Genomic DNA, 72089 nt, shown 5'->3' with positions numbered 1-72089 from the left:
GCTCCTAATATAAAACTAGGTAAAAAGGGCATGAGATAGCCCTCAAGGATGGGAAATGAGTAATGAAGTATACCACTTATTTGGTTTCTGTAAATAGCCTGCACCATAAGCCTTAATAGCCACACTGTAAGCCTTAGTAGCTCGCACCATAAGCTGTAGCAGCCTACCTCAGACCACCAAGGTCATAGGAGGCTGATACCACACTCTGCTACCCCCACCTAAGGACCTGCGCAAATGCTGACCTCCAAGGTCATAGGAGACTGATACTACACTCTGCTACTCCCACCCAAGGACCTGCGCAAATGCTGACCACCAAGGTCATAAGAGAATGATTGGTTCACCAGGGGCTTGAACAAATTAAACTAATTGGCTTAGAAACTATAGAGTGGCACAAACTGACTGGCTCACACCCCGTGGGCTCCTGATATTAAAAAAATGATTGGTCTAATGCACAGGCTTTGTTAGAAACCCTATAAAAACCGTCCCGTTCCTGCATTCGGGGCTCTGCAGTCCTCTACCCCTGTGTGGTGTATGACTGTGGGCCCCAGCGTGCTTGGAATAAAATCCTCTTGCAGTTTGCATCAAGACCACTTCTTGTGAGTGATTTGGGGTGTTGCCATATCCAGGCAGAGCGTGGGGTCCTCATTTTGGGGGTCTTACAGTATCTGAACTAATAAAAGATGTTTTCACACACGTGCTAAGACCTTATGCTGTCTTACTTGTCCTTTTCTAATAATTTTTAGGTTAAATTAGTTAAGTTTGTAAATCAACTAGTACTGTTTTCAAGACTGGTAACAGGTTCTGCCTATATTTGTAAATGATAGATATATTAAGTAACAAAAGAGCTTTTCACGAGGGGAAACAAACATTAAGACACCTTTTCTCCATAGTTCTAATTCTATAATAAAGAAAATCAACCATAAATGTGTTGGGCCTTGAGAGGCCCGGACGTGAGGCCTAGTGGAACATCCTGAGCCTAACTGCCTCTACCCAGCTATGACTCAGCAGGGGGCCAAATGGCCTAGGCCTGCCACTTCCCCACAGGAAGTTAGAGTCTCCCACTCATGCTGCTTACAACCAATCATCTCAGAGGTCTCGGTATGCTATTGGCCCTTACATCTCACCCCACCATAAAGTCTCCGCCTTCATTCTCAACATTATATAAACACTGGCATGTAACAATAAAGTGAGTTCCTGCTTCAAAAGGACTTCCAACTCAGTGTGGTTTTTCTCCTTTGGCCAGGAGAGGTTTCTGGGTCACCCGACGCTCATCATCCCCTCAACCACTAGGGAGGAACCAGCAATCCTGGTTCTTCCCTCAGCACTACCTGTGCGGAAAGGAGCCCAACATAGATGTTCAAAGGGTTATTTTCAAATATAAAATATGTAAATAAGTTCTGAGAACAAAAAATATATTTGTACAACCTTTAATGACACCCAATAGCTCTTTATTATCAAGATTAAATGTTGTGTATATGTTTCTGATAACTGTGCTAACATCTCATTTGTTTTACAAGCCATGTTGAATACTACTGTGCTATTTAATGAACAGTTATGAAAGAAAATCTCAGCCAGATCATCCTCAGATGGTCCTGAGACGATCCAAGCCTGTCTAACTGGAATCCCTCAACCTCCAAAAAGACCAGTTTGCTGTGTGCTCATTTCTCATTAACTCCTTACTTTTATTCTTTTTCCCCAATGCTCTCTTTCAAGACTACTTTCCTACACTCTGGGGTCCATTAAAATAGTTCCCTTCTCTGGGAGAAACTCTCTAACTGCAACAAGACCCGACTTCATATCCTGTTCAGCAGGAAATAGTAAATAATCTGATGTCTTTGACCCAGTCCCCTAAAGCAGTTGGAGTGTCTTCTCATGAGAGGGATAAATTAAGGGGGAATAGACTGTCTGTACCATGTGTTCCTGCAGGTATAGATGAAGTTTGCTTAAAATAAATTTGTTTAAAGTTCCTCAAATCCACATAGCCAATCACAGAGCTTGATTGGAATGTCATACAGATTACCAATGGATCTGCATCCCCTCTAAAACTTAAAATGTTAGTTATGAAATTGGGTAAAGGTCAAAATACAATTGGATGGAATTTGGCACCATAATAACATTTCATTAGATTTGGTTAGTTTACAATCAGAAATTCTAGCTATACAGAACAGTCATCTTGATTTTGATGCCACTAAGGCTGCTAATGATTTACTTACTGCAATTAAGTCTGTGTTGCCTGGTTGGGACTCTATAAGTTCCTGGATAGGAACCTTTGCAGCTGTGAGAGTTTACCTTCTGCTTCTCTTATGCCTATTGCCTATTTTCTTCAAGTGTCTAATGAAGTTTATTGTGAATGTTCATGCAGAGGTCCAAAATATGCACTATATAACATGTACTTGGCTCCCTCAGACTTTATACTAATTGTCCCTGAATTTTATCTGGCTGGTAGCCAGAGATGGGTAGGATTGGGGGAGGAGGCATCCAACTTAAGACAGGGCAAGTATTGAAGAATAATACGTTTGTCCTATGATGGATAAGGATGTTCTTCTGCCTCTGACAACCTAAGACAGGCACAGTCACTTCTTTTAATAAATAAATAAGAGGGAGATGTTGGGAGCTGTAGCTGCTCTTTGACTGTGGAAACTGCAGCTGGTCTTGGATCTCTAGGCACAGAGCCTTATCATACGGCCTTGGTAAATCAGACTTCAGACACAGAGGCATTAACGGCCTTGGTGGAGCAGACTTCAGACATGAAGGCATTGTTTTGAGAAAGTTTCATTTTCTGCATATAACTTGTGTTTGACTGAATAAACTTGAGCCTTGATCAGAACTTGTCTTGGCTCCATTCCTTGTGTTGTTGTCTCAGGTTCATTCCCACTCCCTCCTTTGGAGTCTGTTTCGACTCTGTGCTGCAGGTCAGCACAGTGGGCCAGCACCAAGGACAAGGAGGAAGAAAAAGATAGGTAACATTAAAAAAAAAATAGAGAAAAGAGAGAGAATGAGTGAGAGAGAAGATTAAGATTAGTCTTCATAATACCCTCTCCAGGGCCTTGTGATTCAGTTGTTCCCTATAAGGACCTGATGAAGGTTCAATTATGTAGTGTGCCATTTCATTTAGCATGATGATCTATATAGTCTGGTCACAGCAAAAATATATTTGGAGTGTGGGAAAGATGGTTTAGTGGTTAAAGCAATTGCCTGATAAGCCAAAGGACTCAAGTTCAATTCTCTACCACCAAGGTAAAGCCAAATGCACAACGTGGCACATTCATCTGGAATTCCTTTTCAGTGACTAGAGGTCCGCCCATTCTCTCTTACTCTCTCTCTCTTTCTTTCTCCCTCCTTCTTTCTTGCTTTCTCTTAGAGTAATAAAATAAAAAAACAAAATAAAATTAGGGTAAATACATGCAGGAAAGAGACAATGTGTGACCTTAGAAGAGCTTCCAGATGTAGTTTTCAGATATTGTTATGTAGGAGACAACTGTAAGGAGATGAAAGAGGGTAAAACTCAGAACTTTATGACTTTAAACTTTACCTTTGAAGCGAAGAAGGTAAGTATATAACTCTGGAATAATATGTTATAGTACCTCAATATGTTAATATGTAGTAGCCAGTGACAAACTTCTTTATAATACAATGGAACTTTTTTGCATCTTGTGACTCTAGACACTGGCCATACAGCTCTTTAATCCAAGTAAAACTCATACAAGCTGTTCACATTGCTTTCCCCTGTCTGTGCATCCCTAAAACTCATTCAAAATGGAGATTTAGTGACTACAGTAATTGTTTAAAATAGTAGTTACAATGGCTTACATACTACTAAACAATTTCATAGGGAAATATGCCCATCCTGTACTAGAAAATAATCTATTTGTAAGTGTATACTTTTCCCTAAGCATCTGATAAGTCACAGATTTTTGGAAAGTCTCTAAACATGCCAGAAACCTGGCATATAGGAGTGACTCTTGGAAAATAAGTTATCTTCAAAATATCACTGAAGCTTCCCTGCTTCATGAAGATGTGTGATTTGGCACATAGCTTGCTAATTGGGCTATGTAGAGATTGCTATCTCAGAACTGCCAATTGATTATGTTGTTGTATTCTCAAAGTACTGGAGGTGTCATGGCAACTGATACTACCTGGCAATTTTCACAGTGTCCCGTAGACTCTGAAACTGACATCTCTCAAAGCAATCTGTATGTGGCATTTTATTAAAACAGTACTCAAAAATTTATCATTGTTTTTAATTACTAGCAAAGAAAAAATATTCCAGTTGCTTCCTAGGAACAGTTTCAAAATTGTCTAGTAGAAGGCACATTCAGCTCAGAAAAATGAGTTTACTTTGGGTTTACAAAATTACTTTAAAGTATAAGTAAGAACATCTATAAATTCCACAGCTCAAAAAATACAATTAACTATTGTAAACTTCTTTGGATAAAGTAATTACTATTATTTTATAGGTGTGAAGGGGTAGGAAGTTATATGAAATCCATACTTCTATGAACTTGCCACAAAATAGGTGTTTTGGTAATAATCCATTTTCCTGTAGAAAACATGACAGTATGCTATAGCATTATACACTGGAATAAAAATCATTACAAAATATTCATTAGTATTGACCTTGCTTCTAGTATTAAAATATAATTAGGCTAAAAAGAGACATTGAGAAATATAATTTAACTTCTTTTATATCATTTATTGACAATTTTACCATGAATTACTTGTTAAGGCAGATGCAAATCGTCCTTTGAGAAATAAAAGACAGAATTTACTGCAAAAACTAAAACAAAGAAAAATGCAACAAATTTTAGAGCTGGGAAAATTTGGAAGAGGATTTTTCTATTTTAAAAACAAGGAAATATTCAGGGAGATGGCTCAGTGGACAAAGTTCTTACCACAGAATTGTGAAATGCCAATTGGTATGGTATGATAATCTACTTATAGATGATAGGATGATATCCTAAGAAATAGGTGAAATAGATATCAAACACACCTTTCATTTCCATAGAAAAATATAGTTGTATCAAATAAAAACTTTACCATCTCCTGTGGTCACAGACTCATGAGTTCATGAACCCTGCATTATTACTCTTTCATTACATTTTCTATTTCATGTTTACAAAAATATAAACAAAACAATCATACTCTGCTGCGACCTGATGGCTAAAAGACATTTCTTTGCATTACTATCAACTTCCTGATATGAATAATATTGAATGATGAAAGAAACAGGTGTTTTGAGTAAAGGACATTGAAATGAAAATATTCTAAGCAGAACAAATTTGCCAATGGATACAATAGTAAGACTAAACATTACCAAAAAGCATGTGCAAACACGTGTATCAAATTTTCAATTCAATTTTTACCGTTATAATAATCAATGTTTAAGACTGTTTTTAAAATTGTTTATTTCATTGAATATACTATACATCTATATCTATAATCACTATGTATTTGCATATAGATAGATGATAGATGGATAGATGATAGAGATCTGACAGAAGTTTTTTTTTTTTTTTGAGACTTTTCTTCCACTGGTTATGCTATGTGCATGTTTACTAGTTCCTCATACTAGTTCAAAATTCATCCTGATAGCTAACAGTATGTTTCTACTTTTGGGTTATTCTTTTAAAACAATTTCAGTGATGTGACTTTTCTTGTAAGGTTTACAATAATTTGCTAAACTTCACAAGCTACATGTTAGAATATTTATTAAAAGTGTTTTATTAATCATTGGATGTCTTCTAGTATCAAAAGAAAACTCACAATACAGAAAATGAAGACTTTAAACAGGATATATATTTGCTTTGTAAAGCTCTTTATTACTGTTTCATTATTTATTATAAAACATTCTGCACATCATTTGCTAAATTTATTTCCATATAAAACAGTTTTATTGCTGCTGTAAATTATATCATCTAATCTGTTTGAAAGGTTTGTTGTTGATATTCAAAAATAAAATGGGGTTTTTACATCTTGTTTGCAATGAAGTTTCTAATATTCTAAATTATTTATGAGAAATTGTCAATGTATTTGTGTTTTATATGGGAAATTATCAATAACAAATAATGGCAGGTTCATTTTCTGCTTCCTATTTCCTAAATATTTATTGCATTTTGTTTTCTTTATTGTGCTACATAAAGTCTCCAGTGAAGAGCTATGGAATATTTAAAATTTAGTTTCTATCCTTTTGAGGAGAATGGTTATAGCATTAACTCATTTAGATGGTTGTTTATAATCTTTTAAATTAAATGTGTGCCATTTCTCAAAGTTAAAGCCTACATTTTATATATTCAATTAAAAATTAATTTACTTGTAATCATCTATATCTGAGGCACAGTCTTGGGTGGGTGGTGAGATGTATTAACAGGACAGACCAAAATCCCTGCTTCATGAAACTTAAACTTGCAGTTTGTTGTTCATTAATAGCTTTTTTTAAATTATTATTATGGAGAAAGAAAGAAAGAAGAAAGAAAGAAAGAAAGAAAGAAAGAAAGAAAGAAAGAAAGAAAGAAAGAAAGAGAAAAAGAAAGGTAGGAATGAAGGAAGGAAGAGAAAGAGGGAGTGAGAGACAGAGAGATAGAGTTTCTGGGCATTGAACCTAAGGCTTTGTGTATAATAGGCAAAAATGCTACTGCCAAACTATCTCCTAAGCCCAAGAGTATATATTAAGATTTATTGAAATAATTATTCTTGATTTATTGCAGTAATCATATTTTGCTCTCAAAATCTACTAATAGAGCTGAAACTTTAACATTTTCGTATATGTACAAATATTCAAATATATTGAGTATTGTTTAAAAGATGTCCATTGAAGCATATAATTTGCTACTATAATAAAATCAGGAAAATTTCAGAAAAAAATACTTTCACAAGAATTTGCAAATACTTCCTGCATCATTTAAATGCAGACCACAATCTATTAGTACCACATGTCCACTGTTTCATGCTCATATTTAAATAAAAATCCACCGTGCCTATAATTACAGTACTTTAGAGATCCCAAACCATAAAACTTCAAGACAATAGTTAAGGTTCCAAAACATTTGATATCATGAAATTTCATTGGTCTACCTATCAGTTACTGAGTTATACTAATATCTAATTATCTAAACTGTTATACTCCTGAAAATAGACTTTTATGCTATTTCTTTCAAAGTAATTCCCTTCTCTTTTCCCACATTTTCCTCCTACCACTTCATAGACTTATGTGTAACCTTTACATTCTCTGAGAAAGACTGCTGAATACAGGATAGTGGCCACTTGGCCATTGCCTTATATTCTCATTTGTATACTAAAAGTTTTACTTAGGATATCATCTATATTCATAGGTTGAGAAAAAAATGACTATATTTTACATTTCTTCTCTAGCATTAATCATTGATGTTTATATATCCCATGGATAGAGATGTGGAGTCTTCATTATTCCTGTTACCTTTTTTCAAACTTTTAAGCTTGTCTTGGTACCAAATACTTTATAGTATTTACTGTAGTTGTAAATACTCATTCATTTGTGCTTCTTTGTTTGTTTGGTGGTTGGTTTTCTTATGACAGTGGATTTCAAATCTAGAGCCTTATAAATAATGGGCAAGTGGCCCACCTCTGAACTGTATCCTCTAGCATAATTCAACATTTTATGAAATATTTCATCATTGTTTTATGGCTAGACTTGAGCCTTCAGAGATATGAGAACTCAATTTCTCACCAATATAATTTCATATAATTGTTCTTTGAAAAAGTGAAAAGAAAACATGCACATAAACCAACCTAGAAGATAAAACTCTAGACAGTTGTTTTTATGTAACAAATTTGATGTTGGATTAATCAAAAATGGCTGCATTTGCAAAGCAGCAGATCAGCCAGTTGACATACACGGAAGAGATTTAAGTACCAGTCATGAATTGCCTAGTTGTTTTATGATCATTTCACGAAGTTAGCAATTTTAAAGTTCTGAAGAAAAGGGCTGGAGAGATGGCTTAGCGGTTAAGCGCTTGCCTGTGAAGCCTAAGGACCCCGGTTCGAGGCTTGGTTCCCCAGGTCCCACGTTAGCCAGATGCACAAGGGGGCGCACGCGTCTGGAGTTCGTTTGCAGAGGCTGGAAGCCCTGGCGCGCCCATTCTCTCTCTCTCCCTCTATCTGTCTTTCTCTCTGTATCTGTCGCTTTCAAAAAAAAAAAAAATCCTTTAAAAAAAAGTTCTGAAGAAAAGTGAAGTAAAAACACAGGTAGTGAATTGGTCTATTACATTCTATGCAGAACACTGAGTGCAGTGTTTATGTTTTCTCTTCTTGATGTACTTCATAAATCTTGAATAAAATGTGTAATCTCTTGGGGCAGCCTATAAATTAAAAAGTATATTTCAATGTCTTTTAAAAATATTATGTGTATTTATTTTCAAGTAGATAAAGATAGAAGATAGATAGAGAGAATAGTCACATTGGGGCCTCTATTCACTGCAAATGGACTCCAGATGTATGTGTCACTTTGTGCCTCTGGCTTTGCATGAGTACTGGGGAATTGAACACTGGTTATTATGCTTTGTAGACAAATGCATTAACCATTGAACCATCTTTCTAGCCCTCAATCTATTTTTCTTCTTCTTAACAACATATTTCATATGGCTACATCATGAGTTCGTATCCTCTTCTCCCTCATCCCTTCCTCAATCTCTTTTGATTAAAGTGGTATAAAAATTCCATATAAGCAACAGATAAATTTTTGAAATGATCTTTATGGTTTTATTGAGTGTCAAAAAAACAAAGGAAAGAAAAGAAAATACCATTAAAAGTAACAAAACTGATATTATCAGAAAACTGAGCAATACATTCTTGATGAAAATAACAGATAGTATTTTATTTCATTAATATGCCATTTATTAAATGCATGTAATATGTATGGGTAAAACTGAGGACAAGACATGAGTGATACTAGAATCTATGATGAGTTGTGGGATTGCTGAATAATGTTTAGAATATCTCAACATGATTATTTTTATTTCATTCTTTGTATCACTGCTTTTGGAATGAGCTTCTAAAAACACTTAACAACAACATACTACAAATGAAAGAAACCCAAGTGCTCACATGTTTGTGAATGAAATACTCTAGTCAAGATACTGCTCTAAGAAAAAGTAACAAACTTTTTTCTGTACTAAATATTTGAAATAGCATGCATTGATTTTTAAGAGATGGTAAAAGTAATTTCTATATGAAATGTCTGTTCCTGAATTCAGTACAGCTAAACAGTCTATTTCTAAAAATAAAAGGATAATACATTCCATTAATTCTGATTATAAGCAAATTGTTACCATTTGGCTCATTAGAAAACAACTGACATTGTTTTAGCAGCAAAAAATATGACTACAATTTTTAAAGAGAATTCAGGTTTCATTTCTTGCTTAATATTATCTTTCAAATTATCTTCATATTTTAGTTCCAAAGTCATGGATGAATCATTAAGGATAAAATTCTTAATTTCTATTAGTGGGCATTTTTCTTTTTTATGCCCATACTAAAATTGATAATTCCACGAAATTAATTTTATGGGCCAGTGCTCCTTTTGAAAATATGATCTAGAAAGAAACAAATACGCAATTATAATGAAATTATTTTTCTAAAGAATAAATAAAGGTAAATGCAGTACAGATTCATGGAATTGTTGGAGTACTTTTATAGGTGATTTATTCAAGGAGAAAATTAAAATAGGAAAATAAAAAGATATTCTGGAACTTTTATAGCTTTAATCTAAAGATGAGGCTTGAATTTTTCCTTATTCCATCAATAAACCTAGAAAATATAGTACTAAATAATTAAATACATTCTTTGAAATATTTAATATTCGACTATCTATTATAATGCAATCAATTAGAAATGAGATGGGTGATAACACATTTTCTGCTGTATGTTCAATGTCCAACACATATAGCTAGCAAAAGAATACTAAATAAATTAAATTTATATAATATCTAAGGGAACAATTTTGTAAGAGTTTTAAAACTAACAAAAATAACATGTGTGTAATTGCAATTTTGAATTCATTTTTCTACTAATAATTCATATGTTGTATTATTTTGTATGTAATTTGAAAATTAACAGACAACTATGTAAATTATTGAATGTGTAACTTCTAACAAAAGGACAAAATATTCAGGAGTTTAGTGTACTATAGTTACTCCAATAAGTCTCCATTTCTATTGTTCTATTATTATTACAAACCTAATGATTTATAGAGTATTTAGTCTGTGTCTGGTTGTATTTGAAGAATCATATATTGTTAGTTTAATGTAATGTAATCAACTATATTTTTTGCATGTATCTAACTGAGACACAGGTAAATTTGTAGAACTAAGGACATAATGTATTGTTCACTCAAGTAGCACTTGAATACCAACTAGTAGATCCAAAGTCTACACTCTTCATTCATGTTAGATTGCCTACCAATTACTGATTATGTTAAAGGCATTAGAATACAAAATTTGTTACTTTTTGAAAAGCATTTTACAAAGGGCACATTCTGGTGTGCTTAAAACACAACAGAATATTGACATCACACTCTATATTCCCATTTTATTAATGCAGAAACTTAAAAGTAATATGTTCACATTTAAATAACTGTTAATCTTCCAAGCCAAAAGTTAACTGTTACTTAAGATAATGCCAACATCACTTTGATGTGAGCATACATTTAAATGTGCTCATGGAAAACTTAAAGGATCCTTTAAAATGCAGAAAAAAAAATGTTATTACTAGTCCTTAAATCCAGTGGCTAACTGTAAAAGTTGACCATAGTGAAGACATTGCTAAATTTATATCATTTAAAGTGGAATTCAGACAGCATATTTTGTGTATGGCTTCTTCTCACTCATATTTTAGGCATTACACACACACACACACACACACACACACACACACACACACACCCCACAGGAAGATAAGTGTGTCTGTAGGACAGCTTCATGTAAACAGTTTTCAGCTTTCTACTCCTACTAAAAATGACAAATCTTTTATTTGTAACAAATGACAGGTAGATGACTATACAGATTATTTTAGCAGTAGAAGATCAGGTAAAAGCTCAATAAGTAAGGGAAATTTAAAGCAAATTAGAAGATGGAACATAAAACCAATTTTATGACTGTAAAAGATCTTAAATGTTTTTGCATTTTAACACCTCTGATGCATAGTCAATCTATAGCATATTTGATTTATATCTTAGTGTGTTCTGTTTTGAGAGGGTTGTGATTGTTATAAATGTTCCCTCTGGAATAATATAGATTAAGTTTATATCCTTTCCTATAACTACCATTCTGAAGCAAAAAAAATTCCCTCTTGATTTAAACACACCCTGTTTCTGCATCATTTATTTGAGTCCTTATATTCCTACAAACTTCAGATTGCTTGACATGATTCTTGTTCTAGTATTTTTTTTTTGAGTACTAAATTATATTTATTTAGGGAAGTATAGTTAGAGACATACAGAACCAAGGAAAGACCCATGTGGCTTGAGAGCCCACATGCTGGGCTTGGAAAAACCGTGGAAAGGACAGAGAGTTAAAAGAGCTCCTGCCATGTGGAGAAAGCCATATAAAAAGTAAGGGTTAGGGGTTCTCCCCTTTGCTCAACCCAGCTATGCTTGGGTTAGAACCAAGGGAAAGCTTACCAGCAACTGTAGGTTCCCAAGTGCTCAGGCAGCTCAGAGAGTTTGCTCTTCCCCTAGTATTTTAATTTTACATTGTAGTCACATTATTGTTTACAAATAGACTTAAACAGGAAAATAGTATTTTATGTATTTATATATACAATACTTATCATAAAAATATCAGAAAATAGGGTCTCAAAAGATAGTGGTAAAAAGCACTTGCTTGTAAAGCCTGACAGCCTGAGTTCAATTCTTCAGTTCCTACTGAGGCCAGATGCACAAAGTAGCACACACATCTGTAGTTCATATGCAGTGTCAGGAGGTACTGGCACATCCATATGCACTCGCTGTATCTATTTTTCTCTCACTTGCCTTCTGCCTCTCAAATAGATAAAATTAATTTTTATTAATTATAAGAGTAGATGATAGGATAGATTTTCAAATCAGCACACAAAACTAGAATCCCAGCAGATCCTTGTAAAATGTCAGAAAATGTCTACATATCATTATTTCCTCTGTTAAGAAGAATGCCTTTTTGTTCCTTCTTCTAGGATGGCTTGATGGTGCTGTCAAGGCAACACTGTGTGAGTTCCAAAGTTGAGTCTCAAAAATATTTGTGTGACCAGTCTGCCCTAGGGATAACTGTCTACAGTAACCTAATCTGAGAAGAAGTGGTTTTAACAGCCTATTGTGACATGAGCCAATTTAGACACCAAGTCTAAATGAGAGTGACAGTCTGTACTCCTTTAAGACATTACTAAAAGCACGAATCCCACCTGGAGAAAGCCCCTGCTCTGTTGCCTCCCTTAAGGAATGGTGTGCAGGTGGATGGTCAGTTGGATCTCTCCAGATATAAAGAGTCGTGCCTTGTCATTCTGAACCAGAAACAAAATTCCAGGCAGTTTCATCAATCTAAGGACCAGAGATAGTAAAGAACCCAAAAAGATGGAAGAGGGGAAAGTAATGAATTCTGAAGAAGATCAGGAAAGATGTGTCTTGAGCATGGCCATCCAGAGAGGACTGAGTTTGTACTGCCACTTCCTCAGAGTCGGTTTCTCTAACTATGCAATCACAATCCAGATTTTGTGGGAGAGGGTAGCTTCTCTCCCTGACTATTGCCAGATAGCATGTGTTAATAAGCTATAGTGTGGTCAAAAATGCACTGATTCTTAGGCAAGCATTTCTCAACTCTGCCGCAGATGCCAAGAAAGTCAGTCCCAGTCAGTAAAGACGGAAATTGCTCTGAGCACACTTGAATCCACAGCCCAGCAAACTTGTGCATGCTACAGTACTGAAGCAGAAATTTGCCCACTGTCATTTCTATGGAAAGAATGCTCCAGATAGACATAAAGCAAAAATTTGAGCACACAGAACAATAAAATGTCTGTATCTGTTAAGTATATCACTTTTGGTTTACCTGGATTTTTTTTTTTATAATTTATTTCAAGGGAGAATGAGAGAGAGAGAGTGGAAGGAAGGAAGGAAGGAAGGAAGGAAGGAAGGAAGGAAGGAAGGAAGGAAGGAAGGAAAGAAGGAAGAAAGAAAGAAAGAAAGAAAGAAAGAAAGAAAGAAAGAAAGAAAGAAAGAAAGAAAGAGTGAGAGAGAAAGAAAATGGTCATATCAGGGCCTTTCAGCCACTGTGAACGAACTCCAGAGGTGTGTGTCCCCTTGTGGGCATGCGTGGCACTGTTGCGTCTGGCTATAAGTGGGGTCTGGAGGATTGGAATAGGAGTTCTTAGGCTTCACAGGCAGGTGCCTTAAGTTCTAAGCCATCTCTTTGGCCCTTACCTGGCATTTTTAGATATCTGTGTTAAGTTGATAGTCACAGACATTCACCAAAACGTTAACATATAATCAATTAAAAATTTTGAAAGCATTGCAATGTATTGATATGGCAGGCCTGATTTCTTTCTTTCTTTCCTTCTTTCTTTCTCTTTCTTTCTTTTATTTTCCTCCCATAGTTATTTATCAGTAGCAATGTGTCCTTGGATATTTCCCTTGGGTTACTGCTAACCTAAGCATCACTCTAGGCATTGTCATAATTTTGCTATTTGTGTCTCATGTTTAATTCCTGCAGCTTTCCTCACCAGACAAATGTTTTGATCTCCATGTACTAGAGAAGAAGAAAGTGCTAAAAAGGCAAACATTATACAATATATGCTTCCAAAGTTATATCATATTGCTTCAAATTTTTATAAACACATAAATATTTTATACTATTACATATCAAAGTTTAAAAGGTAGTGTAAAATTGAATTCACAGTTCTCTGGATTTTTTTTTCTTAGAATGTGAAAACTGATGTCTGTCAAGCACAGAAGATGTGATACATCTTCAAAGCTCCTCATTGGCCAAAATGTGACTGCATTTGGTGGCCTTCTGAGCCAGGGAGATCAGTGACCTTTATGAACCTCTTATTCTGACGAGAAAACTTAACCAGTCTTAAGTTGTCAGCTGGGCCTGCACTCTGGAGTGTGATGGACACACAACAGGCATGAGTTGGAATTCGGTAGAAATTAAAGACCATATATCATGGTCTTGATCACTCATGATTCCCATCCAGTAGTTGAAAAAGTTGGAAGTTCATAAGATCTACATCTGCTCTGGCTTAATGTTTCAATACACCCTTTTCCAGTACTTTCATAAGTTAGTTCTCTATCTCCTTGTTCTTTTAATTTATAAACTGAAATTGACGTTAGTGGCAGCAGTCTCCTAGGGTTATTGTGATCATTAAACTTTATGATATGTTTAGAGAAATGTTACAAGGAGCTACTCAGTTTTTACAATCCTTTTTCCTAATATTTTCACTTGCATTATTGAGGAAAAAGAATTCATCTTGTTCACCTTTAAATCCCCAGTACAACTGTTCAGTGTACATGCTCAATAAATATTTGTGGGAGGAGGCAATAAAGAAAGAAATAGTATGACAGGGAAGTAAGGGAAAGAAAGCCATAAAGTATGGAAATGAGAGTTGTGGAAGGAAGAAGAATATCAGATAAGAATGCTTATACACTGTAATGTTTTATGTATACTTGCAAAAATTCCAGATTTTTTTTTTTATTAATTAGTTTTATACTCAGTGAATACAGTCAACTTGGTAACATTGTTAGCCTCCTCCATGTCCTACCCCCTCACACTGGCCGCTCCTTGTTGAGGTATATGGGTCATGCATTGTGGAGTTAGCCCACAGTTATGGGTAGGAGGTAATGTCTCTGTGTATCATGACCCAACACGTGGCTCTGACATTCATTTAGTCCCCACTTCCATGAAATTTCCCTGAGCCATCTTGGGCTCATTTTGGGTCGGCTTCCATGATGTGGTCTTGGGAGCCTCTGTGTCTCTGGATATCTGATTTGGTAGGAGTTGATTGTTCTCTGTGTCCATCTCCTTCACCCTTGTGCTGGTACCTGGTTCACCAAGAAAACAGCAACCTTGATTGTTTTGCCAGTTCTTAGTTTCAGCCGGGGCCCTTTTGAGGTATGATGGGGTGGTTCCCTGCTTAGGATCTGCATCTATCTGAAAAAGAGAAGCAGATTCTCCAACAGAGAGTAAGTTAGCACCAGGACAAATGAGATAACCCTTACTTTTTTATAGAGAATTTAATAGGTTGTAGGTCCTCTTGTAGCCCATGATTGGTGGTAGCTTGATAATGGAGAGTGAGCGGGCTCATGTTTGGATATGGTTCTGACTTATTTCCCAGATCCAGCTATGTGTTCCATACAAACTGAGGGGGTCAGTTAGCCAAATCAAGAGCAGTTGGTTCCCCACCATGGCTGTGCACCACTATTGCACTTGTGTGAGCATCACAACAGGTTATTTGCTGCTAAGTAGCTTAGACCACGAGTTGCTTGGACAGATATTGGTCATTTTCCCCCAGTTGACCATGTAGCACCTTGTGTCACTAAACGTGCTGATTGTCTGGGAACTGACTCTCTTCTAGCTTCCAGCCATGTCATTACACGTTATGTGTCAACCACATATGGTGTCTTCAGCAGTAGGGTCTTACCATTAACCTTTGGTGGGTCATCAAGTACTCTGACAGAAATCTGTCAATCTTTTAGGAAACCTTGTAGGTCAGATCAAAAGCTCATTGTGGATGATAACCACCTGCTGGTACTAGGAGTTATAGGTCAGTGCCCACTAAGAGAAGGAAGGAAAAATTAACTAATATAAAAGAGTTAGAGGGGAGAGAGAGAGAGAGAGAGAGAGAGAGAGGGAGAAGCTGTAGTAGGAGATTAAGGAGGTTAAGGTCAGTCTTCAATGTACCCTCTCCAGTGCCTTGTGACTCAGGGGTTCTGTCTAAGGGCCTGATGAAGGTTCAACCATTTCATCTGCCTTTTAGTGGCTTAGTGGTTAAGGCACTTGATTGAGATACCTAAGGACCCAGATTTGATTCTCCAGTCCCACATAAGCCAGATGCACAAAGTGGTGCATGCATTTGGAGTTCGTTTGCAGTGGCTAGATTCCCTGATGCATCCATTCTTTTTGTCTCTCTCTCTCTCCACTCTCCCTCTTTCTGTCTCTATATTTCCCTTTCTCTCTCACTCAATTATGTCAATAATATTTCCTCTGAGCCCAGAACAATTCTAAAACTTTAAATTGTTACCTCACTTAATACTCAATTAAAAGGGCATTCTCACAGTTCTCCAATTATTTACATTTAATGAAGTTACAGTAGGGAGCTTAGATAAGTTGCCCCAAACTCCTATCTCATGTTTAAAATTGAAACTCACAGGTTGTGAGTCTACACTCCTGAACTTAGCAATGTTGGTTCATTTATTATGTGATGGAAATTTGAACATTGCATTAAGCAATTATATGCTTTCTAGAAGCAAACTTTGATGCTGGACCTTATGTTTATGATAATGAAGGACAGAAGACTTCCTCACAAAATGATGTATAGTCATATGAACGAAGAACTAGATTTTTTTCCTTGGTGTTACACCCATGAGTACAGTAGAAACTAATAAAGGGAAGTTGCAAAGAAATAAAAAGAAATAACATGGAAAGAGCTAGACAGAGAAAATAGATTTCCTTAAGAATGATAAGCCTCATCAAGTCTCAAACTTTTAAATGACCTGAATGACTCCTAAGTATGATGAGAAGAATATAATAGGTAATTGGGCTTATAGAAAACATACATTTCAGCCTCTTCTGGCAATAGCTTCTGCAGTTGGGAGATTCTGTACTATGAAAACTGACAGTAGCTAACATTTCATATTGCTGCTGATCACTTATATTGAAAAATAGTTGTTTTCATGGAGAAATAACACTTGAGTGAGTAGTATTCTGGGAGATCATCAGCTACTGAATTTTTTCAATGTTAAGTTCAAGGGATACTTTTATCTATTATGCTTTTTAGTCAATAATAAAAGCCATAAAAGGATTCAACTTCAGGAAATAGAGTGTCCCTGAAGAAAAATGAAAATTACACATACAGGTGAGAGAATGGCAGGTGAGGATAAGCATAAAAGAAGCATTGCATATTACAAAATAAGAAATCACAGAAGTTTAAGATACTTCTGTGTTCTGCTCTTTTATCCCATTTCCTCATCAAAAACTAATTCAGATTGTAATCTAGACTTAGAAAGGACATCAAGTTTTAAAATGTTGATAATCATGAGGTAAGAGATAAAATAAAGATAAAACTGATATCCTACTAGCAGATACCATAAAAATATTAATGATATACAGGGGAGCCAAAATAATATATCCCATAAGAATGTGAAAATGAACTGAATCGGGCCATAGGTAAATATTAACTCTATAAACAAACCCATTCCCTTCCCAAAATTCTGACTCAGAAGTGGAGAGGCGGATGGCATCCTTGGGTTCATAGGCCTAGATGGCTGCTATTGGGCACGCAAAGCAAAATGTGAGGAAACATGGAAATATTGGGGTTAGTCTATGTGTGTCCCGCCATTCATAATACTCAGTATTCCTTAATTCTGGCTAAAAACAATATCCTAGCTCGACTGACCATGGGGCCTATGATTGTGGATTCAGTGTTACAGCCAGTGATATGATTCCTTGCTTTAATAAGTATAGGCAACTATCAAAAAGATGAAAATGTTAGTGAATAAAGTGGCTAGATAGGAACACATCTGCTGGTTCTGGGTTATTTTGGAGACTTGCTCAGACTCTTTGCTGAAATTGCTAACTTAAAATCCTTTCTTTTATTTTATTAAGAATTAGGACACCACTAGTCATATGCATAGTGTCCCGGACTGGAGTTCTAAACTAAATACTGCATGTCTGATCTCACATCTTAGTGGACTTTTCAACTTTAAGTTCACAGTTTTAAAATGTCCCACCATGTCTCAAGCAAGATCAACAGTGAGCTTGAGACAGTCTTAAATGTAGCAATAATGAAACATTTTGTCTCTTCATTTACTATAATATTTCCAGTACCAGAAATACAAAGGACACTTCATAGTTTTTGTTGTGAGAAAATTAAATATAGGGCAGGTAATGATTTTGAATTAATGGTGACATACAATTTGCAAGTAATCCAGTACAATTGCAAACATTGTCATTTCATCCCTCATTGTGCAATTTTTTTCTGATATATATAAGTGTAGTGCTCTGTTTCAAGTATTCTGTTCAAGAGCACTTTATATTATGAAGGATTTTGCCGAACTTAAGAGCATCTAGGAGGTTACACACCAAGGAAAAGGGTGAGAATATAAAGCTTAAAATGTAATATAATATGGGAATTTAAGAACTTTAGCTTAGAAACATACTAAATAATTTCAAAATGCTAAAGTTGCAATATAGAGGAGGAATTGTATGTGTATGAGTTGGAAAAGCAATGAGGATTAGGTAGAGGTTCCAAGGAGCTAGAGTTAAAGCTAGCATAAAGAAGGACTAAATATTAGCATTCACTGAAAATAAGGGTCATCTTAAGTGCTCAAGCAAAATGTTCATGGCAACTTGTTAGATTAAATTATATTGCTAAGGGTTGTATATTGAACCAGTTTTCATAATATTCAGTTTAAGTCCAAGTCTGTACTGTTTTCTAGAGGATATCCATACAAATAAGACTGGAGTTATTTAAGTAATTTAAGTTATTCTGTTTCAAATATAATGTGAAAGTGGATATTACATAGAAAAGTATTTTTGCTCTCCATGCAGCTAACACTAAAGTGAAAACAGAACAAGATATAAGACACATACATGAGCAAACAACACCAAGTGGAGTCAGGCACCTTCTAGTTCACCTTGATAAGTTAAGGAAATAGAATCTTACCCTCCGAGTCTCCTGGATTTGCTGAAGTCTATAAATGCTTTTGACAATAGTTTAGTTTATATAAGAAGAACATGAAAATTACTTGAAGTATAAAATCATGAAGGTTTTGAGTAGGGTCATATTAAAGGCCCAACTTGCTACAATGCTTGTGGTGTTGTGGTAGCTGTACTTGAACATCTATGACCTTGAGTAACCAGGCAGAGATTGGTACATATTTATGCAGATGAATCAACACTGTGAATGTTTCTGAATGTAATTCTTAATTTCCCCACATCTGTAGCAAACTGCCCAACATGGCTTGTTTCCTAATGATACGACCCTGACAGGGCAAATGATTCTGCATTGACTAGAATAATTTAAGTGACAAAGGAAGTGGATTAAACTATGACTTTGTCACAATTTGACAGATTATCCTTATGTATAATATTCAAATTACTTTAACTTTTATTTATTATTTGGGAAAGTATACATGGTCATCATGCCTGCTTGCAATGAGCTGTTGTAGATACTGAAAGCTCAAACATATCAGGCCTATTATTATTCCTAATTAATGATGTAGTTACTCTGAGCAAATGGGGTTTCTGGAATAAAACAGAATTGATTATTTTCAAATGTTTTTTGTCATATATTCCAATATTTTAACAATAATAATAGTATGGATGTTCTAATTATATGACTATAGAATTTTGGTATATGAATGTAATAAATTCATCTTCTTTCTATCTTATCAATCTCTCTCTTCCACTTAACTTTCCAACTTTTTCACTCTTTGTATTTGTTTTGTTCCTCTAACTCTTACCTCTCTTCCTCAAGAAAGGGTTTACTTCCCAAAGGTTTTACAACTGTCACCAACTAATTTCACCAACCAAATGTTAATTAAAAAAATAACATTTTATATTCAAAATCAAAGGTTGTCCAAGCTGGCCTTCAATTTGTAATACTTCTGCCTTACTCTCCTGACAACCTGAAATTACAGGCATGTGTTACTACCTATGGCTTATTTCAAACATTTTGAAAAAGATATTTGAGAATGAAAGTTTAAAAAATAATATTTATGGTATTAAGTTATTGTGATAATGGGAATCATTAACCCTTTATACTATGTAGGATGTTTCATTTGGAAAAATATAATATAAAAAATTAACTACACAGACTTAGTGCATGAATGTATTTCCTTTGAAGTTAACAGTCTCTTATGCTATCTTCTAGAGCTCAAACTCATTTGATGATAAATAATCAGCATGTTTACTTTTTATTGTTTATAACTTTGGTTAAATTTTAGAGTCTGAATTTGATGATTGTTGTGGTCTTTTCTGCGTGTAACTTAATTTTTGTGGAGTGAATTGTTGTAGGTGATGGGTTGTAAAAAGCACAAGAATATTAACTATAAAGTGTGTTGCTAACAGGTCTTTCCCTGCAAGATACAAAATCTAGACAGTATCTTCACAATAATAGATTACAAGAATCTGGGCAAATAATACTAGTGTATCAAATATTGATAGTGATTCAAAAAAAGCATTAAATTTAATGTTAGAGTGATGATGATTTTGAATCAGAATCCTTTATAGTAGTCATGTACCTTGTGAAGATACTCATTTTATTATAATGCAACAAATTAGAACATATTATTCCTGTATGTACTTGTTTGGAATAGAATGAAGACTTGATGTTTCACAGTGTGTGTGTGTGTGTGTGTGTGTGTGTGTGTGTGTGTGTGTGTGTGTGCGTGTGTGTGTTTGTGTGTGTGTGTATAAACATGATCATATGAGTGTGGACACACATACACATATGTGCACATGTATTTCTAGAATCTACAAAGAACTTAAAAACCTAAAAAATAAAAAGTCAAAGAACCCACTCACAAAATGGGGCAAAGAACTGAACAGGCAGTTCTCAGATGAAGAAATACAAATTGCAAACACATACTTAAGAAAATGTTCATCATTCCTAAGCATCAGGGAAATGCAAATGAAAACAACTGTGAGATTCCACCTTACCCCAATAAGGATAACAAACATCAAAAAATCAAATGAGAATCAATGCTGGCAAGGATGTGGAGAATTAGGAACCCTCATCCACTGTTTGTGGGAATGTAAAGTGGTACAAACACTTTGGAAAGCAACATGGAGACTCCTGAAAAAGCTGACTAGAGAGTTACCAATAGACACAGTTATCCCTTTACTGGGCATGTACCCTAAAACCTTCAAACCACAGGCCAGAGAGATTTTCTCAACCATGCCTATAGCGGCTCAATTTGTAATGGCTAAGAGCTGAATCAACCCAAATGTCCATCACTAGAAGAATGGATTTCTAAGATGTGGTATATCTGCACAATGGAATTCTACACAGCAGTAAGAAAAAAAAATGACACAATGAAATTTGAGGAAAAATGGTTAAATCTGGAACATATCATTCTCAGTGAACTTATGCAATCACAGAAAGAAAATTGCCACATAGCCTCACTCATCTAGAGCACCTAACCTGAATCTACCCACGATGCCAATATACCCAGCAAGCATCTCGAGTACTAGACCATAGTATCAAAATAGCATGGTACTGGCAGAAAAAAAAAATACAGGAACATAGACCAATGGAACAGAATTGAGCATCTGGACTCTAGGTCAAGTAACTACTGCTACTTGGTCTGGTACCATAGAATCCTAAACTGGAAGACAGATTAAAAGGTTGAACCCACAAGAGGACCTTGGCGGGGTTGAGGGGGGGGGGAACATCTGAATTGAAGGGACCTGGAGAGAGTGTGATGAAATTTAACCTTAAATGCCTCCTGTTTCTTTTTTCCCAGACTTTTTCTTCTTTTTTTCCCTATTGATACTGGCCTATAACTTCCAGTACCAGGATGCACTTAACACTCACAATGAGCTGTTGAATATGGAAACCTACAAGTTTCTCAAAACAAGACAGACTCTGTCAGGACACTTATAAGTAGTAAGATCCTATTGCTGAAGACACCATATGTTGTCAGTATGAAACATGGAAAGAACTGAACTGGCTGGAATCTGGAGGAGAGCCAGTTCCCAGATGGTTAGCCCATCTAGTGCTAGTAGGTGCTGCATGAGCTACTGGAAAAAAGTGGCCAATATGTGTCCAAGAAACTTGACAAATAACCTGACTTGATTCTCACACAAGTGCAATAGTAGCACACAGCCATGGTGGGTTCACAGAAGAAGAAATACAAATGGCAAACACACACTTAAGAAAATGTTCATCATTCCTAAGCATCAGGGAAATGCAAATGAAAACAACTGTGAGATTCCACCTTACACCAGTAAGGATAGCAAACATCAAAAAATCAAATGAAAATAAATGCTGACAAGGATATGGAGAATTAGGAACCCTCAACCACTGTTGGTGGGAATGTAAGATGGTACAACCACTTTGGAAAGCAATGTGGAGACTCCTGAAAAAGCTGACTAGAGAGTTACCAACAGACCCAGTTATTCCCTTACTGGGCATGTACCCTAAAACCTTCAAACCACAGGCCAGAGAGATTTGCTCAACCATATTTGAGCAGCTCAATTAGTAATAGCTAAAAGCTGAAATCAACCCACATGCCTATCACTAGAAGAATGGATAACTAAGATGTGGTATATCTACACAATGATATTTTATACAGCAGTAAGAAAAAAAAAATGAAACAATGAAATTTGAGGAAAAGTGGTTGAACCTGGAACAGATAATTCTCAGTGAACTTACCCAATCACAGAAAGAAAACTGCCTCATAGCCTCACTCATCTAGAGCGCCTAACCTGAATCTAGCCACAATGCCAACAATGGTACCAACTTGACTGCATTCAATGAGCACAAAACTAATTTTAAAAAATCAATAAACTAAAAATACATAAATAAAAATAAAACTATCATAATAAGCTTGCTCTGTTTGTAATACCACCTTTCAAATGGATTTTGCCTTAAAGTATTTAGACAAAATTTCAAATCTTTTTAACAGTTTACAAACATTTAATCCACATATTTTTTTCTTTCCTGATTCAGTCTCACTAAATGACCTTTTTCTAAGTTTTGTTCCAAACAAATACGTGTTAGTTCAACAACAATTCCATAGTGTAAATATTTTATTATGGACATGCCTGGCATTGCAATTTTAATAATATCCACAAAACAAGTTACTGTAATTATGGTATATATATATATATGTGTGTGTGTGTGTGTGTGTGTGTGTTTAGGGGAAGAAAGTGGGGAAATACACACAGGAGCTTGAAAATTTAAGTACAGAATATAACATTTAAAATCCTGTAAATCTTATGGATTTATCTTATGTAACCCATTTATCTGTTTTAACTGAAATGTCCCTCTGTAAATTATCAGTGACACCATATCTCTCAGAAGAACACTGACTTGACTTGTTGGTTAGTGCATGAATGTTTATGTATTCCTGAAGTTCATCTGTTGAAATCAAATCATAATATTATGGGTTTTAGAGGTGAAAACTTCAAGTCTAGAGGACAAAGCCCTAAAGGGCATTAAAGAACTTTAATCTGTACAACAAGCTTATTCTCTTCACCAAAAGGACTCAAAGAAAAGTCTGCAGTTTGCAGAGTCTGTACCAGACTCTCCCAGGGCTGGCACCCTGATCTTGGATGGCCAGTTTCCAGAAGTATGAAAAAAAGTTTTTGCTTTTTTAAGCCATCAAATTTATGGCATTTTGTTATAGCAGCCTTAGTGGACTATGCATTTTTATGTTTTCTTAGCTCTGTCTGAGTTAAGCTCTGTATTTATTTATTGTCAGCTTTATTTCAATATTTTGAGTACAAATTCTGAAATTTTTTGTTATATTACTAGAATAACACTTCACAAACACTTCAGTGTTCTCAATTCTCTGCTTTACAAATAATGGATATGGTGGGTTGTTAATTTTCTCAACTATTCACTATATTATCTATTATCAGAGCATATGACACCAGCCCAATCACGTCATAATACTCATGTAATTTTCTTAGTAAAGAGAATGTTTATATATAGCTCTTTTCTCTGAATTGAAACATTTCTTCCTGGAGGGAGATGGAGGCCCATGAGAGTCAGAATGCTGTGGAAACTAACACAGATCATGCAGCTCAGAAAGTTTTAATATTCAGAGAACCTTACCCATGGTTATGAAAAGCAGCAAGCAATGCTTGGGGAGGGCAGATTTGTAAAGCTGCCTGCGTGTTGGCAGGGAGGTCTAGTGAGATAGCTTGCATTTAACCTCAGGCTGATCACTGATGAACCGACTTGGTCCGTCATGGCACTCTAGTTGGATAAAAAGACTTTTGTTCAAGTTTGTCCAGAAAAAGGCCATCATGAAATGAATAGGAGGACAAACATGATAGACCCTTCTCCAGGGGAGCTTCTATGTGTGGTGATGGAGATAAAAAACCCAGCTCTTGTACTTGCTAGGCAAGGGCTCTGGCACTGAATACCAGTTGTGATCCTTCACTGGAAGTTTTAAAAGCTGTCATGTATTTCGTCAGTTTATGCCCCCCCTCCACCCCCCGCCATGGCTATGGTAAAAGCCAAATGCAAACAAAGGGCTACTTTTCCAAGTGCAAGTTCTGGTAAGAAATGGGCACAAGCATGAACTTAGTGATCTCAAGTTGACCTGTGGCATAATTAAAACATAACTAGTCATTGTTGTGAGTCCCTAGGATTTGAGGATTGTTCGTTAAAGCAGGCTAATTTATAAAAGTGTGTTGGTATATAAGCACCACAATGTTAGATCTTGGTATGATAATTAAAATAAATGTATACTCATTTTTATCCTAGAAATTCAGTAATTTTTTGATAATTCTCCTTTGTAGAATTATGCATGCTGCTTTTAAATGGTTAGACTCATCAATATGTGATGATATCTACTTGATTGGCTAGAGGGAACTATCTAGTGCTTGTTAGGTTATGTGCTAACATACAGTATTTGCTGCTCATTTCCAAGGACCAGTTACCATGCTAGATACTGTAAGTGATTTAAGCTACTTTTACTTATGACTTCCTGGCAAAATAGATATAATTTCCATTTATAAGTGCAGACCATAAAATTTATAGTGATTGACATCAAGAAATAATTATGGCTTGTAAGCCCAGAATTCATATCTAGTCTTGATTAATTCCAAAGGGCATGCATATGATTAAAAATTAGCAAATCATAAAACAAACAGAACTTATGTATTGAGGTGCATAATTTAACAAAGCACAAAGGCAGTGCATGTAAATGGAGAAAGTACCAGAGAATATCCTGAAAGCATCTTGTACAGCATTCTGTCAGATAGGACCTCCAAGTGTAATGTAGACATAGTAAGGACAATTGCTATATGAACAAAAGCACTCTAAATATTATCAAAGTTCAATATTTTACAGCAACATTTTAAATCTGTTTGACAAATGCATATATTTTATGTAATCTAACTTGGTAAAATATTTTATTTATTTGAGAGAGAGAGGGAGTGAGAGAGAGAGAAAGAGAGGGAGAACACAGGTGTACTAAGGTCTCTAGCCACTGCAAATGGATTCAGATGCATGTGCCACCTTCTGCTACTGGCTTACCTGGGTATTGGGAATTTAAATCTGAGTGCTTAGCTTACGCTTCACAGGCAAGTGCCTTAACTGCTAAGCCATATCTCCAACCCATATGTAAGGTAATTTTTAAAAATTGATTAACTTTAAGGGAAAACATTAGATCTTAGCCTCATACAAGATATTCATTATAAAGAATTATTAAAGGTAGAGTAGATTTTTTCAAAAAGATTTATTTGTTTGTTTATATAAGACAGAGAGAAGGAAAGGAGAGAGAGAGAGAGAATGAGGATTGATGTTCCAGAGCCTCTAGCCATTACAAATGAAATCTAGGCACATTTACCATCATGTGCATGTGGCTTATGTGGGACCTAGAAAATCGAACCTGGTTGCTTAGGCTTTGCAAGCAAACATCTTAACCATTAAACCATCTCTCCATCTCTAGAGTAGATAATTTTAAATATTATAAATGTATATGGTATGATATTCAATTTAGAAGATTATATATATTATATTATACATAATAAGTAACATATTATTTAAACCTATATATATATATATGTGCCTATATATATATATATAACTATACATACACATAGATAGATAGATAGATAGATAGATAGATAGATAGATAGATATAGATAGATAGATAGATAGATAGATATGAAATCTCAAAGGAGAATAACAGTTACTTTTGTTTGACATTGCTATTATGATAGTTCTGTTATATTCAGAAAACAATCCTCAATTTATCAGACCTCCCTCAGCTAAATATAAGCATGTTCAATGTTATGACAGGAATGTATTAAGACTAACAACATCTAAAGCACTATCTAGCGTTATCTTGAGCAGTAACTGCCTGCAATAAGCCAGTTATATTAACTAAAGGACTCAATACTTTTAAATGAGAATGGAGCAACTGAGGCAATAAGAAATCGTGTTGGGCTGGAGAAAATGGTTTAGCGGTTAAGCGTTTGCCTGTGAAGCCTAAGGACACAGGTTCGAGGCTCGATTTCCCCAGGACCCATGTTAGCCAGACACACATGGGGGCTCACGTGTCTGGAGTTCGTTTGCAGTGGCTGGAGGCCCTGGCGCGCCCCCCCCCCTTTTTTTTCTCTCTCTCTCTCTGCCTTTCTCTCAGTGTCTGTCACTTTCAAATAAATAAATAAATAATGGACAAAATTTAAAAAAAGAAATCCTGTCTACATAATTTTATATATAATCATATAATGTTAATTATATAAATTAATTAAGTTCACACATATGAAAGACATTTAGAGAGAGAGAGAAAGCGGGGGGGGGGACAGTAAGTAACTGCTGGAAGTTAGAGTGATTGGCAACTCTAGTAGTTAATTTCTAATAAGTCATGTGTAAAAGCCCTGGAGTAATGTACATGAGATAATAGCAAAGCAAGAAGAGAAAGCCACTATTCACCATTATGTAATTTCTACTTGCACTATTACATTTTAGTCAGTATTTCACTTGCATACTAGCATTTGTTACATGAAATATTCTTATTTTGAATTTAATTTGTTTACGCATGTACATGTGGAAAACTTCACACATAACTACCCTTGATGGTGAAGTCCTGTATTTCCAGACATGTTCTCTTGCTCTTTAATACCCACCCTTCATTCTGCAGTTTTCATCCTGTCCTGATGATCAACTCAGAATGTGATTCTCACTGCTTGCTACTGTTTACATTTACTTCATTACTTATTAATTTCAATTAAATTCCAATTCTGAATTTTACTTCTTCAATATTCAACCTTGTAAACACTTCACAGGTACCAGGACTGAAGGCACTATGCTGGATTTCCTTACTATTTTACTTCCTGTATGTAGGACAGTATTGGGACAAGTATAGACACCTAAAATTATTTGTGAATTAAAAAATGAGTGTTCTTATTGATTCTTTAAATGAATATTTGTTGATACTTGCTAGCCCATGAAGCAGAAAATGCAACAGACATAAAATTAACATTATTAAAGTGAAAATAATTTTCTTAGAACTTCAAGATAAAACCATGTAACAAAAGAGATGAAAGTAGACTAGTTTGATGGTATTCAGAATAGTTGCAATATGGTACCTATTGTTTGTGATTAAGTATCAGTTTAATATTTCTCTCCAATATTGCATCCTCAGAGTACTTAGGTTGGTCACAATTCCATAGACTTGCTACAATTCATAAAAAGTATGAAGTAAAAATTAAGAATGGTATCATTGTAAACAAAAGCACAATTTTCTCAGTATATAGCAAAAATTAAGTATTCATTTATAATGTTTTATAATACTGTCATGTATATATGCACGCAAATGATGTCATATAATGTGGAGTTTAGTTGCTTTTCTGGAATACAAAATTGTGATATAAAAGCATTGATATTAATATCTAGGTTTAATGTGCTGAATTTGCTGCCTCTCTATAATTTTCCAGGTGGTTCTTCAAACCAAAGCTTAACTACTTAAGGTTTTCAAATATGACAAATAGCTCTTTGAAGTTGACTTTTGTGTGTACTTCAGAGAAATAGAAGATGGAACATAAATAAAAACAACTCACAGAAACAAGGTTTAAGATCTGACATTTCTAAGCAGCAGGTTTCTTCTGTCCTCAGGGAGATAAACAAAACTATTGAAAACCCCATTAGGTATATTTATAGCCCAAGTTTAATGCCCAGGATGTAAAATAAGACACCAGCCTGCCAGCCAGCAACTTGGGGATGGAAGTAAACAGCTTCTTAGAGTGCATGTTTTCATCCTGTGCTCATCCATATTCCAAAGACATGAAGACATGGCAGATTAATCTTTTACACAGTGCAGGGAAACCTTCTGCTCAATTACTTTCCACAAAAAAAAAATTAGTTTATTTTTTGTGAAACATTTTCTGGGGACATTTCATGTACCTGTTTGTCATTATATTTACTTATTTGTGAGTGTGTGTAGGGACAAGGATAAATAAATGGTTCATTTCATGGCTTGTCAAAAGAAAAGAAACAAGTTAATCAATCCTGACAAAAAAAATAAGCCTCCTCAGAAAAGTGTAGGTACAGAGATATGTACTATGTACAGTATCTGACAAAGGCTTCACATAGACCCAAGTAGACAAATTGTATTCCAGGTAGCATTTTGAACTGATTGTTTCTGTCAATCACAATTGATATGGAAACTTGAATCTATAAGTAGCTGTACTTAATTAAGTCATGGTTGTAGGAGGTCATAACTGTGAATGCAAATCTAGTTAAGCATCTTTCTGTAAAGTGTCACTAGAAATTTATCTCTTCCCTCCACACATATATTAGTCTACTTTTTAAAGTTTTTTTTAAAGATGAATTTCTGTCTATTGAGATTCCAAATTTTGAAAGGTTTTTACATTTTTTACTTAATATTCACTAATTTAAACACATTTGGTCACTTCTAAAAATTGACTCCAGTAGCTTTCGACTAGCTTTAACTTTGCTGGTTTTTTAACTATTCTAAGTTAGTAGAAATTTAACAATCATTTTTTTCCTCCATCCGAACCTTTTATTTCTGGAACTGACTCCTTGAAACCATTATCCTTTTGCTGAATTAGAATTTGTTTCAGAAACACTCTAAATATACCACTAAACAAAGCACACAGAACTCTACTATGCTGTGGTTTAACTAACCACCCAAGCAAAAGCCTTTAATGTAAACATAATTCCCATTCTAACAAATTTCAATATTTCTTCGTCTTATAACCAGATACCTTTAGGTCTCAACTTTCTTTGCTTAAGTTACCAGTTTCCTAAAATTCTTAGCAGTTGTTTTATGACAACTTAGAAATAAAATATTTGACCTTTTGTTTAGAAAACAATGAGCAAGACTACAGCAGAACAAGAAGTCTCAGCTGAAATGTTTAACAGGTAAAATTTGGTTCTTAAGAATGTTTGGCAAAGGCTTTTTACATTCTGTCTCTCCATTGCCCAAAGTAGAAACTTCAAAACTGGTGTCTACAAATTCTATATGCCAAGCTCTCAGCAACTGAACGTCAAATCTGATATAGAAAACTAGCAAGTGCATTTTTATATCTAAGAGAAAATAATGTTATTACTATACTTTTCTATGAACAAAGTTCAATCAATTTTTGGGAGGTTTGATTTCTTTTCTTTAATATATTGTCCTTTGACTTATTGGAACAGTTTAAATCCTGATTTGCTCTTTTAAATTTAGCTTCTCATTTCTGTACTGTAATTTCCACATGCTGCCATAGAGGCCTTTTAGAAACACAGATTTTATTGTGAGTTTTAAACAGTTCAGAATCACTCATGTGAGAAAGCTCATAAACTTTAGCCCATGCATAAAATTATGCATGAGAATATATGTGCGGACACTCATGTATGAACAGTGTATGCATTTCTGTCTTCAGTTAAGCTCATGTCTATTCCACATCCTTTTGAACATGGATTGCAATGTGTAATTCTCAGAAACTACTATCTTGTTTCATATTTTTTCCCCTTGTACAGCTTACCTCTCATACGTAAAGAAAGCTCACCTTTTTTTTTTCTTCTTTTTTACCACCAACATAAAACACAAGCTGGAATCTTTTACTCAATTTCAGTGTATATTTCAAAGGTGTACTTATTTACTTTAGGTATGTTGAAGATAAAATTACTCAAATTACCTCAAGACAAAATTACTAAACTTATCTATTGTGATACTATTAAAGTTTGTTAAGGTTTCTTTCTATTACATACTTTGTTTTTTATACTTTCATGTATATATGCTATTTAAATATGTAAATATGTATATGCATATTTATATATGCATAATAAACACACACATATATTTACATATCTATATCTACAACTATATAATTAAGATCTGTACCTATATCATTATCATCTATATCTCTCTGTATTTATATTTATAAATCTATACCTATATCTGTCTATCCCTCATCTATGTAACTATTATCAATATATCATCTACCTATCTATTATTTACCTATCATCATCATCATTATCTGATTCCTTCTTATCCCACTCCTGCTGAACCACTTTGTCCCACCACTTACTGGTGGCTATACCACTGGAGAGAATGATTTCCCCAGCAACCATTAACTGCCTCATGAGCCACTCTCCTACCCATGATCTAATGTTTACTTGGCCTATCTTGTGCAGGTCTTGTTCAGGAAACTGTAGATGTTGTGAGTTAATGAGTTCAATGGTCATGTTATGTCAAGATGACAGAATTTCCTAGCACTCCTCCTCATCCTTCAGCTCTTGGATTCTTTCTACTTCTTCAGGGATGTTCCTTGAGCCTTGCAAGAGGCCTATACTTAAAGTGCTGAGTAGTCAACAGTCATAGATTTTTCAGCACTTTGGTCAAATATTTACCTCTGTATTGACAATCTCTGTGATTGTTTATAGTTTTCAACTTAACAGGACCTAGGATAACCTGTGAGGGGTTATCTAGATTAGGATAGCTCTGGGGTATGCCTATGAGAGATTATCTCAAGTTAATTGAGGTGTAAAGATTCACTTCAACTATGGGTGGCAAAATTCCATGGGCTGGGCTCCTGGATGTACAAAGAGGTAAGAGCTGGTTGAACAACCACACTGCCATTCTATTCCCTCACTGTGGGCTGAATGTGACCAGCTGCCACAAGCTCCTGCCACTCTGCCTTTTCTGTTATTATGGACTATAACCTTGAACCATAAACTGATTAAACCTATATCCCTTAGACTGACTATGTCTGGTGAGAAGGTAACTAGTACAATCACACTCTGGGGGTGGGGGTGAAATGAGCTTTCCTTGCCAAGGCCAAGATCAGCACTATCCTGTAAATCTGAACATGAATAGAAGGCAGCTTGATAACATAACTTGTTTAGCAAAACAACAGTATTAGTGTGCCCTCTGACCTCCTTAGATAAGAGATTTTTCACCCAGATTACAGTACTAGGCATTAATTTCCCCTTGTGGGGCAGGTCTCAAATACAAACATAAATCAGTGGTTACCCCCATAATGGTCATGACACAGTTGTACCACTGGACATATCCTATCCTGTAGGTCAGTATTATATCAGAGAGTCCAACATTGGGTCAGAACACTAATGACTTTTCTCACCCAGCAGCCTGCATAGCGCCTCAAGGCCCGGTGAAAGATAGCTAACAGGGAGGAGGCTACTAATTCTGTTCCAGCTTATTTCTCTACATCCTGAAATAAGGTCCTTATCATTCAGTTCTGGTTGGCAACCAAGAGCAGTGGCAATGGTTTGTATTGTTTTAGAGGCTATGGGGTCTTACCTAACCAACAACTCATAGAGATAACTGACACTGGCATTTTCATTTAATAGCCTCTGGCTTGTGGGAGCAACTTTGGCCTTTTATGTAGAGTTACCTCTGTTCTTTCTCATAACAATAATAATAATAATAATAATGATTAATATTCATCATATTTTAGGATATTTTACAAAGTAATTTTTATACCCAAGTACTAATTTAAAATGAATGGCTCAAAGAAATTGGAATTGTGTTTATGTAATATTCCAGTGGTAGTGTATAGCGTTTCAGAGAACATCAAACTCAGACATCAATTTTATTTATTAGTAGGCCTATGCCCCTAACTTAAGATCACCTTGAGTTAAGAAAAGGAAACTCAACAAGTTACCTTACTTTGTGACTACACAGATGCTTTCCCTTGAGTTTACAAAGTTTATCCTGAGTGCCTGAGAACTATTATATTCTTTTGTTAGAATTGAAAGTTGTGAGAAGAAAAGTACTGTACACTGGCATGGAGGATCCAGAGATGCATGAACAGTTAATATAAGCATATGCTTGTTACTGTCTGAACATGCATGTGATGTAGATGATGTCCATGCGTGAACTGAGTAGAGGCTGAGTCTTTCAGTGGAGAAACTGCAAAAGCTTTACTCATATTTTTATATGCCAATTTTGATCAGAGTGTCTAAGTAGGTGCACAATAAGTACTTGTTGATTAAGTGGATGCATTTGTGTGTGTTTGAGTGGGAAATAATTGATGAGAGCATTACAAGTACAAAAAGGAGAAAATGGTTTACTTTAAATTAGAAATATGTCTTGCATCTATAAGTACAGGTATAACAATGCACATGCATTCACTGACACACACACACACACATATCACATACGTATATACTCACACACATACTCACCACATATGCATACTAAAATGTCTTGAGAAGCCAAAATTAGAAATCAGGCTGACTAGCATAGAGCAAGAAGAATGATACTGGACACACTCATCCAAGCTGTGCTGCACATGAATGCAGGGTGCTGGCTTGTGTCCCCTTGACTGCATTCAATGGACGCTTGTTCTATTTTATATTTACAATCCTGAGCACAACTTTTGGCACTTGTCATCCACTCAATAAATTCCAGTTTACTTCAATTAAATGTATTGATTTAAAATGATGTTAAGATTAAAAAATGGCAACATTGTTTCATTGCTTTTATCTGAAAATATGTAATTTAAAATATTATGAAATATTTTGATATGTGAAACTTAGTTTTGTAATCAAGTAGAAAGTATTCTCTTATAACAACAAGGCTATTTCATAGCTAGGAACACTAGATTCACAATTTTGTATGTGTGTGTGTGTGTGTGATGCATGTTATTGTGTCCATGTGTATGTGGACATACATGTATGTGAAGATGCACATGCATGCATGTATGTATGAGTATGGGGGCCAGAGGTCATTGCTGGATGTCTGCCTCAGGTGCTCTCCACTCTGTTCTTTGAGGGAATGGCTCTACTGAGCCTTGAACTTATAGATTTGGCAAGCAAATGAGCCTCAAGCTTTAATTATCTTTGCCTTCTTAGTGCTGGGATTAAAGGTATGTGCCACCATTTTTATGTGAAGGCAACGGATCCAAACTCAGGTCCTTACTCTTGCAATGTAAGCACTTTACCCAGTGAGCCATCTCCACAGCCACCAAACCACATTATCAACAGGAATTCTGTTTTGTTTTTCTGGGCATTAAGCACAATTTTCAACAGCTCAAAGTTATCAGACTTCATGCTGCAGATCATGACTATTCCCATTTACAGATGGTGCAATGTGAGACTCACAGTGTAAGAAACTATTAGATGATGACAACACCAGGCCACATTCATATTACACTGTCCTTGCTATGTGTTACCAAAATCTCATGTTCTGTTTAAAATGAACAAATAACACTCCACAGGTTTTAAAACTTTGGATGAACTCATTCCCTCCTTTTTCATTTAAGTATGCAATATTTCCTTTAATTCATTTGTAAAGAGAGTATGGGACAATGACTGGGCTTTTTAAATGACTTGTTTACATTTAGGGTTTGTTTTTACCTATTTGTGTTGAATTCCTAGTAACTGAGAAAATTACAATTGTGCTTTATGTGTACTTATTTTAATCCTAATAATAAAATATAAAGGAGATGCATTAATAATTTTGATCACTACTTTTTTCCCTAATTAATCATACTTCAACAGATGTTTCAGAATTTTATTTTGGCTCCATCAATTTCATTAACATTGGTGTCTGAGAAATTACTTGCCTTTTATATAGCTAAAGCTAAGCACAGTTAATTGCTATATTATGTAAAATTGCTAGGTATTTTAAAAATCCACTCAGCTTCTAGAAAAAGTGAGGAGTATGCTTTGACCCTTTGTAGGCATGTAAAGTTTGGTCCTATGATATTGAGTACACAATTTTTGTTCACACAACTTCATTTTAAGTAGCTCTCTCTTCCTCCCTCATTTCCTCTAGCCCTCCTCCTTCTTGTCTGTTGTTTTCCTGTCTACATCTTTATGTGGAAACTAGACATCAGAAACTTTTCAACTTAAAAACTTCGGTTGGCTGGTGGAAATCAAAGTCTTGCAATATGGCCTATAGAATGATAATATCAATTTTTATATGTTATTAACTTGTAAAGCAAGTGGATATTGAATTTTTTACAACACATTAATAAATATAACCTTGTAATTTGACATAAAGCTGTCTTCTGTAGAATATGTAACCTCTAAGTGGACAGTATGCATAATCAAACATATATGATTATAATAGCTCCAATTTAATATCTCTTTAGTGATCAATTATTTATTCATTAACAGAAAATAACCATGTTTCCACTCTTTCTAGGTTTGGAACATGGAGTCAAACTGACAAAATCACTGCCTTGGAGCCAATAAGGCTTTTCATCAGTAGTATTGGCAGTTTGAACAAAGCTGACACCCATCTTTTGATTCCATTTATTGATATTTATCTCACCGCTGTTTCTCTTAGAAATAAGCAGACCTTAGAAGGCATTCTTGTTATTTCATTCATCTTACTTTAAATTTTAGGTTATGACGGAAGTTTACCATGAGAGGAACCAAAGTGACTACACTATACTGGGGTGTATGTGCATCCAGAAGAGCCACAGGCACTCAGGGAAGCACATAGGCACACATAGCACGAGCCTCTTTCTTCTCTAATTCAGGGATCTGATGCAGGACAGTTGTGCTTGGGTACTAAGTGTCAGACAATAACGTTACAAATAAGACCCTACACAGAAGGGTCTTTTCCGGCCTGCACATAAGTGATTAATTATACCAAGAAACAGAGTAGCTAGGAACTTCTGTTCCACCCTGAGCAAAGTGTGACAAATGTAAACTGCTTCTCCTGTGGTGTTTGTTATTTGGTTTGGTCTATGCAGTAGGCTATCTAAAAGAGAAAGCTAATAGCTAAAAGCTGGAATCAACCCAGATGTCCATCATTAGAAGAATAGATAACAAAGATGTGGTATATCTACACAATGGAATTCTATACAGCAGTAAGAAAAAACGACACAAAGAAATTTGAGGAAAAATGGTTGAACCTGGAACAGATCATGCTCAGTGAACTTACCCAATCACAGAAAAAAAATCGACACATAGTCTCACTCATCTACAACACCTAACCTGAATCTACCCAAGATACCTTACATACCCAGCAAGCACCTCATAGACTAGACACTAGGATGGATGGGGAGGGCGGGGAGGGCATCGAAGGGTGGAAAACAGTAATCTGGACCCAAACAGCAATGGTACCATAAAATTCTACTTCCTAAAAGGCAGACCAAATGGCTGAACCTTCACCAGGCCCTTACAGGAAACACCTGAACCACAAGACACTAGAGAGGGTAGGATCAAGACTAACCTAAATCTTCTACATCTACCCTCCCTCCATCTCCTCCTCTCCCCCTATCTCTCTCCTCTCTAACTCTTGTATATTAGTTATGTTTTTCCTCAATTTCTTAGTGGGCACTGACCTGTAACCCCCACTTCCAGCTTGGGGCTACCATCCACAATGAGCTTTTGATCAGAGAAACCTACAAGTTTCCCAAAACAATGACAGGCTTCTGTCAGAGTACTTGATGACCCACCAAAGGTTAGTGTTATGACCCTACTTCTCAAGGTACCATATGCAGTTGACATGTAAAATGGAATGGTATGGCTGGAAGCTAGAAGAGAGTCAGTCCCCAGACAGTCAGCGTGTCTAGTGCCAGAAGGTGCTACATGGGTGACTGGGGGAAAATGACCAATATCTCTCCAAGCAACTCATGGTCTAACCTACTTAGCAACAAATAACCTGATGTGATGCTCACACAAGTGCAATAGTGGCACACAGCCAGGGTGGGGAACCAACTGCTCTTGATTTGGCTAACTGATCCCCTCAATGGTACGAGACCCATAGCTGGAGCTGGGAAACAAGTCAGAACCATATCCAAACATAAGCCCACTCTCCAGTATCAAGCTACCATCAATCATGGGGTACAAGAGGGCCTACACCTATCAAACTCTCTATCAAAAAAGTATTTGCTATCTCAATTTTCTGGGTGCTAACTTACTCTCCGTTGGAGAATCTGCTTCTCTTTTTCAGATAGATGCAGATCCTAAGGAGAGAGCTGCCCCAACATACCTCAAAAGGGGCCCGACTAAAGCTAAGGACAATTGGCAAAACAAGCAAGGGTGCTATTTTCCTGATGAACCGGATACCAGCACAAAGGGGAAGGAGACCAACACAGAGAAAAATTAACTCCTACCAAATCAGAGAGCCAGAGCCTCAGAGGCCTCCAACACCTCATCACTGAAGCAGACCAAAAATGAACCCAACATGGCTCAGGGAAATTTTGCAGAAGAGGGGGCAGAAAGAATGTCAGAGTCAATGTTGGGTCATGATATGCAGAGAAATTTATTGTACCAATAACTGGGGGCTAACTCCACAATGCACGACCCATTTACATCAACAATGAGGGTCCAATGGGAGGGGGTGTATCATGGATGAGCCTAAACAATGGTACCAAACTGCCTGTATTTGCTGAAAAGAAAACTAATAAATTAAATTAAAAAAAAAAAAAAAGAAGAAGAGAGCTGGGAATGGACACCCCTGTCTTATTCCTGATGTCAATGGGAATTCATTTTGTCTTTATTTGGGCTTTAGGTGCTTTATATATAGCCTTTGATATGCTGATATATAAATTGACCATGCCTATTCTCTCCAACATTTTGATCATGAAGTGATGTTGTGTCTGTCAAAAGCGATTGAAATGATCATGTGGTTTTTGTTATTGAGCTTATTTATGTGGTGAATTGAATTGACAGGTTTCCAAATGCACCACCCCTGCATTCCTGAGGTAAAGCCTCTTGATCAAGGTGGATAATGCTTTTAATGTGTTGTTGAATTCTGTTAGTGAGGATTTTGTTCAGGATCTTTGCATCTTAGTTCATCAGGGAAAATAAATCAGGGATATAGGCCTATAGTTTTCTTTTCTTGTTGTGTCTATCTCTGTTTTTAGTATTAGTGCAATACAACCTTCATAAAAGGAGTTGGGGAGCATTTATTCTTCTCCCATTATGTGGAACAGTTTGAGAAAGATTGGTTTCAGTTCTTCCATGAATGTTTGATAGAATTCAGCTGAGAAGCTATCTGGTCCTGTATTCTTCTTTTGGGGAGGTTTTATATTATATTTTCAATCTCAATGGGTGTGATAGATTTGTTTAGGAGATTAATCTGCTCTGAGTTTAGTTTTGGTAGGTGGTATGTGTCCCGAAATTTATGTATTTTTTACAGATTATCCAGTTTTGTGGAGTAGAGATTTTAGAAATAGATCCTGATGATTATTCCAATTTCGATTACGTCTGATGTGATCTCTTCTCTTTCATTTCTAATTTTGTTAATTTGAAGCATCTAGTGCTATTAATTTTCCCCTATGAATTTCCTTCACTATGTCCCATAAATTATGGAACAATGTGTTTTCATTTCATTTAATTCTAGAAATTTTGTAATTTCATCCATTACCTATTAATTGTTTAAAAGTGTGTTGTTCAGTCTCAAGGAGCTGGCACATCTCTTGTTGTTAATTTCTACCTTTACAGAATTGTGGTCTGAAATTATGCCAGTTTTCCTAAACATATGGAGGCAGGTTTTATGGCTCAGCATATGATCTATTTTAGGGAAGGTTCCATGGGATGTTGAGAATAATCTGTATTGCATAGATTTTGGTTACAAGGTTTTGTAGATGTCCATTAGGTCTAGTTGATCTATAGTATTGTTGAGCTCTCTTACTTCCCTGTTGACTTTCTGTTTGTATGATTTATATATTCATGATAGTGGAATATTGAAGTCTCCAACTACTATGGTGTTGCTAGTTATTTTTGTTATTGTTGTTGTCAACTAAGTTTTGTTTTATGATCGTATACTGGGGCCTGCAAATTTCATTTTTCTTTAGTGCTGAATAGAACTCCATTATGTAGATGTATCACATATTTATTATCCATTCATCTGTGGATGGACATCTAGACTGCTTCCATTTCCTAGCTATTGTGAATAGAGCAGCAATAAACATGGTTGTGCAAGTATCTCTAAGGTAGTGAGAAGAGTCATTAGGATATATGCCTAGGAGTGCTATAGCTAGATCATATGACAAATCTATTTTTAGCTGTCTCAAGAACCTCCACACTGATTTCCACAATAGGTGTACCAGATTACATTCCCACCAACAGTGCAGAAAGATTCCCCTTTTACCACAACCTCACCAACATTTACTGTCATTTGTTTGCTTCATGGTAGCCATTCTGATGGGAGAGAGATGGAATCTCAAGGTAGTTTTTATTTGCATTTCCCTGATGGCTATGGATGTAGAACACTTTTTTAGATGTTTATATGCCATCTGTATTTCTTCCAGTGAGAACTCTCTATTTAATCCATAGCCCCTTTTTTTGATTGGGTTATTTGATTTCTTATTGTTCTTTTTTTTGAGTTCTTTATATATTCTGGATAGTAATCTTCTGTCAGATGTGTAACTGGCAAAGATTTTCTCCAGTTCTGTAGGTTGTCTCTTTGCTCTATTCACAGTATCCTTTGCTATACAAAAGCTTTGTAATTTCATGAGGTCCCAGTAGTTGATTAGTGGCTTTATTTTCTGAGCAATTGGGGTTATATTCAGAAAGATATTACCTTTGCCAATATTTCAAAGGATTACCCCTACTTTTTTCTCTAGCAATTTCAGAGTTTCAGGTCTGATATTAAGGTCCCGGTACACTTGAATTTGATTCTTGTGCATGCATAAAGACAAGGATCTATTTTCATCTTTCTACATATGTATATCCAGTTTTCCCAGAACCACTTGTTGAAAAGGCTGTCTTTTCTTCAATGAATGTTTTTAGCATTTTTGTCAAAAATCAGATGGCTATAGCCTCCTGGATTAACATCTGGGTCCTCTATTTTGTTCCATTGATCAACATTTCCACCTTTGTGCCAATACCATGCTGTTTTTGTTCCTATGGCTTTGTAATATAGCTTAAAATCAGGTATGGTGATGCCACCATCCTTATTTTTGTTGCTCAAAGTTGTTTTGGCTACTCGAAGATTTTTGTGCTTCCGAATTAAATTTTGGATTTTTTTCTATTCCTTTGAAGAATGCCACTGGAATGTTAGTGGGGATTGCACTAAACGTGTAGATTACTTTTAGTAAGATTGACATTTTCACAATATTAATTCTTCCCATCCAAGAACATAAGATATCTTTCCATTTCCTTGTGTCTTCTGTAATTTCTTGCTTGAGTGTTTTAAAGTTATCATTGTAGAACCCCTTCACTTCCTTATTTATGTTTATTCCAAGGTACTTTACTTTTTGAGACAATTGTGAATGGGAGAGATTCCCTGATTTCATTCTCCACACATTTGTTGTTAGTATATATGAAAGCTACTGTTTTCTGCATATTTATTTTATATCCTGCTACATTGCTAAAAGTGTTTATCAGATCATGTAGAGTTTTAGGGTCTTTTATGTACAGAATCATATCATATGCAAATAGTGATAATTTGATCTCTTCCTTTCCAATTTGTATCATTTTTGTTAGTGTCTCTTGTCTTATTGCTACAGCTAAGACTTCCAGTACTATATTAAATAAAAGTGGGCATAGTGTACATCCTTGTTTTGTTCCTGAATTTAGTGGAAAAGCTTCAAGTTTTTCACCATTTAGTATTATGTTGGCTGTAGGGTTGTCATAAATAGCTTTTATTGTATTGAGATATGTTCCTTCTAGTCCCAGTTTGTGTAATACTTTTACATTAAAGATATAGGATTTTGTCACATGTTTTTTTGGCATCTATTGAGATGATCATGTGATTTTTGTCCTTCAGACCATTTATATGATGTATTACATTTATTGATTTGTGTATGTTGAACCATCCCTGCATCCCTGGGATAACGCCAACTTGGTCAGGGTGAATAATCTTTTTGATATAATCTTGTATTCTGTTTGCCAATATTTTGTTAAAAATTTTTGCATCTAGGTTTGTGAGGGTGATAGGTCTGTAATTTTCTTTTTTTGTTCTGTCTTTGCCTGGTGTTGGTGATGCTGGCTTCATAGAAGGAGTTGGGTAGAATACTTTCCTTTTCTATTTTATGGAAAAGTTTGAGAAGCATTGGTGTTAGTTCTTCCATGAAGGTCTGGTAAAATTCACCAGTGAATCCATCTGGACCTGGGCTTTTTATAGTTGGGAGACTTTTTATAAATGCTTGGATCTCTGTACTTGTCATAGGTCTATTTAAATGGTTTATCTCATCTTGATTTAATCTTGGTAGCTCATATGAATCAAGAAAATCACCCATTTATTTCAGATTTTCAAACTTAGGGGAGTATATATTCTTAAAGTATATCCTTATAATTGTCTGAATTTCTTTGCCACCTGTTGTAATGGTGCCTTTTTCATCTCTAATTTTATTAATTTTTGTCTCTTCTCTCTTTCTTCTGGCCAAATTTGCTAAGGGTTTATCAATCTTGTTTATACTTTCAAAGAACCAATCCTTGTCTCATTGATTTCTTGGATTGTTTCCCCCCCCCACCCCCAATCTTTAAGACTTCCTCTTGTCTACTACTTGTTCTTTTTCCAAGGCCTTAAGGTAGAATACTAAATTGTTTATTTGTGAACTCTCTAATTTCTTAATATAGGCATTTAGAGCTATAAATATCCCTCTTAGGACTGCCTTCACTGTGTCCCAAAGTTTTGGTATGTTGTATTATCATCATCATCATTTGTTTCTATGAATTTATTTATTTCCTCAATGACCCACTGATCATTAAATTGTGTACTGTTTAGTCCCCTTGCATTTCTGTAGGCTTTGTAGCCTTTCTTGTTGCTGGTTTGCAGTTTAATCCCATTATGGTCAGTTAGAGTACAAGGGCTTATTTCTATTTTCCTATAATTGTGGAGATTTGCTTTGTGTCCTAATATATGGTCTGTTTTAGAGAATGTTCCATGTGCTGCTGAGAAAAATGTATATTCTGCATCATTTGGATGGAATGTTCTTTAGATATCTGTTAAGACCATTTGTTCCATGACATCATTTAATTCAGATGTCTCTTGGTTTATCTTTTGCCGGGATGACCTGTCAATTGATGAGAGTGAGGTATTGAAGTCTCCCACTACAATTGCATTTGATGTTATCTGTGACCTTAAGTCTAATAGTGTTTGTTTGATGAAACTGGGAGCCCCCATGTTTGGTGCATATATGTTTAGGATTATAATGTCCTCCTGCTGAAGTGTTCCTTTAATCAGTATAAAATGACATTCTTTACCTTTATTCACTAATGTTGGTTTGAAGTTGATCCTGTCAGATATTAGGATAGCAACCCCTGCTTGTTTCCTAGGCCCATTTGCTTGAAATACCATTTTCCATCCTTTCACTGTAAGGCAGTGTCTATTTTATTGAGAGATGACTTTCCTGGAGGCAACAGATGACAGGATCCTGATTTTTAATCCAGTCTGCAAACCTGTGTCTTTTGGATGATGCATTGAGGCCATTGATATTAAGAGCTATTATTGAAATGCACGCAATTATTCTAGCCACTTTTCTTATTTTGTGGTGTTTCCTATTTTCCTTTACTCATTTGTTTTAACTATTATTTGAGTGTGGTTTATTTTATTTCTATTTCCTCCTGTGTGTGTTTAGCTTTCTCTTTGGCATTAATAATTCCTTCAAGTATTTTCTGTAGAGCTGGTTTCGTTGTCATAAATTCCTTTAGCCTGTTTTTGTTCTGGAATGTCCTTATTTCTCCATCAATTTGGATATATAGCTTTGCGGGTTGACAGTTGTTTTGTTTCAGAACTTGGAATACATCATTCCAAGCCCTTCTGGCTTTTAAAGTTTGTGTTGAATAATATACAGTTATTCTGATAGGCTTGCCTTTATAGGTGACTTGCTTCTTCTCTCTAACTGCTTTCAATATATTTACTTTTGTTTGCATATTTACTAGTTTAATTAAAACATGACAAGAAGAGGTTCTTTCCAGGTTTTGTCTGTTTGGTATCTAACAGCTTCTTGTATACACAGTGCTAATTTTTTCCCAATTTGGGGAATTTTTCTTCTATGATTTTGTTAAAATGCCTACTAAACCTCTGGATTGAAATTCTTCTCCTTCTACTATACCCTAAATTCTTATGTTTGATCTTTTCATAGTGTTCCAGATATCTTGAAATTCACATTCATACCTTCGTATTAGCTAGTCTTTCTCTTTGTTGGATTGTATTAGGTTTGCCACCTGGTCTTCTAGTTTATATATTCTGTTCTCTCCTTCATCCATTCTATTGGTGTGACTTTCCACAGAGATTTTTTCCCTCTTTGGCTTCTGTGTTTAGTAGTTTAATTACACCATGGTGAGGAGAGGTTCTTTCCAGATTTTGTCTGTTTGGTGTTCTAAAACCATCTTGTATCTGCATTGGCATTTCCCAATTTGAGGGAAATTTTCTTCTATGATTTTGTTGAAAATACCTACTAAGGCTCTGGATTGAAATTCTTCTCCTTCTGTTATTCCCTGAATTCTTATGTTTGATCTTTTCATAGTGTCCTGGATATCTTGAAATTCCCACTCATACCTTGCTATTAGGTTGTCTTTCTCTTTGTTGGACTGTATTAGCTCTGCCACCTGGTCTTCTAGTTTAGATATTCTGCTCTCTCTTTCATCCATTCTACTGGTGAGACTTTCCACAGAGTTTTTTAAATTTCATTGACTCTATTGTTCAGAACCTGGATTTCAGCCTGTTTTTTTTTTTGTTTTGTTTTGTTTTGTTTTTTTCAGGATTTCTGTTTTCTTACTCATGTCTTGTAATGACCTATTTATTTCATCAAGCTGGTTTCCCATGTTCTCTTTCAGAAGTTTGTTTTCTTCTTTAATTCCTTTGTGTTCACCTTTGATTCCCTTCATTTCTTCTCTTATTTCTTTGAGCATAGATAGCATCATTTTCATGAAATTTTTGTCAGGCATTTCATCTAAAACATGATCATTGGTAATCATTTCTACTGGATTTATAATTTTTTAAAATTTTTATTTATTTTTATTTGTTTATTTATTTGAGAGCAGCAGACACAGAGAGAAAGACAGATAGAGGGAGAGAGAGAGAATGAGCGGGCCAGGGCTTCCAGACTCTGCAAACAAACTCCAGATGCGTGTGCCCCCTTGTGCATCTGCCTAACGTGGGACCTGGGGAATCGAGCCTCGAACCAGGGTCCTTAGGCTTCACAGGCAAGCGCTTAACAGCTAAGCCATCTCTCCAGCCTGGATTTATAATTTTTGGTGGGACTGAATTGTCTTGATTCTTTGAGTTTCTTGTATTGTATTGTAGCGACTTTTGCATCCTGAATTGATTTGATGCTTGGGTTTTCTACTTATCTCCAATGTTCCTAGACATGACAATCCACCTCTGTATACCCTCAGGATATGAGTTCAAGGTACCAGGTGTTGTCTTGTCTGCCAACCAAGCCACAGAAGTAATCCAAGGTATTGTGCTTGCTTGCTAAGCAAGTATTCTAGTGGACTGGGTGGAATAATTTATTGGCAAATTTTAAACTTCAACCGAGTAACATACATAATCAATAAAAACCAGCACAAAGTATGCAATTGTGGGGATTAAAACAAACAGTCATATAAAGCTAAAATCCCTAAGGGTGTGTGTTGTTCTACCCCCTTAATCTAGTCAGCTGGGACATAGAGATTTCTATTCTTAATTGGGTTCCAGGGCAACCTGAATCTGGATTAGACCCTGCCCCAAATAGTGACAGAAGCCAAAAAAAAAAAAAAAAAAGTCATACACACACACACATATGCACACATTTATTTTGGTATAATAAGTCATTTCATTTATATAATTTCAGGAAATATTGTATATGGTGGACAGAATAAGATAAAAATGTGTTACCTTTATCTGATTTATGACCTTGTCAAATTTACCTCGGCAGCACAGAATGTAGGGTAGTTTTTATTCTTTAATGAAATAGTCTCTTTTAATCTGATCTTGCTAACTCTATGGCATTGACAGTTGATGACTAGAGAATATTACTTTTTCTTAGAAATTAATGAAAGTAAAATATCTTCTTTCTTTTTTCACAGAATCAATAGGAGCATGGACTAGTACAAAATAGGTGGACCTACATTGGTAGATGAAGAAGCAGAAAATAAAAAATGAATGACTTTAGCTCAAGGTGGAATACAATGAGAACTAAAGTCATTCATTTCTTGTTTTCTAGTTCATCAGCTACCATTTGGGTCCTCTTCTTTGGAACTTTAGAAAATTAACAGCAGCTTTCAATGTCAGTTTGGACAGGACTACCAATGACAGAAATCTTTGAATATAGCAACAACCCAAGAAAAGCTATAGTAGAACAGACTGTACTATTCAGACAACCTGTGACTTAATGCCACATTCTCTTTCATTTGTTAGAGATTTTGAGTTTTAATCATATTTTTCCTTTATCTTTTGAGACCCTATGTCTAACTCAAGCCCATTAGATAATGTGAACCACCAAATTCTTATTTGAGAATCATCAGGTTTTTTTCTGATAAATTTACACATATGTGTATTATATGTATAATTCCTGTGTGACAATCATCATATCAATTTTGAAAATATTTTTTCCTTCAAATTGCAAACTGATATCTGTTAATATCCATGCCCCTCTAAAAGTCTTATATACCCAGCCTGGGGCACATAGTAATTAAATTTATTTGTATATACTGTTTTATACATACATATATATATATATATATATATATATATATATATTACATAATATAACATATATATGTATGTATGTATGTATATAACATCTATTTATGCTATTTCATATCAGATAGTCATTAAAGAGGCAGTTGCAATATGTAGTATTTGTGGTTGGTGTTTATCACTTAGCATAATGTTCACAAATTTCCACTGTGTTATATATCAACACATTATTCCTCACTACAAACAAAATTCCATTTCACAAATATCCCTTTCTTCTACCCATCAATAATGAAGTGTTATATTGTTTCTGCTTTTGAAGGATGATAGAGATCAGTCTTTGAAGTTGTCTCTGAAAGCAACAGAAGTCTCATCCGCTATCTTAAATACTCAGATTTTCTCTGGAGAATTGTTCATCTACAGAACAGTTTTCCACTTTGCTAAAGCAGCCATTCATGGCTGAGTTCATTGCTCATCAATAATATCTGGTTTTCTTATGTTACCATTATATGTGAACTTCCTGCATAGTGCATACATGTAACCTATGTTCTTTGGGAAGAACATTAGAACTCCCTGAGTTAGCCTGCCTCTGCCTCGGCACAATCTCTGAATCAATGTTTCTGAGCCAGGTACAGTGACCAGCTTTCTCACAGTGATGTTCCTGCTTTACAAGCAGGACTCTCAGAGTTGATGGTAGTCTGATATTTCTCTGCTTGCCTTTTACAGCAGGCAGCCTCCATACTAGATAGTAGCCAAGTGAGATATTCAAGGCTTCAAACTCATTCTGTTCTGTTCTGAACATAAATTCCATCCTCATTTATTTGTGGTTGGTAGATGGAAGGGTCTGCCACCTCCCTGCAGCCCTCCCTTGGACACATATGCTGCTATACAGAAATGGAGTGGGGATGACAGGAAATGCTGGTGGACTGCCTTATTCAAGTAGACATAGTATCCTTTGACGGGAGCTAGATTTAGGCAATTCCTCATTTGGGGAAGGCCTGAAGAATGGTGCTTCCATCATTATGAGCTGGATATGACAAGAAAGAAAGGGTCTTGTGGAAATGTGGGAATGGGATGGGGTTGAGTTGAGAGGGAGAAGTCTATGGTTCAACTCCAACAGTATTATGATGTTCTTACTAGGTTTAGATTTGTTCATTTGCTGTTCAGCACTTATAAAATGTTTACTACATACTACTTGTGTTTCTTAGCAATTATGGAAAAGTGGCATTAAGTTACAGGTTTCAAGATCTCACGCTGTTATTTAAAATAATATCACACTATGTGGTATTGATAACTACCTCTTAGTATAACATACAGATTTAGTTTTAATTTTTATATCTCACACCTCTAGCAAGTGTCTTAGGGAAGGGTCCGCAATTATGTATTCAGACAATAAGGTCTGATATTTCTTTTCATGTTTTTTTCTTGTGAAATATGTAATACTTCTGTGAGTACGTGAGTATAGAATATATAATGAAATTCCACCTCAAATATGTTGGGTTTTAGATACTGTGTAGAATTTTATAATGCTTTGAATTCTCATATCAGGTACTAAAAACTACACTCAAAATCTTGTATTTTAGTGTGTATGTAAATTGTTTACTTATTTTCTTTAAAATTCTATTTGGTTGATTCTATGGTTAAAATACCATAAATTAGTAAGATTTGCTATTTAAACTATCAATTCTTGAGTTTGGAAATGCTGGGCATAAAACTTCTTAGCTTCTTACCTGAGCTTAGTTCACATTTAGAAAGAGTAAAAGAGATATATTTACATGACTGTGTATTTATTATTTGATTCAACTCAATATTTTTAAATGTCATCTTGTTCTAAAGAAAACATTTATGACAAGGTGTTTGGAAGGTGTCTGCTTATTAAACAAAATTCTAACATAATTAGAAGACTATCTTGAAATCATCTTATGTTCCTTTAGCAAATTATTATTTTTTTACACTCTGAATTCATGTGGATTTTGTACAAAAGTGTCGGGTAGAGTGTGAACCTAAAAGATCAGTGCATGTGTCGTGGCTAACACTGCTAGATACATCAGCAATTCACTGAGGGTGTGAATCTCTAAATATCTCATGTGGCTACAAGAGGTGCAATAGAAGGAAATCACCACATATGACATGCAAGAGTAGCATATTGTACTTAGACATTCTTGCTTTTACCATGTAAATTATAAGATGTTTGTGGGTATAGAAAATAACTTCTTTGAGTAATTTCCTACATCATAAAATGATCCACTCTAGAAGAAAATAATGCAATACTTCAGAACTTAACTTTAATTTTCTGAATAATGCAGTTGAAAATGTTTCCACTACCAGGTTTCAAATAATGTGAGCAGAATAAAAAGGCATGATTTAATAAAGTATTAATCCATTTCCACATATACCTTAAACTTTGTAAATAGAAAGGAACAGTTTGGGACTAAAGATCTGGCTCCTGGGTACCACTCCACAGTATTTCACATTTGACACACAGTCCTGAGGACCTGATTGATCTTAGAAAATTAACATATTTTTAGCATGGTTTTCTAGTAAAAAAGTATTAAGTCTACCTTTTGCAGTATTCCAGTTGAAACTTTTCAGCTACTGATAATTAAAATAATTAAGCAAATATAAATATAAATATAAATGTAAATATAAATAAATATAAACATAAATATAATCTAGCCTTCCCTGTCATATCTGTTTATATGTGTGGGAACATAAGCTCGATATGTATGTGAAGAATTCCATCTTTTTTGTTATTTGAACCCTATTTTAAGAAGCTAAGCAAGAATGCTGATAAAAGACGAACTTAATTAAAAAAAAAATCTTCTGATTGATATGGGGAGGTAATATGATGGAGAATGGAATTTCAAAGGGGAAAGTGTGGGGGGAGGAGGGAGGGTATTACCATGGGATATTTTTTTATAATCATGGAAAATGCTAATAAAAATTAAATAAAAAAAGAAAGAAAAAAAACTTTAAAAGATATAAAAAAAAATTGAAAAAAAAATCTTCAATATTTCCCAAACTTTTCTAGAGAAGACTGGACAGTTGGCTGTTTGTAATCAAGAGTCTTCAATGATGTTTTATAAACTTAGATTGTGAATATAACTGAAGTGTATGTCCTTTTTTATTCCTTGTAGCACTGAATAAGATTATAGATCATTCTGAGTTATTGGTACTGCCATAGAAAGGTATTTTTCCAAAACAATTTACTAAATTGATTTGTCTATAAGAACCAAAATTATATCACTTATTATTTATTATGCTAGGATACAATATTTTGCAGTACACATATTTATTGTAATAAAATATACAATATTTATTATGTTAATTTAATTTAATTTTTTAATTTAATTTATCATCTTTTCACATTTTTAAAAAATTTATTTATTTATTTTATTTATTGTTTTTTGGTTTTTCGAGGTAGGGTCTAACTCTGGCTCAGGCTGACCTGGAGTTCACTATGTAGTCTCAGGGTGGCCTCAAACTCACGGCGATCCTCCTACCTCTGCCTCCTGAGTGCTGGGATTAAAGGCATGCGCCACCACGCCCGGCTTCTTTTCACAATTTTTATTAACATTTTCCATGATTATAAAAAATATCCGATGGTAATACCCTCCACCACACACTTTCCCCTTTGAAATTCCATTCTCCATCATATCCCCTCCCCATCTCAATCATTCTACTTACATATATACAATACCAACCTATTAAGTACCCTCCTCCCTCCTTTTCTCTTTCCTTTATATCTCCTTTTTAACTTACTGGCCTCTGCTACTAAGTATTTTCCTTCTCACGCAGAAGCCCAATCATCTGTAGCTAGGATCCACATATGAGAGAGAACATGCAGCACTTGGCTTTCTGGCCTGGGTTACCTCACTTAGTATAATCCTTTCCAGATCCATCCATTTTTCTGCAAATTTCAGAACTTCATTTTTCTTTACTGCTGAGTAGAACTCCATTGTATAAATGTGCCACATCTTAATTTTATTTTATATTTAAATCAAACTAGTTAATTTTAAGCACTGATAATCATATCAATTTTTATTAAAGCTATTTTTGCAAAGAATGTCCAAACACAAAGACTAAAGAGATTTAAGGAAATTAGTCTATTTTTTTAATCACTTTGCATAAATAAAAAATGATGGTGTGTGCCATAAATTTTGTACATTTAAATGTCCAGTTGATTTTCATGTTGATTTTAATGATGTAAATATCCCTTGCTATCTGGTCTTTGTCAAATCTGTTAATGTACAGAGATAATTTTGAAATAATTATCAAACAGAATATGTTCCATTAGCTGGATCAAGATGTTCTACACATGAAATTGAATAATGGTTCTTTTCCTAATTTGTAGAAAAAAGTACTTAAGGGAGATAATTTTGTCCAATTTGTGTTTTCCATACAAATGTGTTTTTCTTTCATTGAATCTATTTATGTTTTGAGCATTGCTTTTCACTTTAAATTATACCTTGTGTGCAAAAAAATACTTTCATTTTATAGCTGTATAAAGTTTTAGTACTTCAGTTTCTTTAATTTTAACACATATATACACTATAATTTCCAGCAACTAAATCAATTGAAGATTTTTTTTTTTTTTTTTTTGTTTTTTTAAGGTAAGATCTCTCTCTGGTCCAGGCTGACCTGGAATTAACTATGTAGCCTTAGGGTGGTCTCGAACTCATAGAGATCACCTACCTCTGCCTCCTGACTGCTGGGATTAAAGGCATGTGACACCACACCTGGCTTTTTTAATTGAATATTTTTGAGAAGGGCTAGACTATTTAAAAATTGTATGGAAACATCCATAATTTATAATTGTGGAAAACATAAAATAATATTACTAGTTTATAAAAAATTTTGAGTGTGGAAAATGTAGTAACTTTTCTTGTAAAACTGTAAGAACCATTGTTAAAGAACCCTTTAAAGTTTTTTGCAGCTGGAAATATCCTGTAATTGTGAAACATACAGAGTGGAATTTTAAGCCTGGGCTCTCCTTATCTTGGAAGAAGATGATCCTGGTGGTATGTCAGGAAAGCCTTTATAAAAGTGTGAAATCATCTATGTCAATTGAAGTACTAGTGTTCTATTATGTAAATATTTACATTGAGGAGATGTGTTTCAATATAGCATTGAGAATTATTAAGCAGTTAGATAAAGCTGTATATATGCTAAAGTTTACTTAGCATGTGCATGCCCTAAATTGGATTCCTAACACCTTCTGTCCAAAGGCTAAAACTGTACCTTTACTGGTAGAAATAGGAATCTCTGCTTCTAAGCCCGCAATTATAATTGAGAAAGAAAGAGTGAATGAGTTACAGTAAAAATACAGACTGGCAAATGTCATGTTCAGAAAACAATGAGAACTACTGTAATATAATTCATTATCCATATGAGATACTGTCTTAAGTCAGAGTTCTTGTAAAAATGTAGTATTTTCTTCATTAGCTTGACTTTTGCCCATTATAGAGAAAATTTAACATTATATTGTCATCATTTGCATAATTAAAAATAGATTGACCATCCCCTAGAATGGGACCATGTATGAGAAAGATATATACTTGAAAAATTGATACCTCCAAAATTTTGTTTCACATTAGAAATGTTAGTTAAAAGAAATTCACTTTTGCATTAATTTGATGCTTAAAGAAATGCTTCTCAAATGCAATATGAATTTTGTTAAGCATGACATTTCAGTCTTATCATTAATAAATTTTGCCATTTATTCAGTAATAATAAAACTAACTTAAGTTTAAAGTAATTAGTAATTGATACATGTATTTCCTTAGACCTTACCTGAATGATGCAAAGAATACCTCCTATTGTTTTACAAAAGACATAATTTCATCATGAATCAGTGTTCTATTCTTATTTACAAGTATTTAAAGGTAGAGTAGGCCAGCTCCACAAAGAAAAGAATTCAGTACAATACAAATTCCATATTAAAAATTCTTCCTTTCAATGCTGACTTGTCTCCTTTTAGTCCTTTCCTACTATCCCAAAATACACAACTGTGTGATGAAAGATATTAGTAGGTAGATTTTAAATAACTGAGTTATAATCTTCTCAATGATCACAAAGCCAAAAAAAAAAAAAAAAAAAAAAAAAAAAAAAAAAAAAAAAGCAATCTTAAAGAGGCTGGAAGTTTCCTCCAAAAAGAACAACAAAGTTGATGCTGAATTCCGAGAGAAGGCATTTATAAGGACATTTGGTAACAGAGATCTTTAAAGTCAAGTTTTCTGACCTGCAGTCCTAAGAGTGACCCATCTTCCCTTCACTGTAAGTAGAAAATGCTCTAAGGCTCTAAGTGTTATAGACCTATTTAAAACTTCCAAATAATTTCAAAAACTGTAAATAAAGTTTAAAAACATCATTTGTGGTCCTGGAGAGATGTCTTAGCTCTTCAGGAGTGTGCCTGTGAAGTCTAATGACCAGGTTTTATTTCCCCAGTACCCACTTCAGGCCAGATGCACAAGGTGGCACATACTCTGGACTTTTTTTTGCAGTGGCTTGAAGCCCTAGCATGCCCATCCTCTCTCTCTCATAAACAAGTAAAATATTTTTAAATCATCTTTTTAAAGTATCCAACAATGGTATTGGTGAGGTGTCTCAGTGGTTAAAGATGCTTGCTTTCCAAACCTGCCAGGCTGGGTTCTATTCCCCAGCACTCATATAGAGCTATACACGTGTTGTAGTTAGGTTCACATTGCTGGCAGAAACCACCTGGCCAAAAGCAGCTTTAGGGGGAAAAAAGAAGTTTTTTTCCTTACAGAATCAAGGGGAAGCTCCAAGATGGCAAGCGAAAACAATGGCATCACCCCCTGGCCAACATAAGGTGCACAATAGCAACAGGAGAGTGTACCAAGCACTAGCCTGGGGAAACTGGCTATAATGCTCATTTAATACCCATAAGCTCACTTCCAATAATATACTGCCTCCAGGAGGCATTAATTTCCAAATCTCCATCAACTGGGAACCTAGCACTCAGAACACAGAAGTTTATGGGAGACACTTGAATGAAACCACCACATTCTGCCCTTGGCCCCCATAAACTGATACCATCCATGATGTAAAATGCATAGTATTCAGTCCATTTTTCAAAGTCCCCATACATTTTTTTTTCATTCAATCCTAATGATATTGAAACATTCCCATAGTCCAAGGTCTTTTAACTGAGCCCTAATACCAAAAACAGAACCTCAAAAAAACACATAACAGCACAGAATAAACACACATACTGCAAAAGATGGCATTGGGCATAGCAAATAAATATTCAACCAATACAAGATTCAAAACAACGAGGGCAAACATCAAACTCTATAGCTCCAAGTCTAACAACTCTTGGCAGTGACAAATCTCCAAGTCCGATAATTCTAAGTAGGAACAAGACTGGAATTCCAATTTTTCCCCTCCAGTTATGCTACTCACAGTCCTGGAAACTTCATCAGGGATGGAAGCTCTCCTTAGTAGCCATCTGTGGTCCAGGCATCTCCACTGGGTCTCCACTGCAACCCAGTGTTCATCCTCATTGTTCCATTGGGTCTCCATGCAGGCATCCAGTAAACCTGCTTCACACTGCCCATAACCATTTCCAAAATACAAGACTATGTTGCAAATTCAATGATTCTCTCTTTTTTGTATTTCTTATACTCTATAATATAAGGTAGTGTACCAGCCTGTTAATCTAGGGTGGAATAAAGCAAACTTTGAAGAACAGGACACTCCTTGTGCATTCCAGACCCTTCAAAAGAGTCTACATTCTTTCTGCTGTCCCAATGCAGGTCAGCTGGCTCAATCTCAGTGGTCAAGGCTGTAGTTTTGGCCTAAAGATTTATTTCTATTCCATATCTTTCTGCTCAAACCAGTCCATTTCTAAGCAAAGCAACCCTGCACAAATTCTCAGGACAGGGACATAACAGCAAGCCTCTCACACAAGCTACTTCTAACCCAGTCCAAGAAAAGCTCTTTCTCACCCTCATAAACCAAACATCATAGTCCATATTTCTTACCACATTCAGGTCTCTCAACACTGTCTAGCTGTTGAAAGCTGTACTTGCAGCACTGAAAGGTGTCTCCTAGGCCAATATTTCAAATCCTTCCATATACCTGTTGAAAATCAGCTCTAAAAGGCCAAAGCCACATAGTCAGGTGTCTAGGAGCATTCCCACTACTCTGGTACCAACTATACTGTTACAGTCAGTTTTGCATTGATAGAAGAAATCACCCAACCAAGAGCAGATTTTTAGGGAAATAAAAGGGGTTTATTTTGGCTTATAGACTTGAGGGGATGCTCCATGATGGCATGAGAAAATGATATCATGAGCACAGTTTGGACAGCATCCCCTGATGAACAGAAGGTGGACATTAGCAACAGGAGAGTGTGCCAAACACTGGCATGGGGAAAATGGCTAACACCTATAAACCAGCCCCCAATACTACATTGCCTCCAGAATGTGATAGTTCCCAAATTTCCATCAGCTGGGAACCTAGCATTCAGAACACCTGTGGGGGGAGCCTGAATCAAAGCATCACAAAAGGCATTCCATTTAAGGAAGGAGAAAGCATAAGCCCCGCCACATACACATATACATACATGCCTGCATTCATACAAATAAATTAAAATAAGTCATTTCTTTAAAAAATCATCCAAGTCTCAAGTAAAAATATAAAATGTCTCAAACATCACTACCTGGTCTCCTACATATGAATGACTGCTTACAGTTGTTTTCTATGCAGAGAGATGTTCTTATATGTTGGAATGACTTGTCATCTCTCTTCTTGTTATATAATTTTCTTCCATAATTTCTCAATTTCTTTGAAGCTCATTGTACACTAGTAAACAAAAATAAGGACTACATATTGAGGCACAGAGAAAATACATGCAGGATGAATATGACATAGAAAGACTCACCAGGTATAATTTTCTAGGTAAATTGTAGAGCCCACAAACTTTCAAAATCACTTTTTCTAGTTGTTGGACATCTACAGGCTTTTCAAAATCATCATTTATTTTTATGACATTCTATGAATTATATTTTACATGCAACTAGACAGTTTTTTTCATTTAAGAAAAAGAAAAAACAAACAAACAAGGGTCAAGCTTGACTACACTGCGTGTAACTATTATCATCTATTTGTCACCTATTTTCCTATATCATTGTGCCTCTTGATTTTTGTGCTTTATAGTTGTCCTTATTTCAGTTTAAGGCCCCAACTTACTCCCATAGACATAGTTGCAATATCTATACCTCAGGTACATGGTCTAAACACCTACTTGAAAATCTCAACAGCCTCCAACACCAGGCATCACTGGTCTGACGCTAGCCCTGCCTCTTCAATCTGATTTTACTAGATTTTAACCTATTTACTTGAAAGAATTATTAAAAAAGTAATGAAACCTAAATTTTGTCTCTCAGTTTTGAGTCTGCCTTCTTTCTTTTCTTTTCCTTCTCCCCTAATTCTTCTCTCTTCTCTTCTCATGTTTTCCTTTTTTTCTAACCTGCTTAGAACTAATTTTGATACTTTGTTAGGCAGTCTTTCCTGAGGTAAATCCTAGTACTTTTATGTCTTAATTACTTATTTTATTTTTAGTTTTTAATTTTTAAAATGTTCATTATGTACATACACACACACACATACACACACACATATACAGAGAGAGAGACAGAGAGAGAGAGATACTGGGCATGCCAGAGCCTTCAGCCATTGCAAACGAACTTCAGATGCATGTGCCACCTTGTCCCTCTATCTTATGAGGGTCCTACAGAATCAAACCTCATTCCTTTGTCTTCCCAGGCAACCACCTTGTTCACAAGCCATCTATTGAGCCCTATTTTTAGTTTTTAGGGTTTATTTTTATTTTAACTTTATTTTTTTAGCTTTGATACACAGTATCAGTAAGTTCCCCAGGCAGAGCTTTAACAGGGGGTCCTCCTGCCTCAATCACACAAGAACCTGGGATTCCAATCCTAACCAACCTGGACTTTCTTTGACATATTTCATACTTCCTACTTCCTTTGACAAACAGTCATCTCAGTGTCTTCTTCATCTTATTCATATTTTGGAGAACAGATAGTTCTGAGAGGAAAGCTCACCTTCTACAAATGAGCATCAAGTTCTCAATGGCTTGTTATTAATAATGTGTTCTGCTGTGTTTGCCAGAACACAATATCTGGAAGATCTGTGGATGACCCTGTAATACTACATGGACCATTCAGGTGTCTTACTATACTGCATACATCACTGCTGGTCTGGAAACCAGTAACTACCATCAAATGTAGAACCTTCTACTTCTGCTTCCATTTCCAGGTTCCAAAGCCTCTGTAATTATAGAGAAGGTTAATTCCAAGGCATCCCACTTATCCACTGACATACAAAAGTAAATGTTCTTTTACTGTAAATATGGCAATTTGGACACTAGCTATGTTCCTTTTATTTCTTTAGGTTTCCACTGTTGATGTGGTATTGATGCTTTTCTCATTTGTTTTCTTATTTATCTCTGTTGACTTCAGGCTCTCAATTGTTTTCTGTTTCATTTTCATGTGAACTAAAGCTTTACTGACTCACATACTCATTGTTTGAATAATAGATAATCTTCATGCTTGCACTATTTAAAGAGCCAAGGATACACAAGCAAATAAAACCAATGTTGTCACTAGGGTTCTAAACGTAGACCCAAAACAAAAAAAAAAATAGCTTAGGGTTACAATAATATATGGCAAGTGAAAACTGAAAATATGACAGAGAATAATTCAAGCAAAAAAAAAAAAAAAGAAGAAACTACTTTACATTATGTTATCAGGATAAGACTAAGCATGGGAAACTTTGATTAAAAATCTTGAGAAAATGAAGAAGTATTCAGGGGATATTTAAAAGCAATGTCAGAGTTCCCACGGAGGTAAGAAATAGTAAAAGCTCTGTGGTGAAGAACAGCATAGCTGTTAAAATAACAATCCCACCTGTATGGCTAGCCCAAAGCGACAACACAGAGCCGGGATATATCATGATTTGTAGATATTATAACGATATTCTGATACATGAAATATGTGTTTAATTTTATCTTCAGAAATGAGAAATCCAAAGAGGGGTTAAGCCATGAAGCTCAGTAAAAATAATCACAATGAATGTTAATAGTTAAAGTAAGAAACGATGGAGTCTTGAAACTGAGTGGTTTTTATCATGATTGAGAGATAGACTGATATTTGAGTCTCTTTTTTAGGTGGAGTTGTCATGACACTTTGGAGAGTATCGTATACCTCTAAGCATATTTTTATATTTTAAAATATATTATATCTTCATAAGATAACTAAAGTTGAACTTCACATACTGGAATGATCCCACTTAAATAGCTATGATGTTTCTGTTGAAATTACCCATTTACCATAGGGTGAGGAGAATAATTTTATTTAGTAAGAAAGAAAAATATTTGCTTAAAAGTCACAGTGACAAGTGTAAAGTCAAATGTAAACTAATGCAACGTATTTGTCGTGGTGAAAAAGACAAAAAGAAAGAATAATTAAAATGATGAAATTTACAGAGAAGTTAGGTAAGCATAAAAATTGTATGAACTTGAAAATGAGTATAAAGGTGTGATTTTCAAAGTAGACAATATTATTTCACATACTTTGCTTGTGTGAACATGTGTATGCAATATGCTGTGGTAATTGTGCTGTCTTCATGCATATGTCCTTGTCATGCCCCATGCTCTTGCCTACAGTGAGGGTTGGAAGTGGGAGTCAGGGGTCGGCTCCACTGTGGTGGCCAGAACAGAATGTTCCTCTCCAGAGTGCTGCTGACTGTTCTTGTTTGAGCCCAAGTATCTCACTGACATGGAGTCTGCTTCTTTTTGGAGCCTGGATGATTTCCTGATCTCTGCTCTTATTTGTGAGGCCAGGGCTATAGATGCATGTGGCCTTGCCCAACTACTTACATATGTTCTGGAGATTCAAACACGGTTGGTTTCAAGCCCCTTCTGGCCCTCAGCTTGCGCAAGAAGTGCAGTTAACCACTTGTCCACTCTGCCATCTCTCCAGCCCTAATATGTTAAATAATTTTGTCATTACTTTCTTAAGCCAGAATAATGGAAGGTTTTCTAAACCTTATTTGTTCAAGATTTCACAATGCTCATGAAACATAGTATATAAAATATTGGTGATAGTCAAGGTTTTAAAAGATCTATTATGATCAAATTTATTGGGTACTTTTCTAAACATATGATTCAGTCTTCTTCTCAATTTATTTCTTCATAATTCTCTGTATGCTTCACAAAAACATCAGACATACTTGCTAGTAACATTCTGTCTTCTCTCTATTCCAATGCCACTTATCCTGCATCTTGAATTTAGCAGTCCAATTTCTTTACAGGTGAATTTATAACTATTCCATCGACTAACTTGAGAGCTCCCTGAAAGCAGAGAAGGGATTTCCTTTGAGTAGCCTTGCTATATAGAACTATGTTGTCCATACAGTAGGCTCCAAATAAATATATAAGGATAATTTAAAATCTCATTTCATGTAGCCATAATTCTAATCACAAATCATATCAACTAAATATATGTATCACTTTAAATGAAAATAAGAACCAATATAGTATTCTGCTCCTAGGAAAACTCATGAATAAGGATATATATATTTTAGTTTCATAAAATCCATAGTACAGCTTACATGAAATTCTTACACTTTTTCATTTTAATTAATAGTACAAGATTACATACTTCCAAACTTTTCATTCCCATAATCACCACTATTGCATTAGTACAATACTAGACACATGTCTGAGGATGCATTGCTAGCCATTCTCTTTTATTAAATTACTTATCTACTTAGATTACAGCAATGGTTTAGTGAGACATTTGCTGAATACATTTTGGAAGGTGAGATTAATGAAGCTGAGGGAGGTTAAACCACTTCTCTTAGGCCACCCAGAGACCAAAGGGGTACCAGAACTCACTGACCAGAACAATTGCCCTTCTCTTTGAATTCAATACACAGAAATAAGCAAACAGCATCATCTCAGAAGAGGGTAGATATGCACATGAAGTCTCTGTCGCCAGCTCCACGAGGAGGGCTTGCACGCTCTATTCACCTGCAAGCCTGCTATGGGAGTTAAGTGTTTTAAAAGTTTGCAGCTGGGCAACCACTAAGGGGCAGTGATACACAGCAGTCAGCATTTGTGGCTGTGATCAGTGGATCATGGCAGCTACAAGTCCAGTGCAGGCAAACAAATTGAATAGTCTTGGTTTGATTTCTCAGTAGAGAATTAGAGCAGAAACAAGTCAAAATACTGTCTCCCCCCACCTAGGTCTAGTTATACCTTTCACTAGGACAAACACATCACATTTAAAACTCCTATCCCACTGTTATGAGAGAAAGACATATTCAGAGAACCAAATGGAGAATCCTGATTAACCTCCCAAAAATAAATGGTGGCTTTGTTTATAGATCTCTTTCTTTTTCCCACTGCCCTATGGTCACAGAGGCAAACAAGTGAATTTCAACCATGGAAAAGAAAAATAAACTGTCTCTTTTAGTGGATGAAATACAAGATATCAGAATGGAGTATAAGATATGCATGCTTTGCTCCCTCAATTAGTGAACTGGTAGTTAGCATCCCCTTAACTCTAGCAGCCCTTGTTCTCATATATCCCCAGATATTATTTTTTCAATGGGAAAGATTGGATGCAGGGAAAATTGCTGTTATAAAGGTTGTGGGGGGGAATTCTTATACTATACTTGACATGCTATATTGATCCAGTACAAAATCCAACCGTTACTGAGACAGATGGGGGAGCTCTGAGACTCTCAATCCAAAAACTGCATCAGCTATCGTGGATACTGCTGCACAGGCTGACAATAGCTACATTCTGAAAAGCAGGGTTTACATACCTAAAATAAATTGTTTTGATTAGAACTTTTAGGAGAGAAAGTCATAAGGTACAGTTTTATTGACTACTTGCCAAACAACACAGACCCTTGCACTATAAGCTTGTTTTGCTCTTCTTGTAAGTCAAGCACCAACGAGGCTTTTATATCCTAAGGTTATGGACTTGGAACATAATGCACTATCATTTACTCTGAATTATTGCACACATAGCAAACTAGAGAGGGGGATTAATTTTCAAGTGCTGTTGACCTCTGTATATGTGTTTACATATTTTCTTCTTTCCTTTTTGTATGGACTCTAATTTTGTCTAATACAGTTTGCTTTGATTTCTTGTTAATCTGTAAAAAAAATTGTGGTCAGTAAAGTGAGTTACAAGAGCTTCCAGTAAGGTATAGAAAAGTAAATTGTGTAAAGAATAATCCTATAACTAGCTGTATTAATAATGCTTTCTCTCTTTTTCTCTTCTTTTCCCTGAAGCATGTTTTTCCCCTGCAGAGAGTTTTCTTTTAATCTGTTGCTGTTTTACAAAAATAAGACAATTCAATGCAACTGAGTGTACAAAATTTGGACAAATCACTATAAAATATAGAATGAGAAGCCAGCACCCTTGTTTTCAAAAGCTGGACTTGTGTTACAGTATCCCCCATGAAAAAATGGGTGCAGGTCATTCTTTGTCTTCATTTCAGTCCCTGCAAATGAGTTTCAGTGGTTGCCATTGTAGTCTGAATTGAGAATAAACAGTTAATAATACGTATTGCCTATAATGATCATTGCAGTGTGCACATATTGCATATGTGGAAACAACCATCCTGCCAAGGGTAATATGTGTGTTTCCTATAAATATACCTTTATGAGATCATAATAAGAAAGACATGAATGAAAGAACCTGAATGTATTCTATCATCTATTTTCAAAAATATTTTGTATATTTATGTGCAAGGGGAAAGAGAGAAATAGAGAGCGCGAGAATAGGCATGGCCAGGGCCTTTAGTGGCTGCAAACAAACTCTAGATTCACGGGCCACTTTTTTTTTAATCTGGTTTTTTGTAGGTACTGGGGAATTGAATTCAGTTTGTTAGGTTTGGTAGGTAAGCATCTGAAGTGCTGAGCCATCTCTCCAATCCCTGCATCATCTATTTTTATAGGTACTGCGTTATAAAATTTATATCTCCCTTTACCACAACACAAAATAAAACAAAAATAATAAATAACAAATATGCTATAATTAATGAAGAGTGAACTTTGATTCAGTACTAGGATGACATTTTCTAATTCTACTACCTTCCAGTTTTTGCTTGAGTAATTAATGTATTAATAAAATGCATGTTGAATATGATGGCTGTCCCTAGGATATTATATCCCATTGAAAAGATGTGAATCCTTGCTTTAAATTGATAGCTAGAAAATGCTAAATGTCAAATAAATATTAGAGCTGAGTAAGAAGATACCAATGAAGGACAGGTATTATTCACAGAATAGAAAAATGCTCTTTCATACAGCAAATGTCTGCATTTGAGAAAGGATACAGACTAATTAAAGTGGCAATACAAGTATATGTGGCTAACATTTGACCAACAACGTATCAGGTTTCCTAAATCAATTCTCCCTATGTGCTGACTGTACAAGATTCTAAAATGTTGAGATCCAGAGCCTTAATTTTTCATAACTCATTTGAATGGCATGTTGCCTACCTTTCAATTTATATGCTATAGGAGTGCTAAAGGTAAAATTAAATCTGCTAGAATCTGCACCTTGGATTTGAGGGTTAGTTCTAAAATGTAAGATCACAAATTCTAATTTTCAATGCTCAGTCTGAATTGCCGTTCTCCTACAGCAATGCTAATTGCTCATTACTGCCTACCATCTTCATGTGACATCAAGGCTGTTTCAGAGTTGATAATGACCTTTTATATGATCATTATTATGTGATAGAAGAAATAATTATTACATGAAATTAGCTAATAGGTCTTTGTATGCTATACATGGCTGATATGATTGAATGTGGTCCACTTACAAAACCACCTTACACCAGGCACTTCTCTCGGACAGAGAATTTAAGTCTGCTGTATGTGGCAGGTAGTTGCAGAGGTTCTGCAGCAATTAAAGAGCTAAACACTGCTCCTCTTCTCTTAAGCAGCCAGGAATGCCATAAGTATTGAAACACATGGAGCATCATTTACTACTCTGGGTTCTAATGCTGTGTTTTTGAGAAGCAGTGTCACTTTTTTCCCAATAGATTTGAACATCCGCTCTATGGAGAAAGTGCTGTCACTGGTAATTTTACCTTCTGAACAACAAATCCTCTTTAATTATAATGATTCTCCAGATAGTTACATATTTAACCAGGGTTGTTTTCTGTGCCTCTTTAAGTTATCCCTAAATTAGATTCAGACAGTGTAAGTCCCATATCATATTCATTCCAGAAATACAACTACAAAATGCTTCCACTCTAAAAGAAACAATGTGGCTAGTGCTATATATATGCTTTTTAGTTTATTGAAAAATGATGTGACTCACCCTCTTTGAATGTACATGAGGGTCATCAGGTTTGCTGAGACAATTGATTGCTTCTTGTTAACAACACAGAGAACTAAAATAACCAGTGATCACTCGAATGTTAAAATGGACTATCTATCTATCTATCTATCTATCTATCTATCTATCTATCATCTATTAAGATCCTTAGGATTCCAATGGAATAACATTAAAACACATCATATAATTATGATAGAATGAGATATTTAAGTGGATAAAAGTCACAGAAAAAATGGCTTTATTTGCAATATATAATAAATATAATATAATATATAATATAATATAATATAATAAATATAATAAATGGCAATTATATGAATAGTATACTTTAAAAAATTTTATTTTAACCTGAAATGATTTGGATAGGTAACAAGGATTACATAAATAGTTTAGAAAGACATGAGGTTTGATTAAGGTGTCCAGATTTCTGGATCAGATTGTATTAAACTCTTTCCTACAATATTTTATATGATGTACAATACACAAATGTAGGTGGTTCCTTGCACATATTACTCACCTTTTAATGGAGGCATTACTGGCTTTGTAAAAAGGAGAAGATTCCCTGAGCCATGTTGGGGTCATTTTTGGTATGCTTCAGTGATGAGGTGTTGGGGGCCTCTGAGGCTCTGGCTCTCTCATTTGGTAGGAGTTGATTTTCCTCTGTGTTGGTCTCCTTCTCCCTTGTGCTGGTATCCAGTTCATCAGGGAAGCAGCACCCTTGCTTGTTTCTCCAATATTTCTTAGTTTCAGCCAGGGCCCTTTTGAGGTATAATGGGGTGGCTCTCTCCTTAGGATCTACATCTATCTGAAAAAGAGAAGCAGATTCTCCAGCAGAGAGTAAGTTAGCACCAGGACAAATGAGATATCCCTTACTATTTTTTTATATAGAGAATTTAGTAGGTGTAGGCCCTTTTGTAGCTCATGATTGATAGTAGCTTGATATTGCAGAGGGGGCTAATGTTTGGATATGGTTCTGACTTGTTTCCTAGTCCAGCTATGGGTCCCATACCACTGAGGGGATCAGTTAGCCAAATCAAGAGCAGTTGGTTCCCCACCATGGCTGTGTGCCACTACTGCACTTGTGTGGGTATCACAACAAGTTATTTGCTGCTAAGTAGGTTAGACCATGAGTTGCTTGGACAGATATTGGTCATTTTACTCCAGTCACCCATGTAGCATGTTCTGGCACTAGACTCTCTGACTGTCTGGGGACTGACTCTCTTCTAACTTCTAGCCATGCCATTCCATTTTACATGTTGACTGCATATAGTGTCTTCAGCAGTAGGGTCTTACCACTAACCTTTGGTGGGTTATCAAGTACTCTGATAGAAATCTGTCTGTCTTTTAGGAAACTGTGTAGGTCTCTCTGATCAAACACTCATTGTGGACGATAGCCCCATGCTGTACTGGGAATTACAGGTCAGCACTGGGAATTACAGGTCAGTGCCCACTAAAAAAAGAGGAAAAAGATAACTAATATACAAGAGTTAGAGAGAAGAGAGAGAGAGAGAGAGGGAGGGAGGGAAAGGGAGAGATGGAAGATGTAGAAGATTAAGGTTAGCCTTGATCCTACCCTCTCCAGTGTCTTGTGGTTCAGATGTTCCCTGTAAGGGCCAGGTGAAGGTTCAGCCATTTGGTCTGCCTTTCAGGAAGTAGAATTTTATGGTACCATTGCCGTTTGGGTCTAGATTTGTGTTTCCCACCCCTTCAATGCCCTCCCTGACCTCACCATCCATCCTAGTGTCTAGTCCATGAGATGCTTGCTGGATATGTAAAGCATCTTAGGTAGATTCAGGTTAGGTGCTGTAGATGAATGAGACTATGTGAAAATTTTTTTTTCCTGTAATTGGGTAAGTTCACTCAGAATGATCTGTCCCAGGTTCAACCATTTTTCCTCAAATTTCATTGTGTCATTTTTTTCTTACTGCTATATAGAATTCCATTGTGTAGATATACCACATTTTAGTTATCCATTCTTCTAGTGATGGATATTTGGTTTGATTCCAGCTCTTAGCTATTACAAATTGAGCCGCTACAAACATGGTTGAGCAAATCTCTCTGGCCTGTGGTTTGAAGGTTTTAGGGTAGATGCCCAGTGAGGGAATAACTGGGTCTGTTGGTATCTCTATAGTCAGCTTTTTCAGGAGTCTCCATATTGCTTTCCAAAGTGGTTCTATCATCATCCTACATTCCCACCAACAGTGGATGAGTGTTCCTACTTCTCCACATCCTCACCAGCATTTATTTTCATTTGATTTTTTGATGTTTGCTATCCTTATTGGGGTAAGGTGGAATGAACCCAACATGGCTCAGGCAAATTTTGTGGAAGAGGAGGTGGAAAGAATGTCAAAGCCACATGTTGGGTCATGATATTCAGAGACATTCATTTTACCCTTAACTGTGGGCTAACTCCACAATGGAAGACCCATATACCTCAACAAGCAGGGGCCAATGGGAGGGGGTAGGTCATGGATGAGCCTCATAATGGTACCAAACTGACTCTATTTGCTGAATACAAAACTAATTAATAAAAAATAGTTTTTAAAAGGAGAAGAAGAAAAAATATACAATTATATATATTATTTATGACAGACACAATTTTTATTTAATACATATACATGCATGTAAACATTTTTCTCCATTGGAATTATGAATATAACATCTCTTTAGTTCTTTTCATAAACTTTACACAAATGAAAGTTATTTATATTTTGATTGTGTTATACAGTTCATACACACTTAAACTTATCCCCTCAGTTCTTTAATTTAAAAACTATTATAAACTTAGTCTTTTTCTTAGTATTGTTTCTAATGAAGAAATCTTTTTCCACATTAATAAAATCTGAAACTTAAAGTGATTTTCAGTCATCAAAACAATGTACATAGCTAGGCGTGGCAGTGAACACCTTTAATCCCAGCACTCGAGAGGCAGAGGTAGGAGGATGACTGTGAGTTCCAGGCCTCCCTGAGAATACAGAGTGAATTCCAGGTCAGCCTGAGCTAGAGTGAAACCCTACCTAAAAAAACAAAAAAAAAAAAAAAAAAAAAAAAAGGAAAAAAAAAGTATATAGTCAGTTGTATAACCAGGGTAATATTTTGTTAATTCTATTTAATAATAGCTAGAGTTTCCTTTCAAATATTTATACATTTTTATTTTATTTTTATTTATTTATTTATTTGAGAGTGACAGACACAGAGAAAGAGGAGGATAGAGGGAGAGGGAATGGGCACTTGAGGGCCTCCAACCACTGCAAACAAACTCCAGATGTGTGTGCCCCCTTGTGTGTCTGGCTAACATGGGTCCTGGGGAATAGAGCCTCTAACCGGGCTTAGGCTTCACAGGCAAGTGCTTAACTGCTAAGCCATCTCTCTAGCCCCAAATATTTATACTTTCAAAAGTCTGTGTATTCAAGATCTCTTGTTTTCAATATAGTACCCATTGTTTACTTATCTAAATAATTATCTTCTATATTTTTTGCCTGCCAACATTTACTTTGCTTAGGTAGTCTACCCAAGAATTGTGAATATAACATCTCTTTAGTTCTTATAAACTTTACATGTATGAAAGTTATTTATATTTTAATTCTTTTATACAGTTCATACACAATTAAACTTATACCTTCAGTTCATTAAAAATATATATATAAACTTAAGTCTTTTTCTTAGTACTGTTTCTAATGCAACCAAGGTTTTATTGTTTATATTTCCAAAAGCTTAACTAAGAACTAAGGAGATTTTTTTTTTGCATGTATATGTTTGTGGCGTACGTGTGTGTGTGTGTGTGTGTGTGTGTGTGTGTGTGTGTGTGCATGAGCGCTCATATATATATTGATATATTGGCTTACTTGTGTGCACATGTGTCTGGAGCTCAGAAGTTAATGCTAAAGGTCTTCCTCAGTCATTCTTCACCTTATTTTTTAAGATAAGGTCTCTTGCTGGACCTCAAGGTTACTGATAAACTAGGACTAGCTAGCTGGCAAAGTCCAGAAACTTGCTGCCTCTGGCTTCCCAGCACTGAGAACTCAGAACTCAGGACCTCATGCTTGCATGGCAAGCACTTTCTTCATTGAACCATGTCCTCAGCCTAGAAAAAGTACAATTTTATTCAATAATCTTAATAAAGATACCTAGGAAAGTCATGGATATCCAGGCCATTTTCCGTCTGAAGGAGCACGTTCTAAGGTAGTCCTACCCTTTCTTTGGCTCTTACATTCTTTCTGCCACCTCTTCCACAATGGACTCTGAGCCTTGGAAGATGTGATAGAGATATTTCAGTGCTGAGAATTCCTTGGTCACTTCTTCTCAGCATCATGGTGCCTTCTGAGTCATCACAAAGTCACTGCCATCTGAAAAGAGAAGGTTTTCTAACCAAAAGTGAGAGTAGCATTAACATATGGGTGTGAATGTTCAGAGAAGTGCTTACTGTGCACAAGACCATCCTAATAGGAGGGAAAGATCATGACATCAAAATAAAAGACTGATTGAGAGGGGAAGGAGATATAATGGAGAGTGGAAAGCAGGGATAAGGAGGGAATTACCATGGGGGAGTTTTTTACAATCATGGAAGTTGTCAATAAAAAAGGAAACCTAGTAAAGTGATGTGAGCATTCCTTCTTTTGTAGTGAGCTAAAAGAATGCCCATGTGAGAAAGAAATATGAAGCAGGGGGCTGGAAAGATGGCTTACTGGTTAGGGAACTTGCCTGCAAAGCCTAAGTATCCTGGTTCGATTCCCCAGAACCCATGTAAGCCAGATGCACAAGGTGGCACATGCATTTGAATTTTATTAGCAGAGGCTGGAGGCCCTGGCGTGCCCATTCTTTCTCTCTCTCTCTCTGTCTGTTGCACACACACTCTCTCTCTCTCTCAAATAAATAAATAAAAATAAATATTTGAAAAAAAAAAGAAAAAGAAATATGAAGCAGCTTTTGCCCTATCTCTGTGGCCTCTACAAGTCCCACTAGGATCAAAGTGAGGGTGGATGGTTGAAAATGAAACCACACATATGGTTTGTCTATTGAATTCTAACTACAAGCACATCTAGAAATTGTCATGCAATTCTTGCAACTGAGTGTCAAGTTCAATATGAGTTACAAGACCACATAACCATGGACCAAGAGACATTCTATCATCTAAATGTGATTGCTATCCTGGGTTCTGTTTTCCTCTCCATCTGTCTGATCCCTGTGACTCTTATCTGATTCTCAGTGAGCATAAAAATAAAAAATTATACCATTTATTTTTTCTTTCTGTCTTTCCAATTAGAGCTTACATGGACTAATGTTTAATTTATGGAAATTTTATAAATTTATATTGCTGATAAACACCAATGAATTATGGTTCACTATTTGACAAACACTTAATTATTTACTTCTGTACCAAAGTTATAGTTTTCATTATATTCATAATAGCATTATTAACTTTTCATTACTTAGTTGCAATTGAACATTAATAAAATCTTTAACAATAATCCTAGAGGGGTGACTTTGTGGTGACAAATCCCAAGAAATGTAGAAGTCAAATCAAATAATATTTAAATTTACTTGATTCCTTAGGATCAAACCATATAAACTCCCTTTTTTTTCTTGGTTTCCCGTGTGTGTGTGTGTGTGTGTGTGTGTGTGTGTGTGTGTGTGTGTTTATTATATCCACCTCCAGGAAATTATAACACCACAAGACTTTCAGTAAAGAGTTCCAAGTCTTGAGCTGGAGAGATGGCTTAGCAGTTAAGCACTTGCCTGTGAAGCCAAAGGACCCTGGTTCGAGGCTTGATTCCCCAGGATCCATGTTAGCCAGATGCACAAGGGGGCTCACACATCTGGAGTTCGTTTGCAGTGGCTAGAGGCCCTGGCATGCCCATCCTCTCTCTCTCTTTCTCTTTCTCCCCCCCCCCTCTCTCTCTCTCTCTCTTTCTCTCTCTCTCTCTCTCTCTCCCCCTCTGCTGCTTTCTCTCTCTGTCACTTTCAAATAAATAAATAAATAAACAAAAAAGAGTTCCAAGTCCTTCATTTCTTGAACAGTAACAGAGATCATCCTATTTTTTTCAGTTTTCCTAGAAAAGCTTAGATTCATTTCCCTGTTACTTCCCTGATTCTTTGTAAATATAGTCATATAAACAAAGGTCTTCTACATAGTACATTAGAGCTCTAACTTGTCAGAGTATGAAGCAATTTGTGTAAGATATGAATACCTAAGTAATCAGTAATGTTCATACATGGTTTCTTTACTATAGTCATGAACTATATACCACTTCTCCAAGAATATAAATTTATGGTATTTTTTTCACATTTCACTATTTGACCTAGTATTTGTTGTTTTGTATTTTAAATTTAAATGGAAGCATATTGTCAACACCCCCAAAAAGACAGAAGAAAATTACAGAAATAATAATTTTCAGACATCTTCCATTCCCTGTTGCATTCCTTGTCCTTCAAATATAGAGTGACACATTATCTGAAGGCCAAGTGCTTTGAGTTCATTTTCCACTTATGAAAATCCATGCATGCAAATATCCCTGTGCTCACAGAAATACAAGCTCAATTTAAGCTATGTCACTGAGGAACAAAGGCAATTAAATTAGCCTTCCCTGTTCCTCCTTGATGCCTTTTTCTGACCATATCATTTTAGTCATAATTTCTCTCAAAAACCATGTCAGGAGAGCTCAAGTTCAAACATGAATACTGCTCCCCATCACAAGCCTCACTCAACTGTCAGGTAAGAAAGGACAGCATAGGACTAAGGCTTTCCTTGTGTACTCATGATTCTAATGAAAACTTTCCTCAGGAGTCATGCACCTCTGTTGACACTTAGGCTTACTCACTTAAACTTTAATTTTCCTCTTAAATATTATTCATGTGTCTTCTACAGAAGCACAGTGGTTAGAATGAAACAAAAGTTCATAATATTGACTTCAATTTACTTTTGCTGACAACTATACTTGTCATCACAGAATCTTAAATCAGGATGGAATCTTAGCCAACAGTAAAGGAAAACTTTGTGTCATTCTATGACTAACATGCAGCTTTTTGGTGACTCAGACAGGTGCAGTGAATACTAGGAAAGGCAAACTTATCTTAGCAACACTTAGAATTAGTACTCAATTTTTTCTATGAACATAGAAAAAACAATGGATATCTTAAAATTTTTAATCAATGCTTTACAGTTCAAAAAAGCTCACAGACCATTTTCTATGCATACTATTATTAAAGTTATATGCGAGCAGCGCTAACCAAAACTGAAGTAGCTCTCACACATCAACGACTGGCAATTATATCCCATTCTTTGCCAAATGGTGGATTTTATATCTTTCTCAATTATTTTAATAAAAAAGAATCTAAGGTTTGATAGTTTGAGAGCACATAGATATTTTCTTTCATGTCTGTGAAGTTATTATAAAATTTATAAAATCTCACCATATTGCAAAGCAATTTTGACAAAGGCATAAAGATGAGATGTACAAGATGTATTCTGGTAAATTAATGTATGATAAACTGGTTATTTTCATGATATGGTTTCTATGAATAGTTTTTGTGTTTCTTTTATAGAGAAACAGATGTAATAACCCTTGAATTATAATATTTGAAACATAGTTAATGTTGAGAATTCATAGTTTTTGCAATGGTAAAATATGAATTATATTCAAAGTATTGTTCTGAGTGCTCAACTGTCATATTTTTCTCACCTTTTTTAACCTGACCTGTGCAAAAAAGCAGGGACAAAGAAACATGACAACCTAGAGATACTGCCAATCAGTCTATGGCATAGTACAGCATTGGTAAGTATATATAGAGCTCTGTGGCATAGGAAATAACTAGGTATTAACTTTATAGTTCTGCTCATATGCTAAGGGTTAAATAATTAAGTGAAATTTAAGTAAGCATTCATTTCTATCTTTAAAAACACCTGATTTAGTTGGGGAATGAGGAACTGGACCAAACAAGAGAATAACACAGGTAATTAATATGTGATGCAGAAGGAATAAGAAAGGGTCGTTTCTGAAGAATCCCACTACAATACAGAACCTGTCCTAACTTTCTGCTCAAAGGGTCTCTTGCTAGTAGAGGCAGGAAATGATGGCAGTTTTCTCTGAACTGCACACAGTTGGGAGGAGAAAGACAGCTAAAGTTTTCTGCCCTGTCTTCTGAAGAGATCATTCTTCCAAGCAGTAACTTTAGCAATTCACTTCAATTCAGAGAAAATGACTTTTGTTGCTTACCTATCCTTTTCTCAGAAATACCTTTTGCTTGTCAATAGTAAAGGTCCATTTGGGGTGTAGTCAATGCATAAAGGAGATTTTTCTTTTTTTTTTCAGTTATGGGAGAGCCTGACTTTTCTGTAATGCCACTTTCCCACCTTTCCTTACCTAGGTAATTCCCAGGCTTTCTCTTATAGTTGTATCATTTGAAGACCATTACTCTAGGTAATGGTATGATGATTGTAATCTAAAACTTGACTGTAACTATTTCAAAGTGCTAAAGTTAGTAGTAATGCCACCTTAGTGACTAAAGGAACACCAATTGAATTGAAATGTTCTCTAGTTATTTGGGAAAAAAAAATATATATATATATACCCTACTTCAGGGTGAGTGAGCCACAATGACTTTTACAATGCTGAGAACAGCAGGGAGCTCTTCTATACATACAAGTTGAAATAGTCCTGTCCTGGTCATATTGGGGGTGAATTTCTGTCACAAGTAGATGTGGGTCTTCACGCTGCAAGCTATCAGACTCTCAAGAGGAATAATGATGCCTCTCTGAGAAACCAGGTTACCATTAGATAAAGGACACCTGAATGGCCTTAGGGGAAAATATGACATATTTCCTAATGTGTCAGAGCAGAATCAGAATTCAACATTAACCTCTAAATGGTACTAATTTGAATGTTCACTTTTTAATCAACTTGGCTATTCCATACATGTAATTTTTTACATTTATTGCTGTCATCCTAATTTGAAGTCATTTTGACAAGAGTGCTATTTTCAGATTCCATTTCTAGTCCCTCTCTATGCCTTTGTATTTTCTGTCCTTTTAGTAACAATAGTAATCTCCATAAGGTACAGCAATCATATCTATGCTAGATTGTGCCTTATTTCAATTGACATTCATGAAATGCTGATGGTTTCATATAAATATATAATTCATACCATTCCTGTAATTAATTTTAACCTCACGATTACAACAGTAGCCTATAGGACTTTAGATCAAAAACAAAAATCAGTATTCTGGAGAGAACAGATCTCTTGTTAGAATGGCATAGATGTTTCATCTACTAAATGAATATTAATGAACAATAATAAAAAGGGTAAAAGATAATGTTTTCTATGAAGAAGTAGTCTTTTAACTAAAACTTTAGATTTTTATAAAGTAAGTGATATATTGCCACCATTTAATTAGGGAAGAAAAAGTCCCCTTTCTCTTTTCTAAGAATCTTAATTTTCAGAAAATCCTGTAAAGCCCAGGAGCTCTGATCCTCACTGCAAAATTCCTTCCCAGAATTTCTTGCCTCTCTAATTCTACAACACGTCAGTTTTCTAATTGTATTGTGGTGAGAGTAAAATTCTCCTATACACTGAACTGTGTTTTCACTTTAATCATTATTGTGTTTAAAATGAATAGTTTATCCGAATTGTACCAAATCTCCAGTTTCGTAGGTGTTACAGATAACCTTACTTTCTTCTATATACAGAGACAAAGAAAAATAAATTTCTGAGTTATAAGACCCACAATAGCTATGTTTCAGCTTTGCAGTGCACGCATATATCCTTCAGAATGTAAAATTCTTGCACAGCGTGATATGTGCTTTGGGCATGCATCAAAAAGAATTTCCCAAATGTATATTGGCATGTGAATAGGAGGGTGGATTATCAGTGATATTGAGCTATTAATTATTCAGCTTTACTGCTATGCATTATGAATAATGTATGTGGTATTCAACATTGGAACTGCAGTTCAGTCACCATGCAATGCGTTCTAAACATATATCAGCACACCAGAGCATTAATAGTGTAATTAATTGGTCTTGAATCTTAGTTTGAGGACTTCATCTCCATCAGGACTCATAAGGCAAGATTTTATTTTCACATACCTCAACCATTAATCCAGAAGCTAGTATGAGATAGAATAAAATTATTTCCAGCCAAGTGGACTACTTCTCTTGGGAGAGAGCATGCATACATGATTTGACCAGCAATGTTCAGCAAATTAAGACAGAACAAGTAAAGTTGGAAATATTTTTGCTCAGTGTGCAAGGGGCAGATGGTAAGGCCTTCCTATCAGTACCAATTTTATAGGAATTCTAACAGACATATTATTAAAGGTTACAAACAACAACTTTAAATACTTTTAAAAGAACATGTCAAGATACACAAAGTGATTAAAATAAGAAAGATGCAACGAAAATAACCATGGTCCATTATCTTATACCTTTATCCTTTGTAAAATTTTTAAACCTGGGTAGTTTTATACATGTTTATGTCAGAAATCAGTAGCTTTCAGTCACTAGTGGGGTCATTGTAGGATTCTGAGTCAAACCAAGAGGAGTCCCCTAGTACACTAGCAAACCATTCATGAACATATTTTGTACTAATTTTGCCTCTATGAATATACAATGTAAAGTTTTCATATGCAAGTTTACAAAGGAGATGTTGTTAGACGTTTTAGTACAGAAAAGTATGAATTGCAAAAAATTGCAGATATTTGGGGTACTTGTTACTCAGAAAGCAGATGAACAGAAGTAGTGTCAGCACACTAACTAACTAGCAGTTAGAAGTTTGGGA

The sequence above is a fragment of the Jaculus jaculus genome, chromosome 11, assembly GCF_020740685.1.
Source record: "Jaculus jaculus isolate mJacJac1 chromosome 11, mJacJac1.mat.Y.cur, whole genome shotgun sequence".
In the NCBI taxonomy this organism is placed as follows: domain Eukaryota; kingdom Metazoa; phylum Chordata; class Mammalia; order Rodentia; family Dipodidae; genus Jaculus; species Jaculus jaculus.
The sequence above is the reverse complement of the archived record's forward strand: the minus strand, read 5'-3'. Positions refer to the sequence as shown.